Below are 72,089 nucleotides of genomic sequence, written 5' to 3' on the forward strand. Positions count from 1 at the left end.
ACCTTTGCAGTATGCAGAGCTTCCCCAGGTAGCACAGCTATTTTTATTAGCAATCTCCCCTCCTCCAGCTCTCTATACAGAGCCAAGTTTAGAGTCAGCAAAATTACTTGGAACCAGCACATTTTATCCCCAACAGCCCAACAATTAAACTGTATTACCATACATTAGGCTTTAAAGGGGTTCCTTTAGTGCAGAGTATAAAAGGCTGTAAGGAGAGACAGAGAGGCAAAGAAGACAAACATTTCATGTGTAACAGGTTAAAGTCCTCCTCTATGTCTGTCCATTGACTTCAGCTGGCCGGGGATGAATACAGACAATTCAATATTTAACAATCAGCAGCTTTGCTTAGTCGGCAAGAAAAGAAACAATTTAAGGTCCAGAGCCGTCCCCGTGCTTTTTCTGCCTTCCTGAATCTCCACTCAGTTGCAGTAGCTCTCTCCTAACAGAAATGACACTCCACAGGGTAGTCTCTTGGATATTTTCTGCTGTGGTGCAAGATTACTCCTCGTGGTTTTATGGGGCAGCAGTAGACTTTAATAGTCACCCGAGACAATTATTCAGATACTGTATTGTGCAATAAGATTGCTTTTGAACAGCTGCAGAAATACTTAGCAGAAACACACTCCCTAAAGGCCTGGGATGGGAAATAAAAACAAACAAGCCACAGGAGCAAGACAAAAGTCTGCCTCTTACTCCATCTTTTAGCTTGTAGAAAAAAGGAGTTGTGTAATTGGTTTAGAAGTTAATTGGGACAGGGACCATTTTTCATTTAGTGGTCCATATAATGCCCAGTAATAATAGGCTACAAATACATACACAGTCACTACTCAAACACAAATCCTCTTGGGCAGTGTTGTGACCCAGTGTACAGTTCTTTGCCAGGCAATTCTCATTAAAAAGATAAAAAGGTGATAAGATGTAATTATTCTCTCCAGTAGAGATGATCTGCTTTGGTGCAATCCTGTTTACAAAGAACATCACAAAATCATACATTCCTCTGGTAAATATGGGCAATTTTCTTTCTCAAAGATTCAGCCTTGCCATTCTGATGAATACCATGCCTTAACAAAAATACCATTTATATCTTTTTCCCCTCCAAGCCACTATAATCAGTCTTTCTCTGTTACGCTCTGCTGAAACTAATTTCCTTGCCATTGCAATTCTAACTAGTCCTGGTGAAAATCTTTTGGCTGATATAACATATTGTGGCTTAGCTTGATGATCTCAGTTGTTTTAAGTCTCAAAATACAAAGGGATTTTCAGCAGCACTGTCAATTTTGCTTGAATAAAGAGTGCTCATAAACACATAACATTTTATGGAATCTCTTAATAGGTATCTGGACATCAAATCCTGGCTCCAGCTCAGGACTTAAGAGGATCTGCCAGTACAGCAGGGGAAGAGAAGTACGCTTGCTTAGTTTCAACTCTCAGAGTCTCCCTGTTTCTTTTTAATTCAGCTGGGCAGTTGGTGGGGGCTCAATGGGCTCTGCTTACCCACTCCTCTGCTGTATCATAACTGCTTTTCTCTTAAGACACACTTTGAATATATCCTCACCATTTTGTCCCAGGATGGCCATGCAGGCAAAGTCAAGCTGGGACAATGTTTTGTACAAAATACAGTGCGTGATATGTTGGGAATTTAGCAGCTGAAAGACTGCTTGTTCACTTTTTACTCATGTGAGCTTCATTGAAGTTGCTCTTGATTTATAGCTGGATCAGCAGAATCAGAATCAGACCCTTGCTGCTCATTTCTGTGGGAGCAGGACTGGGCCTCATGTGCTCTTGTGCTCATTATATATCTCAGTACCGAGTCTCTCAGCTTTGATTCATAGAGTTGTCTCTAATTTGGTACATGCAGCCTTCCAGACTAGATCACATAGCAGCAGGATAACAATCCTCAGGAGAGCATTTCAGTTTGAGAAATTCATGAAGAGGGTGACTTTGCTGCTTACCTTCAATGACACTTGTGGAATAGGAAAGAGAAGAGTGAATGAAATGGAATTGCCAGCCTGTTTCAAAATGTATGCTCTATTATACAGCAGATGACAAATAGCGTCCTCAATAACATAATTCTGGGAGCTGTGCAAGTTTTTGTGGGGTTGTTGTTTTTTCTTCACTATAATCTGTCTTTTCACATTTAGGCCAGGTTTTTCTTACCTGTCTGCATGGCACACAGGAGCTCTGAAATACTTCCTTGTGCCCTTCTGCAGGGAAGGCATCCACAGGCCTTGCCTGGGGTGAAAGCAAGCAGGAGGAACAGAGCCTCTTTCTACCATGCAGAAGGGAAAGACCTTGAATTCACCTCTTTTCTATTCCCAGCACTATGACAAGGAGTGCTGAATTCAAGAGTGGGCGAGAAGTCATCGCAATGTGAGGTGTTACAGATCTGGGGCAGGTCACTTCCTCATGGAGCAAAACAATGCTTTTCTGAGCCGTGAAAAGTCATGTCTGTGCCTCCTTACGTGGGAGGGATGGCAAAGCAGTAACCTTGCCTTCTTCCAGAAGGAATGAGCCACTTTCCTACTGGAGAAGGCATTTTACTACATATTTGGGTGTACTGAAGCTGAGGGGAAAATGTGTCTTTGACAGTAGCTCTAGTGAATCATCAATATATACATATGTATAGAATGAGTGTAGGAGCTGTGCAGCAAGAGAGAATGAGAAAGGGTTCCTAAAAGAAAAGTGAGCATCTTCCCACTTTAAGAACAGCAGGATTTTTCTCCTTTTTGTGGAAGGTTGGCTTCCCACCCTGGCAGCTGCACCAAGACCATTTGGAACTGATCTCTTGATGCTTTTCACCCTATCCTAATTTCCACACAAGTGCCTATTTGCAAAAGGCAATGTTGGCCTCCAATGGTAGCATTAACTGTCTTTGTACAAGAAAAATTACTTCCTTGTGAAGCGGAGTAAAGGATTTTCATGGGATTACAGGTTGAAGCAAGTTGAAGAAATGTGCTTGACTGTACCCTAAGAAAAGATCAAAGCAAAGATCCCTGACATGCCACCTCCTCCCAGTCCATGTCATACTGCCCTGGCAAAACTCTCCCAGAGTATGCAGATTGTGATCTGGACTCCTACCTCAACAATGACCTGAATGATCTAGAAGAAGAGGTGAGAGAAGCCTTTTGAAGAGGAAACTTCAGATGGAGGATGGAAGTCAAGTTCTGTCTTTTCCTTGAGTGGAGCTGACTGCTCCTCCTGGGCAAGACTGCAGGATTTGCCCCTTAACTTCATAATGTACTTAGTTAACTTTTCACAGAGTTAAGTCATTAACCTTGGTTTGGACGTGTAGGATTTGTCCATCCTTTTATCATTTTTTTCCAGCTGTTAACATGGCACTGCGTGATACACTCAGACGCTTCATTGCCTTCCCAGTTCAGAGCAGCCAAAGCAAAGAGCTGCTCAGGAGCATAAGGAAACCTCTTTAGCTGCCCTGCATAACCTTCTAAGCCAAGGGCAAATTCTAGCCCACATTCTTAGATTTTATATATGTTCACCAATACATTTCATTCTCATTTTCTTTAAAACTTTCATGAAGTTGCTTCAGTCATTCAATTCTGAAATTTCAGGTGCACCATCTCATTTTTAGCCTCTGAAAAGCCTCTCTGAAATTATGCCCCCTCTACTTTTGAAACCACTCTTATCACTCATTCTTGTCACTCAGTATTCCCTCTACTCTTCCCTTGACAAGGCAGATAAATTGATATACAATGCTACATAAGGGAGGTCAAGGGCACATTAGAGTGGCCTGATTTGCCTGAATGCAGTCTTTCTGCTACTGGCCTTCCACAAAAGGTGCTGTTAAACTCTGTGGACATTCCATTAATTCCGTGAGGAGCAGTGCAAGTTTCCTTCCTTCACTAAATTTTATTCAATAAACAAGCCACCTACAAAGTTGCATCATCTTCTACAATATGTTCAGAAACACCTAAAGTATAGCTATTTCTTAATGAGCTATACTGACTTGAATTCAAGTTTTTTGACTACTCTTCTTGCAGAAATAAATGTAGTTGATTTGTTTCTTCCACTGCAATAGACCCAATCCAAGTCCTATCGAGACCAACAGATTTTTTTTCCTAATTTTTGGGATATGGCTTACACTCAGCTTAAGTGGCACACAAGGATTTCACTCATTTTCATGCTTCTGAAAAGTAACCCCAGTCACAAGTAGTGGCACCTCCTTTAAAGCTGAATTTTCCTGTTGATAAAGAAGATTCTGAGTGGATGTTTAATGAGTAGGGCCTATCTGCAGCTCACCTCTCACAAGTACAGAAAGCAACAGCAATGGCATCTATTTTCTGAGAACTTTACAACAACTGGAGATAACTTATCAGAATAAACACTGATGGGCCAAAGTTTCCACCTAGTTAGTCCATGCCAGCCAGTAAATTTGGCACCTCTGATAAAGCAGTGAACTTAATTTTTCACTTCTGTACTTTCATGCAACAGTTTTAATGAAGAATAGTGGGTGACTCCCTGTGCAAATTGCTTAGGGTATCAAAGTTCTTTGTGTAGCACTGGAAGAAAGGAAAATTGTATTGTATTGTATTGTGTTGTGTTGTATTGTAATGTCTTTCTACAGAATGAATGGTTAAACCAGAATTTCTACATTTCTTCAGAATGGGGGTTAAAATGTACTAGCCAGAGGTTTTCTTAATGTTTTGTCAGTTTGATTTACATATTGGGAATGTTGGAGGTTTAAGGCAGGTTGTAAACAATTTTAATTTCTCTACTTTTTTGGTGGTGTCAATGCTCTAAGTGTAGCATGCTTTATTAAAATTAGTATGAGTACTGTTGCTTGATGTTTTAACCGGAGCAATACAGGTTCCAGTTTAGCTACATGCTTCAAACGCATAAAATAAAAGTCAGACCTGTCACAACACCTAAAAATGGATATATATGCTTAACTGTGCAATTGCATTAATGTCAGTAATGTGTATATTGCACAAAAATTTAGACGTGACCGTAACTCACTGCAACGTTCAGGCTTATTGGAGCAGGAATCATTTTTAAATTTTATTTTTTCTACTTGTTTAACAAACAATAAGAGATGGTGACGGGAAGATTCAAAAGTTGTACCTCTGAGGCCTGATAATGTATTGCACATCCTAGTGATGATTCCTGTTACATTTCTGTGAATACTTAAAAGAAATTGTGGAGGGATTTGGATAGAAGGACTTGAGGTATTTATGGAAGCTCCCTGTGTTGGTCTTACGGGGCCTGAGCAAGGTGAACTTTTCCCACAGCGCTTAACTTCTTCCTTGTAACCTGCAGGTGTTGTCTTATGCAACTCAGCTTTGCTGATGCTTGTGATCATGTTGCAAGTTCTTTGATACTCGATGTTTTTCCTGAAATCCAAATCCTTCAGGCAGGCGAATCTCTGAGAATTTCTCTTGGTAATCCTTTGTGCTAGTAGGGGAGGAGGGAGTTAAAAAATGTGGCTGAGTATAGCCCTAAAGGTCAAACAACAACACACATAACACTGGGAAACATAACCCTCATTCAAAAAGGGAAAATCTATTATAAATATTTTCACTTACAGACTTTGCCTTTTCTAGACCTGATTTTTTTTTATGCATTTGTTTACTTCCTGAATCAGTTCCTTTGGTTTCAGCTTGGGTCAGAGGTTTGGCAACTGTTTCCCCATATTTTTATTTTAATTAGACTATCCCTGATTTTTATATTGTCTATTAAAACAGTATTAAAAACCTGCAAAGTCTGCAAGGCCTACTTTTCTGGTCAGTACAGAGTGCCCTCACATCACATTGCTCTTAATGGAAATTAATTGTATCATGCCTATAGACCTTGGAGCAGTTTTGCAGATATTAGATTCTTAGACATCTGTGGTGTTTTATTATTAATTAAAGAATGAGAGGAAATCTCATGGTTTAAGACCTTGTACTGGGATTTATGAATTACTCCTTTTCCTGTGTGACCCTTGGACGGTCATTGAATCTGTCTTTCAGTTTCCCATCCGTGAAGCAGGGAATAATGATGATTTTCTGCTGCTGCTCTTTGTCCATCATGCCTACTTAAGTAGTGCACTCTTTGGAACAGGACTTGCTGCTGGGCAGTGCAGAGAAATTTCATTCTGAGTTAGGATCTGCAGCTGTAATACAAATAATTAATATCAGCATTAAACAGTCAAAGGTATTACATCCAAGATGCATTTGGCCTGAGGCCCACATAGTTCTTAAAATGATGGATTTTTAATTGATTATTTGGAATGAGGCCTTTTCTCAGACTAGCTAAATCGCTTAAGACCCACGCACACCAGCTATATTTAGAGGCGAGGAGGTGGCAGAGTAATTCTTAAAGTGCTCTGTTTCTAATAACCCAGGTGAGTGACAGTCTGTGAGTGCTGCCTCTTTTAAAGCAAACATGACTCACAGCCCCCAGGCTGCAAGCATGTGCAGGTTAGAAATTGTATTGAACTGTCCACATTCAAGAAGCAAGGAAATACAGCCAAATTCATAAACATTTAATTTAATAATTTCAGGTTCGTACAACAGGGTAGTCACACTAATGGCTTAGCATCTCCAACAGCAAAATGCAAAAAGACTGCGTAAAATTGGGGCCAGGTTAAGGTGAGTCTGGAGTAAACAAGGCAATATCTTCATCCCACAGCACATGTTGATACTTTCAGAAAGTATTCTGCAGAAATTACATCGTTATAAGAATATCTCCAGAGTCCAAATCAAAGGCAAAATGGGAACGGCCTTCTTGATGCACTAATGTTTAATTCTTGTTGAAATGGACATATGCACACACAATTGGCTGCTTCCCGGGCGTTTCTTGCCCCAAGCAATTACCAGCACCCATGAATGGTCTCTCTGTCCCACGTGGTGAAATGAAACTCTGCCATTAGAAACTGCCAGGAGGGTGCACAGGAGGAGTGAGCACCACCCCATGCCTTCTCACATCTCTGACCAAAGCTAAAATAAGCAGCAAAACAGGGCAAAATTTGTTTCCCAGTGGGAGAAGAGTATTCTGGCTTCTTGAAAGATGCTTTATGTCCCTTGTGCTCCTGGGGACAATGGACCCAGTTGATTCTTATTTTGTGCCCTAAGCTTGTCACTTACCTTGGAACGCAGCCACTGTTCCTTTTTCTGTGAGATTACCCAAGACAAGCTCTTCTCTGGGAAGCTGAGTATTGCCAGGAACTCTCACTGATGCAACAACTTTCTTTCATCACAAGCTGCAAAATTAAAAGCACACTTTGGTTTTAAATGCAATAGCAACGCTCACCCAGGCTCTGGAATAGCTGCATCTTTGTTCCATTCTCATTAAAGAAGTTAATGGCTACATGAAAAATTAAGCTAGTTCTAACTACTTTTCTCCTAAAGGTAGTTTCACTAGAAATCAAACATGGTCCTTCTTCCCTCAACCATTGCCTCTTTTTTAACAGTTCCCATGTTCCATTCCCAAATATTTGCATCCGGTAAGCATGAAGACAGGTGGAATACACAATGCAGAGGTTTTGGTTCTGAGTTTCCACACGTCTTTGCTTCCTTTAGAGCAAACACAATATTGACTTTCTAGCTGCCTCCCAATTCTGTTTCTGGGCATTGAACCCAGTGACAGGTGAGAGCAAGGCACGATATCTGCTTAACAGCCAGTGCACATCCGGCTCTGCTATGGCTGAGGACAATTCCCATGTCAGAAAATCAGGTAATCATTACTCAGTGGTTTTGCACCAGACTAGGAATATCTGCATTTTACAACATCTCCTTCATGTGGACCTGAGGGATGCTGATAGGTCTGAAGAATGAAGACCCAGTACCATGTAGCAAGAATCTGGTAATGAAAGAAGTTCAGTGTCCTCCCACCTACCCACAAACACACCTTCAACTCTGACCCACTTTGCTGGGTGGTGTCTCATGTACTCCTTTGCCTTTTTAAGATTTGTTTGTGTAAACTTAATAATAACTTTCATCATTGTAAAGAGGCTGCCAAGTTCTGAAGCTACCAGGGTGTACTAGATATAAGGTTCATCTGGTTCCTGGGGGTGTTGTACAAGCTGAGATCAGCCTAATAAAAGTACGGGAAGACTGAGAAGCAGTAGCAACTGCAATGTGTAGTGCTTTGTGTAACATCTCTTAACTGGAAGTATTTCATGCAAGTTATTGCCAAAGATTCAGATTTTGTTCTACTTTCAGAAGTTCCTTTATTTCCACAACACTACAGTTAACTATTTAGTTGGGGGCAACCAAATTAACTACTCTTTGTCAGCTTAAGCTGCTCAGTTTAAAATAGTTGCCAAATATCTGAAGCATAAAATTTAATAGCTTTCCTAACATTTGTTCCTCAAAATTAATAATTCTATAGATAATTTTCATTGTCTGCATAAATATCCAGTCTCTTTTTGTACCTTGTCAAGTTCTTGGCTTCCAAGAGAAATTAATGTCAAAGTCCAATTATAAGCTGAGTAAAAAAGTATTGTTTTCTCAGGCTTGGACTTTATTCTTCCTAATGGCATTGAGCTGAATTTGTCTTCTGATTCTGTGTTATGAGACAGTGAGAAAATAAGCTCCCTATATCTTTGTTACTGATACACACTTTCAGGATTATCCGTTTTAGAAAGGACAGTCTTATTATCCTTATTTAACTAAGAGACAACAGTTTCAGGGATAGATGGAGTGATTAGCAGTTGAATCATAACTTATGTTTCAGGCTAATATTCTCAGTTCTTTCCTTCCTTAATATTTGCTTCTATCACAACCAACTTCCAAGAAAGGCTTTCCATCTGCTTCCTGTGCCCCCTCCCCCACTTTACCTTTTAGAGTTAACTCTTTCTCTTCCAAGCACACTGCTTCCAAAGTCCAGTGGAAACAGTGGAAGGTCCCTATTGATTGCAAAATGCCTGTAACCAGGTCATGGGGAAGCGATGTGTTAAAGGGGTAGTTTTCTTGATTTTCTTCTCTTCTGACTCAGCCTGGGAAGATTTGGCACCATTTCCAGACTGCTTCAGTCTCTCTGAGAGAGGATTAGGATTTAGTTTTATTGGTTTATGTAGAAAAATTATAATACATAAGCTGACCTTTCCTCCTAAACCCAGGATTCTTTCGGTGTGTGTTTATTCCCTTTAAGTTTCTACTTAATGGGTTGTTGCCCTGAGTTGTAGATTCTGTTTATTACACGATCTAACTTGTTTCATTTGTCTGCCTCCATGATACAGGACTTCAATGTTGAAATCATATCCCCTATAAACCATTAGTCTAATCAGTCCAGCTCTTGAGGAAGCTGATAAATCAACAGTAATCTGAAGGTCAGGTTCCCTTCAAGGACCCTGTGTCAAAGGGCTTTGGCGTTCATGTCGTTCTGTGTAATGAGCTCTGCCCTGGAAGGACAGAGAAAATACACCTTGATAGCTGATGAAGGTTTGAGATTCTTTCTCCTGAGCAGGATTATGATTTTCCTGCATTTCAGTAAAATACTTACAATGTAATTTAGTCAGTGTGTTGGTGGTGGTTAGATGTGGATGCTTGACCACTAAAAACTGAACTGGCAAGCTACATGCTCCTTTCTGCTTAAAGTCACTTAAGAGAAGAGGAAGTGATTATCTAGAGTGAGCTGTCAACCTTTATGCCAGCTTTCCTCCTGATATGATTTATAAAACAGCTAAGATAACCTCTGGGGGGGAGCTTTGCAATGGAAATAGCAAGTGATTTTTATTCTAATGAACATAACACTGTCACAAGTTTAAAGTTCAAATCTGAGGTACGAAGGTTTGGGGGAAAAAAAGAGCCCGTAAAATATGAATGTGACAGCATATGTGTTCCTTTCCTGCACAGTGTATGAAACATGAGAAATAGGCAAATTTTACTTTTCTAATGAGGTTTAAAATATTTTCCAGTCTTTATCAGGCAGAAGGTGCTCAATACCAGTTGTTTTTTGGTGGCTGGATTTTTTTTCCTTCACAAACTCCCCGATTAAGATGAGGCATTTTTCTCAAAGCAAGTTGTGCTGTGCCCTTTGGTTCTTCAGCACTACAAAATGTCCTGTCACAATTGGCACTCAGTAAATAACCCTTGGCCAACCGTGGCCAACAGGCAGAAAGCTGAATGCACTACAGGAATTTAAACTGCTGGAGGAGGCTTGTCCTGACCAGCATTTAAAAACACCAAATGACGATTTATTGCAGAACTTAATTTCTTCTTATTCTGTTAAAAGGAGAAAAATAATAATAATAAAAAAAAATAAAGCATAAATTTGACAGCTTTCACTGATATCTAGCTTACTTCAGAACTTCTTTAAAAATACAATCAAACTCTTTTCTAGTAACTGTTACATGCAAAACAAAACCAGCAATAACTAATTAGAAAGTTTATACATCAATGGCAGGTTAACCTGCCCCTGAACTTACCCAGCATATTTCTTATGATGAGAGCTGTATGAATGCAATTTAGGCAGTGAACCATAATGTCTGCAGGCTTGCTGAGGCTGATAGCTTTTCACCTTCTAGTCAGTACCTTTCTGTCTCAAGGCTAGAGTTGCACTACATCCTTGCTATCTGCTGAAGTAGAAAGAATCGGCTGAGTAAAAATGGAAAGTGAACTAAAACTTTAACAAAGCTCTAAAACCACTTAAATTCTGTTTATTAGCCTTACTTCCTGAAGACATATCTCACCTTGAAACCTTGTATTAGTAGGAAGCTCCCTTGTTGTACCAGTGGGGCACACTGGAAATGAGGTGGTGGTGCTCCATGGGATTCAAAACTTCCATGTTGGTCTTTTCCTCCGTGGCCCAGCCATCCCCAGCCAGGTGGGGAAGGGGACAGCAGGCACGTGGCAAACGCCTGCTGAGTGGAAATTTTCAGTGGGACATCAATGGAATGATTATGACCTGGAAGAAGCAATATTGAATGCATCAGTAATCAAAACAAATTCCTTCTGCTGATTTGGTAAAGCTGGTATGAGTTGTACAGGAATGTTGGCAGCCAGCAGGAATAGGTGCCACTGCCATGCACTTGCTTGCTCTGGAGTCCTGCCATGCTGAACTTCCATAACTAGCAGCAATGATCCCCTCATTTCTCTTTCTGAGTGCAAGCTGTGCACTAAAAAAGGTACTGAATAGCTTGAAGACACAAGGAGTTAAAAAAAGAGGAAGTATAGCTGTGCTTTCCAATGTGTCACATGATTTCAGCTCACTTTTCTGATGTGAAAAACAGAATATAGTCTAAACTGCTTTCAAAATAACGAAAACATGCTTGGGCAGTATTTTCTTAAGTTTTGTCTGTTTAAGTAACTAACTGGTGGGACAGATGGTAGATAAAAGAAAAATGAATCTCCAGGAAACCCCAAAATCCCCTTTGAATTTTTGAAAAAGAAGGAAAAAACAAGGAAAATTAAGAGATCTTTTCATACACCAGCTGTTCCCAAATGATAGACACTACCACACCATTGGGAAGTTTGTATTTACTTTGGGAACCTGACTGCATGAGGGACCTACCTGACACTCAGGGACAAGTACTCTGTCTCTCTGTGGCAAAAAAATGCACATTGGGTGGGGACAATGCAGCTCAATTTTTTTCCCCTCATTAATGTCTCCTGAGATACGGTCAGCACATATTTGGGCTAGGGAATACAAAAGCTCAGTATAACAGCTTGTTAAGAAAATCAGGAAATCACTGGGAGTTACTTCTTTCTTTTTCAGCAAATTTTGAATTTCCACAGGGGGAATAAAATCAGTAATTCCTGATACATCCAAAGCTTAGTATCACAAAAACTTTGAAGGTAATAAAAATAAGCAGCCTCTCTATTTTTCCATTAGCAGGTGTCTGAAGCTTTGCTGAGACTCCTACAGGCACAGAGAGATGCTAAACGCAGTGTTTTGCCACCGTCACAGGGTGATTTATCTATGGAGTATAATTTTTTATGCAGTTGTTATACCTCGAGTGGTAAATAAGGCTTTGTCTGTGCTCCAAAATTGTGCCACTTTAAATATACCGCTGTAATTAAAGTGCTACAACCCATTGGCTGTTGTTACAGCCCTGTAAAACACCATTCTGTCATGTACTTGTCCCTGTATAGCAAGGGGAGCAGGGTGATTTTGTACTGTAATGCACACTGAAGCTTTTTATTGATGTTACAGTTACATCTAAAAGAAAAAAAAAAGGCAACAAAAATGGTATGCTGGGAGAGGTCTTGAGTGTAGATAAAGCCTAAATCAGAAAGATTGTGGGCAGCTTCAGGTATAAACTACATTTTCCTGTGGCCGGGGATAATGGTAGCACATTATAGTCCGTGTTAAATATCATTAACAATGACAAGAGTGTGGCAAAAACATTTCACCAAGACAGGAAAAATACAAGGTTTGTGGCAGTAGCATCAGCAGCATTATCACTGAGCACAGAAGGATTTCTTAGCATCCAGCTATTGCAGAATTAAGACCATTTCGTTTTCTATCAGAAGTCACATTGTCACCATGAAGTCACTCCTGAGAACGGAAGTTTGGGCCATGGTTAAAAATTTCCAAATATCTTGCAGCACTTGGAGTATAGTATTTGTTTTCTGATTTCAAATAAGCAGTGAAAAACTGTTCTTGCAAAGGGTTTCCAATAAGGACTACAGCTGGGTAAATCTTATTTTAATGTCTGATTTCAAAAAATCAGATTCACTTAAGTTAATTGCCTCTTTGCAAGCCAGAGCAATTTAGAGAATATCTGCCTGGAAAATTTCTGTGGGTTCTGTGGGTTATTCTCCCAGCAAGACAAATATCAGCATAATGTTCAGTATCGTGACAGAAAGGCTTTACATGCTGTGCCCCACATGTAAAGCCCATGGTCTGATTGTCACACTGTTGAATATTTTGAAAAGGCTTCTTTTTTTTTCCTCTCATTACATTTATGTGTAAAATTCTGTAGTGGCTTTGATTCATCCTTATGTAAGTAGAGTCATTATTTAGGATCTTAGTTTTACCTCTGATCTTCTTTAGGATTCTTCATTTCTATATTTGGCCCCGCTATTAATTTGCAAGGGAGCCAGAGTTTCTCTGTGCCATAACTGACCCGTCTCTAGTGTGGCAAATAACATTCCTTGCCTATCTGACAGAAACGTGCCAGACTTAATTAGCAACAGACAATGTTTTCAGAAGTGACTGGTTAGAGACATCCTGTGAAAACTGACGCTCTTCAAGACTATCAGGTTGAGCCTCTGGATACACATTCACAGTGAAAATTCACAAATAACTTGAAAAACAGTTGGTGCACTGATAAGATGCATTTTAAACACATTACTGCATATCACAGCAAATATATTAATGGTTACTTTCATGCACATATTTTGAAACCTAATTCTTTCCCTTATTCAATGCCAAAGACTTGAAATTCTACCTACTCTGGTAGAATTTTTCCATTTTGCCTAGCAGAGAAAGGCAAACGCTGTCCATCCCACCTGCAAAATCCAGAGGTGAAACACTACGGACCACGAGTAAGAAAGAATTTTAAAACTTCAAATTCAAGCTTAGATCTACTCAGGATTTTAGAGCTCCATCAGGATTTTACAACTCCATGGAAGCGTGCTTGTGTGACTGCCAAAATCCTTCACTGTGAAAAATACCTATTGTGATTTCTTCACCAAACTGGAAGCAGCAGCCACTTGCACAGTACACACAGGTGCTATACAGCTGTTTCATGATGGATCTCTTGCTTGCTGACCTGATTTCCACTGGTGTTAACAGAGCACTGTAAACTTCTCTGGATGATTAGAAAACATTCCTCTGAAGTATGTGAACAAACATGAGCTACGAGCACTGTGCTGGAGATTATCTTATAAATGTGACATCTCTGCAGTGGGACGATATAACTCTGCTGTTTTTTTCTTCTGTCAGCTCCCTGGATTTTAACAGTTAGTTGCAATCATATTAAACATCTCCCTACCATTTTTTGTAGCAGGAAGCATGATTCTCTTCTCTTGGAAGGAGCCAGACCAATTTGTGTGCTCTATCATCCATAAGTAAATGTAAGAACTGATCTGAATGCAGTGTTTATTTTCAGGTAGTGTGCTGTGGTAATCTGAGAGACATAAACTCATTGCAACTCTTCCATGGAACGGGAACTTGAATTTATGAAAAGACACTGAAACCAAAGGTGTCTCCCTCATCCCTTGAAACACTTGCCAAACTTTTTTCTGTCACAGCTTGAGGTCTTCCCTCTGAAACTGATGCCCACTGTTACACGTGGAGAAAGGCAAACATTCTGGTGACATGGCTGTATCACTGTTAAACACTGCAGCCCGGGTGGTCTCCTTGCGCATCACTTGGCACATGGGCTTCTCCTTCACCATTCCAGCTCAGCCAGGGGAGCTGGGTGAGGAAATTAGGGTGTCCTTGTGTTTTTCTTTTCCTGTCAGATCCTAGTGTGATAGCCAAAACCTGGTTTGCATTCCTCCACCTTCATCTCATCTGCCACAAATATAATTACTCGATGTTCGTCTCACTAAGAGATCTCATACCTAAGATCTTCAAAACGTCTGTCAAGGAGAAAGCAATAGGGAGAAAGCTGAGAAACTCAGATGTGGGTTTAGGTCAATGTGCATTATGAATGTGACAGAACTACTGATGTACAAACACGTACGTATCTAACTGTAAAATGTGAGCACCTAATACCAAATTTATTTCACTATTATTCCCTTTCTGTCTTTCTTTTTGAGTTCAGGCTTTCTTCCTGCAACAGTATCAATTATTTTTCAATAGTGTCTTGCATCCCATTCTTTCTCATGTCTTTTTCAGTACCACCCTTTTCTCTGCTAAATCATCAAAGATATTTTTGTTCTTTTATTGTGGCAGAGTCTGTAAACGCGACCTTAGAAAGAGAATTTCTAAGTGCAAGCATTTGTGATGCATTTGCACTAAAAGCTTTGAATTGCTATCTTTGATAAAGCTATTTGGTCTGATTATATTGTTTTGGAATCGCACATTCAGGTGCACCTCTCTAAAAAAAATGAATTTTTCAAAATGTACTATATTGCATGTCTCAAAATGGAGGAGGATTATTTTTAAACTCAGAGTATTCCATGTAAGCAATTGTATTTCTATCCTGAAATTCACACACCAGCACTTAAACTGAAATTTAAAGTTCAGTGTTTAAAAAACAATAACTCCTAATCTTAAAGTTGTACCAAATATAAATAAAGTTAATAACAATTATTCTAGGGTTTTTTCTCTTAAATTGCTTCCATACTTTCAAAACTGCCTGGGCAGATGTTGCAGACATCTCTTGTATTGAGCATGACAAATATTCTATGTGAGCACTGAATAGCAGATGCAAGAGCCACTGATGGCTGAAGTGTGATTTTTAAGTGGAAATTGAAAACAGCATTTCCAAATACAAATTCAGATCTCACAGACCGCAATCTAAGTGGGAGTAACTGTACTTTGGAAAACTCAGGGATGTCTTTAAAGAGCCGTATGCAGTCAGGAAAAAGTGTATTCACATCATCAAATAGTTGAGGCCCAGAGGTACAGCCAGCTATAAAGTTACATGATGTGTTGTTATCAGCATTTGAGGCATGGGAAAACCTCCCCTGCCTTCATAAACCTCTGTGGCTGAAGACATCCCAGCACCCACCCATTTCAGCAGTAGAAAGAATTATGTGAGCCCTCTGTCATCTGTTTTGGTCAGAATCAGCCAGGTTTAACAGTAAATGGAGTTCAAAAAGTTAATCCAGTGTATTTCAGTTGAAGCTAATTTTGAAACAGTTCTACTGTACTTATCCCCAGATTAGGAGTGTAACTTCAGTTTCACTCATTTTAGGCAAATTGCTGACAATAGAGGACATTGTACCTGGTGCTCTGGATGTCTCCTCATCAGTGTTGAGTGGAAGGATCACCTCCCTTAACCTGCTGACCATGCTGACACCTTTCATGAAGACCAAAAACTCGACTAAAATCAGTTTTAGATAGGAAAATATCGGCCATTAGGAGAGAAGCATTTTAAATTCTGCCAGTTTCTCCCTCAAAAAAGCCACACAAGGCACTGTAGACAGGGTCTGTAGTGACTCACACAGTTCTCAGCTTGTGGACGTTCAAGTTTGCAGATGAATAAATAAAATTGTGTTACAATAAATAAAATTGTGTTACAAACTGTACCAGTTTACAAGGCAGAAATGTGTATGAGCAGATAAGAGCAATAAAAAATGTTTCAAGATGACTGCCTGAAACGTCCTGCCATCAACCTTTATGTGATCATCTGTGTATGAGAATTTTATATGGGCAGACAATCTGGGGTTCATATGACCATTGACACATCCCATGCAGATTTGTGAGACTCCAGATATTATTTTGTGGATGAAACCAGAAACTTTAAAGTAATACTTTTCCCTTTGGAAAAGGATGCTCTGCTGGCTCCAGCATGCAGCTCTCATTTTCTCCCACTCTTGGGCCAAAACTGTACTTTTCTCAGATTGAGCTTTCTCTCTCCTGTCTGGTGAAGACTATCTCTTTTGTAGACATAATTAACTATTCATTGACATGGAGCCTTGAATTTGACTCTTCCCAAATTCCATAGGGAGAGCAGCCCGAATCTCTAGGTTACAAAGTCAGCTCCCATGCAGCTCACAAAGCTTTACACACTGTAAAGCTCCAGCAGGAGAGATTAAAAGACTGTCTGGGCACACCAGTGCCTGGAAAGCTCTTCAGTGAGGTGGGAGATCTGCTGTCAATCCCCTGCTCTGACGAATATTTGCCTTTTCCTGGCTTCTCTGAAACCAGTTATGTTGGATCAGGGATGAATATAGAGCAGAAACTCTGCAACCACATAGTACTTATATATGTATTTTAGAATACTAACCATAGTCTATTAAATGGACTTGAATATAAATGAACTGTCACTATGGGAGAATAGTTGAAATCATCTTGGATGTACAGATAATATTGTCTCAACTGTGAACTCTGCTGTAGAATCTCATTTCAGCCTCTACCTAAAAATCTATATGTCAAAAGAAAATATCCTGGGTGCCATCTACAAACCATAACATGACACAAAAAAGCCATCTTTCTATATGATAGAGCTACTTCTAATTTTCCCATTAGACCAAACGACACCATAAAGAATATCTGCCAACAACATGATATAAAACCACACCATGCATCATGAAAAATAATTGCAATTCAATTACTCCTGAATTATAAAACTGTCAGCTAGGTGCAAAAAAGACAAAAGCCTTGGAACATATGATAAACTGCTTAGCATAGATAATTATATATGTTTGAACAAAATCCCCAAAATAAAACATGTGTGGTTTGAAGGAACAGGGTAATCATGCCAAAACAATTCTCATTTACAGTAAAGGTTTGAGGATCAGCAATTTTAAAACCATCTCCCTGGAAAAAAAATTATCAAAATAAATTAGCACTCATAGAGTGTAAAGTAAATTTCTCACTCAGAGAGGTCATGCCCAGCAACTGGGCAAGAAAAATTTTCTTCTATCATCTTCCTTAGAGTCTACTTTGCCAAAGTATTCAGTGTTGCTGCTCAGCATCACAGAATGGTTGAGGTTGGAAGGCACGTCTGGCAATTGTCTACCCCACCTGCTCAGGGCAGAGTCACCTGCAGCAGGTTGCTCAGCACTGCCTCCAGTCAGGCTTTTAATATCTTCGGGAATGAAGATTCCACTCCATCCTCTCTGGGCGACCTCTTTCAGCATTTGAAAACCCCACAAGTTTTTAATTATTCCTAAATTGTGTTCCCTTTTTTTCATTCTGTGCCCGTTGCCTCTTGCCCTGTCGCTGGGCACACTGAAGAGAGCCTGTCTCTGTCCTCTTTGAACCCTCCCTTCAAGTATTTTTATAGTCTAATAAGGGCCCCCTGAGCCTTCTCTTCTCCAGGCTGAACAGTGCCAGCTCTCTCAGACTCTGGTCGTACGAGGGATGCTTCAGTCCCCTCAGCATCTTCATGGCCCTTCACTGGACTCACTCCAGTATGTTCATGTCTTGTACATCCTTGTACTGCTTTAGGTACCATGGAAAAATCTATGGAATTCTTGCTTGGTGTCAGTTCTGTGCTTTTGCCACACTCCCTGCTTAAGTAAGAGAAAGGGAAAAAAACTACACCAGGGGAAAAGTAGGATTCAGGGAGAAGACAGGCTTTTGGAGGACAAGCTGAGAAAATAAAGCTTCTAACAGAGAGGTCCTACCTGCACTCTTCACCAGGACCTCTGGGGCATTCTTGAGAGAAGGATTTAATTCTCTTTCTTGGTATGCTGCATTTCAGCAGAATGAAGAAAATGGCTTTCCCACATTATTTTTGATTATTACTATATTAGGAAAAAACAAATATACTTCTTAAAATAACGCTTTTCCCTAAATTTAAAGTCTCACCTTGGTCTTGCACTTTCACACACAAAAGTGGCCATGGAACAAGACAGACATAGCATCCATTCTGCAGCAAGGCAGAACTGCGTAACGTTACCAGTTAACATCTGGCTAAAGTGTTGACACTTCTGCAAAAATACTTACTGAAGGGAAAATAAAATTATTCAAAGTTGATGTGGTACCGTGGTTCCAGAACTTCTCAGAGCATTTCTCATATAATCAGTAATTTTAAGAACTGGTTATTTCATAGATGCTATTTTTCAGCCTTCGAAGTGTCCTTTTAAAACATTTGAGAGATCTTTATAAAACATAATTTTATTTTAGTAGATTTGCTAACATAACAGATTTCATAAATTGGATTTCTCAAACTCATGATGACTACATTTCACTTTCTTAATCGACCTTTTACATGCTTCACAAAGCACTTGGGTTTTACATGTATTTATTCTTCTGGAGTTTCTCACAAGTATCAGATATGGGTTTGAAATGTTGGGAACTCCTAAAGAAGCCATATTCTGTCACAGTTCTGTTCAGGTCAGAGTACTCTGAGACTACAGTGACAGGCAGTGCAGAAATCACTAAAGTCGTTGTCTGAGGTAACATTTTAAACAGAATTTTCATTATTCACCTGTGAAATAGGATATAGGACATAGGAATTAACACATTGTCCAATGTGACACCTAAAGATGAAAAAAAAGGGAACAAAAAAAAAAGAGTAAGAAAGCTAATAGAAAAAGACAGAGTTCATCCTAGAAGCTAAATTTTTATTAAATTTTTTAGCTATTAAAATTTTGCTCTGCATTTCTTCTGCCTTTTAAATTCCAGTCCTCAAGTCAGTGATTGTTGTGCCAGGTTCTCAGCCCATACAGTTTAATGTGAATCCTAGTGCTGCCTAGAAAGAGTTGACCCACGTAATTTTTTATTTACAAGTGTCAAAATTCGTGTGTTGCACTGTCAGCCTTGTCCATGTCAATTATGTTTCCACCCCAGATATTTAGCAGGAACCACAGCCACTGCTATGATGAAGGGTAACACGTCTCACATGCTCTTTAAAAGACTAAGAGTAAAGCTGAATTAAATTTACTATAGCATTAGAGAGACTGACCTTTCTAGAGCACAAACTGAGTTCTAACACCACTACTACCCTTTAGCCAGAGGAAATGTTGTGCTGGACACTGAAGTTCTGCCTCTTCAGTTCCAATAAACTACCTCTACAATAAAAACACTGACAACTATCCCTTGTCAGAAAAAATTAGGAGAAAATTTCAGTTCCAACCTGTCCAGCTTAATTCACTTGCCTGATGCTCATGTATAGGTTCTAGTATGAGAAGAAGTAACCTTTAGCCTTGGGTGGTAGGGCACCAAATAGCAACTCTTTAACAGCCAGACCTCTAGTGGGCTGACACCATCATGTGAGAACAAGTATTTTTATGCACCAAGATCTGACTGCCACATTTTCAGATCTTTAAAGAGGATGTGTTTAAAAAACATTCAAAGTCCTTACTGGAAGGCCGAAGTACTGCCAGAAGGGCTGGATTTTGAAACAGCAGTTATTTTGTGTGTCCAGTTTCTAGGAGCTTCGGTATACATAGAGCTCTACATATGTTAATGCAAATAATAGAGGTTTTTATGGGCTTTATGCAGTTCTATTACCTTGTGTAAGAATAAGTAAGAATAAGCCAATTGAATGCCATGCAAGTCAACCAGAATTCACTAAAAACCATGTCAAGTAAATAGAATGACCACCTGTAATTGCTGCAGAAGTGATTAAGAAAGTAAATCAATATAGATCCTGTTGTCCTATGTAGCTTATTCTCTTAGCATTGAGCATGTTAACTCATGTACTGATTGATCTTTGACTGTCACCACCACACCCTTATTAATCACATGCAAAGGCAATTCAAAAGTAATTATGAAAATCACCCACCTCCTGCTTTCTACAGCATTTATAAGGCTCAGTCAATTATTCCTTTTTCCCAGCTTGTAACCCCAAATTTGGGTAAATGAAACCACAAGAGGACTAAGCCCTGCTCTCTGTGCTGGTTCCCATCATATAATTCACTGTGAGCTGCTAGCACCCATGAGAACAGGTAAACTTGGCACTCTAAAGGAAAACAGACTATTTTACATTCAAGTGTCTATTGGAGCAAGAGTTTATTTGTCCTTATGTTTTCTATCTGATGTTAAAAATTGGTTGCATTTGCTTAAAAAAGGAAAAAATTAAAAGAAAGGGGAAATCATTTTCTTTATGAACAGTTAGGTAAAAGTAGCTTTATGCAACAGAAGAGTTAAAATACTTTTCTCTGTCCTGTTTTGAGATTGGCTTTTTTAGGCTTTGATGAAGAAACTAAGCTGAGTTATACTCTTGATTTCTCTGGTTGGTTTGTCCAAAGGAGGATCATTTTGGCTATCATGGATTAGAAGACAGATACAGTTCTTGTCATGTTACCAATCACAGCTGTTTTCATCCCCATTAGAATGTCTCTGAAAACTGAGAGGTTTTTGCTGTCTGAGTTCTTGCTTTAGACCTCTAATAGGTTCAAAAATACATTTAATTTTAGGAAACAGCCTATTACTGCTTAGATTTAAGCTTCAGAGTTTCTAGGCTTTGTGTTTGAATCATGGTTGGTTTTGGGGTTTTTTTGGGTAATCTTGGAATCTTTATCCCTACTGGTTATATACTATTGTGCTTCTGCTTTGTGATGTAGTAGCCTTCATATTCTAAACAGATCTTAAGAGGCCAAATTTGAGTAGTTATAAGGACAGGTGGAAGCAAACAGCAGAACCTATGTCTCAAAAAATGCCATCAGAAACACTGAGAGCTCTGTTTAGAGAAGCTGACCTGGTTTTCCACTTCCTTGTAACATGTGTATGCATTTACACCTGCACGAGATAGATGTGGGATGCTTCCATTTGCAGGTGGAAGCATTTTGAACAGGTGTTAGTGATCTTAATGAGCTCCACAAAATGGAGAAACTGACCTGGGAAATCAGCAAATTCGCTGTGGATAAAGCAGCAGGAACATTATAAAGTGCTGTGAGTTTAGCTCTTCCTAATTCCCTTTCAAGGTTGTAATAGCTTTTGTTTGATCTGAGAGAGCACTGCCAGTGCCCCTGCCCCTTCTGATGCATTGTAGCTACAGGGCAGAATCTGCCTAGAGGAACAGTTGTGGGTTAGGCTGCTTCTAGATTGCTCTTTTTTTCTTTTGATAATAAATTCAACTTACTTTCTTTTAAAATTTGTTTTTCTAGCTTAAACCTAGTAGCATTACTTATTTTTATAATTACCTTTATCTGAATTTCAACCAGAAATAGAAAGAAATTTCACAATGATTGGATAATGTTAACCTTAAAAAAAAAATCCCTGTCTTTATCTACTTGCCGTTTTTCACTTGTTGTCTAATTAAAGTATTGGATTATTTTAACCAAATTATTTTCTCAATCTGTTATTTGAATTCTGCTGAAAATGCTAGCTTTCATCTGTGTTTAAACCTTTATCTTTAACATACAGATTGAGTTTAGCATACAGTATTGGATTCGCATAATTTAATAGGTAATATAATTCTGGGGAAAAATCTTGTTCACCCCCAAATGAACTAATTAAATAAACTACTTAACTTCCTAGTGTTGCTAAATTCAGAAGCTGAAACGTTCATATAGTTCTTTGATTTTTTTTTTTGTTTGGGTGTTTTGCTTTTTTTTAATACTCTTTGATCCTACATGTAATATCTCAAAAGTGACAGGTGCCCTAAGAAATTGTAGTAGCAAAGTGTGGAATTCAAAGCGAGAGTCTTACCAGTTTGCTGATGACAGTGCAGGAGCACAGAAGTATACCTGTAACTTAAGCTGATCTACTCAGTCATACTCCAAAAAAGAGACAAGCATGCCTGATGCAGACAGAAGAGATATGCAGGAGAAGGGATTTTTGAACCACATGGCTGACAAGGAGCAAGCACCCCTACCTGGGGGAAGCAGCCATGCTGGCAAACTGCCTCAACCTGAGAAGAAGCTCCAAGAGGCTGTCTGTGTGCTGCTGGTGGAGCTGTGCGAGCGATTCACGTTCTTCGGCATCGTGTGCAACATGATCCTCTTCTGCACTGTCAAGCTCGGCTATCGCAGCTACCAGGCAGCCATTGTCAATATGTGCTTTGTGGGCAGCTCCACGCTGACTCCAGTGCTGGTGGGCTGGCTCGCCGAATACCTTGTGGGGAGGATCAAGCTGGTGTGCATCTGCATGTTCCTACACTTCCTAGGTGGGTGACTCCCTGGTGGCTATGTCACGTTTTACTAATTCTCTTGCAGAAACGTGCTCTTGAGCATTGTGTTTGGCATCTGTTTTCCCCAACTTTCTCTAACACCTAATTACTTAGCTACTCCTCTGCAAAATGCACTGCAGTGTTTTCACCTTTGCAGTTTTCTGAGGCAGTGCTTTCAAGAAGATAAAGCAACATTTGTGTGGGCACCTTGTGGTGCTGGTGCACAAACTTGACTCTTCTGAAGTGGGTCAGCTATTGAGAGCATGGATGTTCAACTCTTAAAATTGGTCCCTTTAGCAAGTGTTTTGCACAAATGCAAGGCTTCAGTCAGAGAGAGAATTTAGGAACTGCTTCCCTGCTGCTAGAAGTAAGATTATATGTAAAGGTGCATGACTTTTGTGTTTGGACAAGAGGAAAAGCATTTAAGAACACACCAGTATAAACAAAGTTTGTCTTAAGTGTCCTAATACCTCCACTGAGGGCCTGCCTTCTGTTGGCACATTCTGAATCTTCCCTGGGTATTATTCTGAACACCTTTTACAAAAAAAACCACTGCTCAAACAAAATGCACCTGTTCTGTAGCATTTAGTGCATCTCCCATGCACTGGTGGTGCATCTGGTGGTTACTCTGTCAATTTACATACACCAAGTTGATAAAAATATTTCTTTCTTGAACTGGTTGTTGAGCAAGTCTGACTGCTACAATAGCTGGCCACGTTGTTATTTAGATACACAAGAAAGGAAGTGAAAAAAATCAGAGTCATTCCTGAAATGTTCTTGAGCTGATTGCAAAACCATTATTCAAGCAGTCTGGAAAAATGTTTGCTGCTGTGTTCCACTGTTTCTCCTCTGGTATTCTGGTTTAAATCTCTTTCTGCCACTTGTCCTTTCAGTGCGTTTCTGAAAGTAGAAGATTGGAGACACAAACACAATTTGATGCACTTGGGTATTGTTATAACTAGAACATTTCTTCCTTTGGAGATAAATCATTAAACACTCCAGATGTATTAAAATTTGATGCACAGTCATAGCATTGGCTGATGTTGGTGTTGTTGACACATCAATATATTTTAAGCTTAGTGTCCATTAAAACTTGAAAAATCAGTAGCGGATTAAATCTGTAAGACTTGCTTTGAAGACTAGAAGTGGCAAATGCAATTCATGGCAGTGCTTTGATAGTTAAATTTTCTGGAAATCATATTTTCTATGAAGCTGCTGCAGGAAAAAAGGAAATTGTCAACAAAAGTTTTGAGAATTTATTTCTTAATTATCATTCCTATTACAATTCTGGGGTTTTAGATGATGCAAAAAAAAAGCTGCACTCCACTGTGGGATGGTTTGTGGGGTTTTTTTTGATTAATTGGTGGTTCAATTGATGGAAGAACCTGAATCCTTACAAGCATTTCAGAGGAAATTTGGTTTCTTGGGGGTCCATAATGGTATTGCCTTAATTTTCATAGCAACATCCAAAAAGTTTCTGCCTCTCTACAGAATTATGCGTCTCCCTCTCTGCACTTTTCTGTTGTGCATCTTTGATTTTCCATCTGTCTTTTCAACATACCTGCTCTAAAAAATATACATCTTATTCATCTGATTCTAATTCCTTTCAAATGACAATTTTCTTTCCATTCCAGGCACAGCACTATTACCTGTGGTGTCATTCCCCTTTGAAGATGTTTACATCGACAGACGACATATTCTTCACACTCTACCCAAAAGGGAGGAGAAAATTGTGTTCTACTTTGCCCTTCTCACAGCCAGTCTGGGAATAGGAGGAATAAGAGCTATAGTGTGTCCACTAAGTGCGTACAGCCTCGAGGACTGTGGGCCAAAGGAACTGCTTTCATTTTTCAACTGGTTTGTAATTTAATGTTGGCTAAATATCTGTTGGGAATCATGGAGCATTGCCTTGAAATTCACTGCTGAAATTCACAGATCCTGTGGATGGTGGGGTTTGTGGTTTTGCTTTTAACGGCACAACTTTTAGATTTTGGAAGAGTTTCAAGAGGTTCAGTTAAAACTTTTCCTGACTTTTTCCTTTTGCTAGTAGATGATAATCTATTTTGGCCTCCTACAGAAGTATTCAGTCAGAGTATTCAAGATTAAACAACTTGCCCAAATACTCAAAAGACTTGCTGCCCTACTTGCTGTTGGAACAACATTTTCCATTTGGTTTCCTGCCTTTAACAAGGCTATGCCTTTAGGATACTTTGCTGTTGCTCCCTAACAGTGGCAAAATTCAATGATATTTTGGGATTTACATCAGGGTAAGTTTTTAGCAGTGACGGGAAGCAGTAGACTGCTGGTTTGCTGGAAGTCAGGATTGTGAGTAGTCTCAAACCAAGCTCAGTGGTAGGGATCTCCTGTATTGTTTCAGCTTTGTTCCTGGGAAGTTCTGGCATCTGATAAACCACTTAACATTTGTATTTTTCGTTGAATTTCTTTTTCCATTCTTTAGGAAAAGTTGCTCTTAAAATGCTTCTTAAAAATCAAGGTTTGGATTTTTTTTTTTCCTAAGAACTATTTCTTTCTCCATGCATCAGGGAGGTAATTTTTGATGATTTGTTTGCCCTTATTTGCCCTTTCTGTAGCCCTATACAGAGTGATATATTTTCTGGTTAAACTGTGTAGTGAGGAAATTGCAGTGGGAATCTCCATATTCCTGCTTCAAGGCAGGGTGAAAGAAAGCCCTAAACTGCCCCCTTTTCTCTCCTTTACATGCACAGTTATTAAAATAAAAACTGAGCACATTTGCATATTAACAATGCAATGCTGAAGAATCAGTGAAGATCTTGGTGAATCAGATCTCTCCTCCTTTGGGGATATCTTTCCTGGCTATTCTTTTTTCTTCCAATTATGTTAATATCAAAGAGTTTTGAATTAAATCCAAACTTCAGTGAATAAAGTAGCTTTACCAAAGGTGGATGAGATGTTTAGTTCCCTAGAGCAGATTCTGCCTCCTTGACCTGCCCATAGGAGAGAAGAGAAAAAAAATCCTTCTTTTTTACTCTATTCTGAGTTTTAATCCTTAATTAGCAACATCATTTTGATTAAATAAGACTCTGGGGAATTAAGACTGGAGAGCAATCAGTTGTTCTGAAAGATAGCTCTGGAGAGTTTATTGTACAGTGGTCTTAGCCATTCAGAATTGTGTTTAATCAAAGTGACATTTCTCAGTGTTGATTACAAAGGAGATATAATATGAATAAAAAGTTCCTTGGGGGAATCCAAATGGGTAAGTTTTTGGAACTTTGGAAATATCAAGAAAGGCACATGTCCAATGCCAAAAAATTTAATTTTTGCACTGGCACCCAAGGAGGACCTGTTGGAATGTAATCTCAAAATTTAGAAAAATGAGGGGTTCATTCTAAGCATTTTTAATCTCATTAAAGCCCTCAGAATATAATCACTTTTCCTCAGTAGCCTTGTCTCTCTTGGTGGGTGTTTGTTGTGGGATTGAATTTTAAAATGATATAAAATGAGATGGCATACTCTTGATGAGTTTGAGTCTGGTCTTGGCCAAGTTCTGTTTAAACAATCAGAATTACTGAATTAAAGATTGGCTTAAAAGTCCTGGTAATTACCTGTTTTCTAATTCAATCCTTCAAGAAGATTGCTTTCCACATCTTAGGGCTTGGTTCTAATGTGCAGTATGTACTATGGCTCTGACCTCATAAAAAAACAGAATATACCAATTCTAAGTGAAGAAGTAACTTGGATTCTGTTGGATTAAGTTTTTCCAAGGCCTTCTGCATTTCCAAGGTTAAGATTATGGACTGGTACTATTTTGCAGCAGGAGAAATACTTTCTGTTTGTTGGGGCAGGGAATGAGAGCTAAGGGTACAATCTAGATGAGGGGTGAGAGTTAGCAGAGCTGTATCTTGTCTTACAGACTTGCTGCAAAAAAAACCTGCTGAGAACATAGAACCAATGATGTTTTCCATCCTCACTCTCTTTTTTTGTTTCTGTGTATTGCAGATCAATTTCTGCCATTTTCCTCAAAACACTTTTCTTTGACTTTTTAAAGACTTTTTCTACTTCTTTGGGATTTTCTCCCCCACTTTGTTTTTGCAGAGACCTCCACAGTCATTCTGAAAAAACTGACCTCCTCCTACAAAGATGTATAAACATAAACAATGCTTTTCAATAAGAATCACCTGGATGTTACTACTTTAAAGTTTTCACAACAAATACATTTCTGTAAAATGATTTAAGGAAATCATTGGGTTTATGTAGGCTTGTCACAGTAGCTTTTAAGTTTATCTGGTCTGCATTCTTGAAATGAACCTCTCAAGTTGGTTTTTGGCTTTCATTGTGAAGAGATCTCAGAGTGCTGAAGCTTCAGGAAGGAGCTCTTCCCTGCAAAGCTGGACAGGATATTCAGTTTGATGTATCTAACTAAATCTGCTATGCCCTGATGTGAGCTCTGAGACTCTTTAGGTAATGAAGGCCCGAATACCTATCTGCTGCTGTCAGTATGATATGAGCACAGCCCATAATTCTCGTATGTGTGTTGAGGTTAGTTCATCTTTCGTGTTTTGGCCATAGGGATTGCTAAACACATTGGTTGGGGTTTTTTTCTTCTCATTTTTTACATTTTACTTTACATTTCAGTCTTAAAGTACATTGCTACTCAGCAGCGAAAAATGAAAGTGCTCTCCTGTACTCCAGGGTTTTCTTTGGATGCTCCTATTTCCAGTCAAACACTCATAGAGTCATGAAGAATGTCAGGACTTCAGGTAGCTCAGGCACACTTCTTTGGAAAGTTTGGAAAACAGCCACTGAAGCTTCTAACTTAAAAATTGTCACTTAAGAATTGATTGAAAACTTCTACACAAGTTCTAGTTAAATGAATCATGTAGTTATATTTTTTTAAAAGCCTTAGTTGAATGGGTCAATATTTTTATGCACAAAATCCCTCCAACTGTATCATCATCGAGTAACTTAATTCCAAATCTCTTGTCACTGTAGACAATTCTAGATTCATTAGCCCAAATACTCAAGTTGAAATAGCATGCATGAGGCAGAAGTTACACTAAACTAGAAAAGGAGCTTGGCTTCTTACAGTAGTATGTATTAAGCTGTACAATTATGTATCGATGTGTATTTCACCTTTAAATGAAAATGGCTTCAGCAAAGGCAAAGGATTCTCTTCTTGCAGTTGCTTTCAAACTGTAAACTTTGACACACTGGGGCAGTACTGCTCAATAATTGTGCTGTTTTCAGGGGTTCCAAACTGCAGCAGATCTATCACTAGTGGTATGCCATCTGCTTCCAAGTGTGTGGGATTTATCCTTTCAATATCTTCTGTGATTAGGAGGGGCTCAGGACTTGGGAAGCACCTCTACTACCAATTACAGTCTAAGAGAAAACTGGGTTGGGGAACCTCCTTACCAAGATATTCCAGAAGCCAACAAAAATTCAAATTGAGCCTTGCAACTAGTAACTGATAAATCAAATTTTAATATTTCTTACATTTTTTAACATTTAATGTTTCTGAACGAAGGGGTGGTGGCATTAAGACATTTCTCTCTTAAACTTGAAACATATGATTTGATGATATTTCATACACAAAGCTTGTTGCCAGATATTAAATGTGTAAATGGTAAATGTTGATGTATTTAATTAATGTCACCCACTAGAATATTTCCAGTACTACACTGACAATTTGTTCAGCTCTACTGCCTTAGTACACTTACTTTAATCATATACCTCTTGGAGCTGAGACATTTGAGTGAAAATCTGTTTTAATTGCTGTGTTAATGTGTGCATGGTACTGATGCTGTCCATGATTACTATACTTAACCATGCCTTTAATTGGATGTTTTAATCTTCTGTACAGGCTTTTATATTATTCAGCCTCTCAGCTTTTCTCTCTCTTGTCTCTGTGTACCAGGTTTCACTGGCTGGTTAACTTGAACTCAGCAGTTGTCTTTGTCAGCATTTCTTACATCCAGCAGTCTGTGGCCAGGAACCTTGGCTTTCTCATCCCATTTGTGTCTGGGCTTATGGGTATGATCACAGTTCACATGGTTCGGGGTGAAATGATTTACAAACCCAAAACAGGTAAGAGGCAACTCTGTCTTAGGAAATATCTTTAGAGATTACTTTCACAGAAGAAATCAACTTGCATATCTAAACTATTTCTTTCATAACTCTGCCCTGTTTGGTTGGAGATCCTTGGGTTTTCACCCTCCAAAATCTGCATGTGAGAAATTATATCCTCTGCAAAGACAAACCTGGAGATTCTGGGTAGGCTGTAAAAGTGGGAAGCAGTGTCTGGGAAACTCGTGTATGTTTTCTGTCACGCCAGGGCATGTGTCACAGCCTTTGCCTATGCAGGAAGAGGTGTGCTATGCCTGCTGCTGGTGGAATTGATTTTGTCACATTTGGTTCAACCTTTTGTCTGCCCAACCCCTTACATTCCAGAGGAAAGGAGATGGCCATGACCATCTTTGAGACCAGGTCAGATGAGCCAGGGCACAGCCATGCTGCTGCTTTGTTGAGCTCTCTGCTGGGCTTGTCATGGGGCACTCCATCTTCTAATTTCAAGCCTGACTGGGTTCAAACCCTTGCAGAGCAGTAACTCCACATTACTGCTTCTTATTCCCTTTCTGTGAATGTCCAATCTCTAGTGTAGGGCAAAGCAAATTAACATTTCTCTAGCTTAAAACATTTCATTACAAGCTCTGCCAATGAATTGAGCTGATATCAAATGTTCTGTTACCTTGTATTTACTTCTGAAACTAGCTCTGCTTTGAGAAGAGCCCCAAGTCCTACTTGTTTTCTGGTTAGCTTCTTTGTCAAGTCACTCTGGAATTCTGCACTTTTTTGTCTTTTAGTCTTCAGAGTTGATCTTAAAATTTTCTAGGTCTGAAACTTAAACATCACTTACAGTGAGTGGTGAGAATAGTTGCCTAGTACAGTCCTAGAGAACAATAAAAACTCTACCAGCTCTGTGTTTTCAGGTTTTGATATGCTATCTCAGATTTTATTCCATAGTGGCAACAGTCTGCAGGTTAATACTACACAGCCAGGGAGTTTGAAATATTAGTTTACCTAATAAAATGCCTTCACTTAGTACTTTAAAGCAAGTGTTTCCAGTAGGTGTCAATGGATATTTCTAGAAAACAATTTCCACATCAGAGATAGTAGGGAGATATTTTCATTCTGCAATCTTAGTTCGCCTTGGCTTTTGGGAAGTATTTATTTATAGATACCCAACTTAGTGTAGTGCTTCAGCACTCAGAAAAGCAGAGAAGTGCCATAACCCCTATTTGCATGGATGGTAATTTGCCAAAGGTAAATGAACCTGCGTTCCCAAGCCTGATGCTAACAGTTTGGTGCTCATTCTACTTCTATTTCTTACCAAGTTAGCAATTCCTGAACCTAGTGAACAAGTTCTAAAATGCCAAGTAGTAGAGTGGAAACTCCTCTTCTGTCCTGCATACTACTTGGAACACCTGAGATGATAATTCTGGCTTTGAAATTCATCCACAAAAATTCTCTTAATTCATCAACTTCCTTTTCCTTCTCACTTTGCTGCTGCCCTTCCCTTGCCACTGGACTTCAACATACATTCAATAAATTGAAAGACAAAACAAAGGAAATTAATACTTTACCTGCTCAACCAGAGAAACACATTGTGCTGTGTTAAATAATTGGTAATAAAAGGCACTCTTCTCTAGTGGCTGTTGGACAGGATTGCTTTTGTAACAATTAGGTTGTGAACCAATTGGGTTAAAAAAATGTTTTTAAATAAATCCAGACTGTTATTACCTTTCCCCTCCCTAAAAACACAGAAAGGCGAGTATACCAGCTTATATTTTCCCTCCCAAAGTGTTTTGTCTGGTCTTGTTTATTTTGGCAGCAGGCAAAAACATACCAATGTCTAATTTCTCTGATTGTTTGCAGACAGTTCCCTGCTGACAACTTTTGGGGTCATTTGTAGTGCCCTGAAAGCGTGCTGTGTGCGGTATCGCTACTTTAGCACAGGCGTGACCAACTGGCTGGACCATGCCAAGGAAAACCACGGTGGTCAGTACAGTGAGACTCAGGTGGAAGGCACAAAGTCACTTGCCAGACTCTTCCCATTGTTTACTTTCCAGATTCTGTACAGAACATGCATTATGCAGGTGGGTACACAGCTTTTAAACAAAGACCTCACAACAGACCGTGACGCGTTGTTTAATACCGTGTCTCTAGGTGTGCTTTTTTCTAACTGTGGCTTTGCCAGCTGAGCAACCTTGCAGAGTAGTTTTAATTGCCTAAGAATATACCTTGCTATACCCTCTGGTCTCCTCAAATAATGAAAATTGACTTGGTCAAGACTCATTGACTTGGTCAAGACTCATTAAGAAGCTTGTGTGAGTGCTTGTTACTCCTTTCTTGGAACCTTTTTACTGGCTGAAGCATCTTGTGTGAGAGTCCTGTGCTCCTCATACTACTGTGCCAGTTATCAACACTGAGCCTTAGGCTTAGCATTCCTGAAAAATGTAATTTCCCAACTTCCTAAGTGTTCAATCACTTTTGGGGAGAGGTAGAAAATCTTTATTTGCTGTTTTGATTGCATGTTTCTCCTACTGTTTTGACAGGATTGTGTGGCTGTTGTACCTACAGTGGAAGTGGGTGGGTTTCCATTTGGGGAAAGCAGCAGTCCTTTCACAGCCCCTCTGTCAGGCTGTGTGGTTTTTTTCACTTGTGTGTGTGTGTGATATAAATGTAAATGTGTCAAGAAGCTCCTTAAGCTGACATGATTCCTTCAGATTCCTTTCTGCCTGGATGATCCTGGCTAAGCAGGAGTTGGAGGTAGCTTACCCTTTGGCAACTGGAATAACAAGTTTATGAGCTGGCTCGGAAATGCATTTTTAGTCATTGGTGTTAAAATGCTGCTTAAGGATATTCTTACAAATACGTGGCATATACTGCTTCATTGACACTTCCTGTTGCCATCATTCTATGTTCCCATCCATCTGCCTCGTTCTTTCTCCTCTTCCCTCCCTGGTTCCTCCCCTCCCCTCAAAAGCACAAAAAAATCCCAAGCAAACAAACAAACAAAAACCCATTCCAAACCAACAAACACACATGCATGACCAAGGTTGTGCATTAGTGACCAGATGAAAATTAAACAGTTATTATCATTTATCAAGTTTATTATGAAGTATTTATCTAGAAAATATAGATGTCTTTCCACTGCTGAAAGAAATTAATCCTTTGGCAGAATTTCCAATAAGTTTGAGGCCCTTTTTCAAACTAAGAGATAGATCAGTATCTCTTTTGTAAAGATTAATAGTATTTTCTTCACATTAAATTTAAAGCTTTCAGTGCCTGTGATTCATGTTGATGATACTTTAATTCCTATTAAGAAGTCAATTCTTATTTGCTATAGGCATTGGAAAAAAGGAATCAACCAAATTTGACTCTGTTTTAACATACATAGCTTGGTTGCTATTTATTCTCCCTTTTACAATTTATATTTCCTTTTGGAGGTGGAATGTAGGTGAAAAATATTTTTGTTAAGAGCTAGCATTTGAATAGTTCTTGAGCACTGAACAGACTCATGGTGGGTAGGGCCGACTATAACATTGGTGAGTAACCCTACATGAGCTCAGTTAATAACGATACATTAATTTCAGACAGCTATAAAGCAGCAATATCCTGCCTGAGGTTGAAATTACTGGTCATAGCGAAGAGTGTGCAGGATGCTGCAGGAATCCAGAACTCAGTAAAAACAGAGTAAAGAATCCAGTTCTACATTGAGTTCTGTCATGACTGTGCTCTGTGAATTGCTTGAGCTGGAGTTTCCCAGCCTGTAAAAGAGTGGATTATGGTTCCCTGCTGCACATGAAATTAGTTAATCAACCTTTCTCAAAACCCAGAAAAACAAACAAAAAAAACCCACTGAAAAATCTGTAAATCTGTTGGTAGAAGCCACCAGGATTTTGATTTTACACTTTTTAATAAACTCAACAGCTCTTCTGGGTAGCCTCACACAAGCAGGAGGAATTGTTTGCTTTTGTAGTGAGAGAGTCTTATAAATCTACTTAATTGTGTACCCTGTTGACTGCCATAGGGATGTTCCTCATCTGCTTCTTTTTGTCTTTGGTTTTCCATTCCCCCAAGTAAAAGGAAGTCCTCTATAGGTGCTCTGGCTGTGAGTTGCATGAAGCTGGTTCTAAGGCTATACCCAAATCTTCCTTCCCTGTAGCTTGGAAAGTGCTCTTAAGAATGAGTCCTACCTTGAGCACACAATCATAAGTCCAAAATCACTCTGTGCCTTGTAATTCTGAAATAAAATCACTCTGCATTTTGCTATTTTAAGATTCTCTTCTGTTAAACACTGGGTGAAGTGACTGAAGTATGGGGTGGAACTTTGGCTGATGGCTCTAATCAGAGGTGATCAAATAAACTTATAGACTGTTGCTTAATCTGTAAAATATAGGAGAAAATGTTATAAAAGGGAAATGTTATGTTCTGGCAGAGAACAATATTGTCACTCTCTGAAAGGCTTTATTCATGAATGATCATTCCTTTTTTGCCAGCAGGTATTTGGTTTAATGTGACTCCTTCAGAAGGAAAAACTTGGAGAGATTTCCAAATATAGTGAAAATCTTATCCATGGATTGTGGTTTTGTCCTTCAATACAGATTCCTTCAGGATATTATCTCCAAACCATGAATTCCAACTTGCACTTCAGTGGATTTGTCTTGCCAGTTGCAGCAATGAATGTGATAAGCATCGTGCCACTACTGATTCTTGTTCCTATTTTGGAATGCATTAACTCATGGCTCTTTAGCTCCAAGGACAATGGACATTCTCCAACAATTTACATTGGTATGTATAAAATACATGTGTTTATACAGTTTTAATATGTCTTCTGTTTTTGAAAGAAATTTCAGTGTAATGGATGATCCTAGACAATTATATCTGACTATAAATGTTAAGATGGACTTGTTTTGGGATGATGCTCAGAAGTAAATATGTATCAAAGGAATTATTGGAAAAAAACAGTCCTGAAAACACTTACTAGATAGTAAGGAAAAATGTAAAGGTTTTGTGTAGGACAGATTCCTCTGACCAATAAAAATTTTGAGGCACTAGGGATCATCCAAAGGAATTGGTATTGGGGAGAAGCAGTTTTAACTGTTTATGCCTGAGAATTATTTTGACTTGGTTATCTTCAATATATTTCTTTATCCATCGCCTTTTGGAAAGTTAATTTACAATCAAAGACTTTTTTAGAAAGTAAAAATTCCTTCAGTTAGTTGCTCTCTGATACTGGAGAAATGTGTTGCTCAAAATGAGGAGTCTGGATTCAGATAACTCAGTTATGAATAGAGGCTTTGTTTTGCTGTGATTTTTATGCTGTAAGTGTGTTGTTGTTAGCACTGCAGCTCATAAGAGGGAAACGGTATTACCATTAGTACAGTTTCTTCCAGGCTCTGAAGTTGTGTCATAAATGAAATAAAAGTATCTAGGCTAATTCTCTATGTGCAATAGGAGTTTTTAGAATGGAAGAGCAAAAGAAAACATGCAGAAAACTGTGCAAAACAAATGGGTGTGTATCACTGGCTGCTGTTTACATTGAACAGGCTGAATATTTCACAGGTGGAAGGTTACTTGGAGAGGTTACAGCCTTCCTCCCCAGCACTAGAGTTTTCATTAGAATATCTAACATGAGATAATTGCTCAAGTGATTAGTATTCTCATTATTAAAATCCTCATTGTACATTCAGTCACGGCAAAAAGGGACCTCCAAAGGTGAAGTTGTTACCTCTTTCTCACAGGAGTGGTAAAAGGAAGTCTTCCCTGTTGTAGACTGACACTTGTTTCAGAGAAATTCATAGCCTAGAAGCAATGATAACTTTAATAAGAGTTGGGCTGCCTTCTCCTGACACTGATGTGGTTTCTTTTATTTATTTGTTTTTTCATTACCCCCAAACCTCTTGTGTTCTAGGATCTGGAGGGATCCTCTGCAACATTCTTCAGACATCAGCTACATGTAGTACCAGCAGAAAAGCATCTTCCATTCCATATTCACTTAAAACTATTCCCTTTCATAGATACTCTCATTAAACTTCCTACATTTTTTATCTTCCAGTCTGCATTGCAAACCTCGGATGAAAATATTTATAAACCGCTATTTTCTCAGTGTGCTGCTATTAATTCAGTGCCCCATGGCAGGCAGCACAGTGAGTACTGACACACACAGAGGTATTAATCTGACTAAATTAGCCTAATTAAGAGTGTTATTAAGTTTTATACAAACCAGAAGCATATAACACAGCAGGTTGCAATTAGCCTAGTTTTTAAAATAACATCTCCATTAAAACACAAAAAGCACATTCAGATAATCATTTTCCTTTAAACCATGGAAATTTCAAGTTAGTATTAATGTTCTATCCTGTTATGTTGAACAGCAGTAGAATATATGCAGTGGTTTATTCTTAATAGGTTCATTTATCAAAATAGCCTCCTGTTAGGGGTGATAAACTACCTGAGGCATAAAAATATCTGCAAGTACAGGCAATGGCTTTAGATATCCAAGTATATGACTGCACCTGCAAGTATGGTAGACCTCTAAGTGCCAATATTTTTGCCAACAGTTAATTAGGTTCTCAATTATTTTCAGCAACAAAATTGGAAGTATAAATAGGCAGTTGGTGTTAAGCCAGCCTATAACTATATTTTAATTCAACTCTTGTAAGAAGAAGAAATTTTAAATAGTTTTCTGGAAATTTTCAGTATGTTAAGAGTAACAGTTTTCAAGGATGAACCACGTAGACAATATTGAACTGAGATACCTGATTGCTCTGTATTAAGTGTCTACATAAAAACTGTAATCTGTTACTCTCTATAGCTGTTGGTTTATTCATAAATTAGATATGACCTAAAAAACATTAAAATCTTAACGTGAATTTAGATTGTGTCCCAAATACGGTGAGTATCTGGAGTTATTTATGAAAAATGTGAGTATTTGATAGACTTAAAGCTTCTCCAGTTTTCCAGTTGTATATTTGTGGGGTTTTTGTTTGTTGAGGGTTTAGTTTGGAGTTTTTTTAATGTGTTCTTTTGCTGTGTGATTTGGTCAGTAATGTAGAAGATTCAGTAGAGAACTGAAATCGTGTGTCTGCTGAATAGTTGTCCATCAGCTACAGGAAAGAGGCTCTAGATGAAACACCTAAGGCATAGAAGTTCTTTCTGTAATATTCTTCATGCCTGATTATACTGGGATGTTGTCTTGGTCTTGGATTTACTCCATCCATGATTGATATGGAGAACAGCTCTCAGTACAGCACACAAAAGCAAGCCCTCAGTCTGATTTGAGGTGATTCGGAGGCTGATTGCCATTTCTCCCTGAGCACATTCTACTTTGAACAGGAAAGCTTTTGACTTCCATTACTCAGGATGCGAGATCAGGACTTAGGTCCAATACAACCTTAGTCTCTAGATAACACAAACAACCCTGTTGCACAATCACCCCTAAATGTTAACAAAACAGCCTGTTGTCCTATAAAACCAAAGCCTCAGACAGTTGTTCCGACACACTTGTTTTAAAGAGGACTGAAGGGAGAAGAGTAAAGGCAAAAACCAAAGCTCCAAGGGTCTTGGTTTCTTCCTCTGCCACATAAAATCTTGGGGGGAAAAAAGGAAAAAAAAATTAGAAATTTTTGGGCACTCATAGGTTACTTTTTCTGAAATGTCTTGGCTTTTAGTAAGGCAAATGCTTCAAGTATAGCACTGCTAGGAATACTGAACTGCTGGAGGTTCCTTTAGTACCAACATAATTTTTCACTAGGAGACCTCTTGCTTTGGATGACTACAAGAAGCTCCTTGAGGGCTTTATACCTGGTTTTGATAAGGTGCATTGGCTAGAAAAAGCTGTTGAATTCCCTCCTGTCATCAATTTTCAAGCAATAATTCATCAATATTCTCATTAAGCACTAGAGGAGCCTAAACAGCTTCCAAGGTTCAGGTTAGGCAGTGGGGATAGGATATTTAAAGCTGTGAACACGGAGGAAAACTGAGCTAGAGGAAGGGTGTGAGAACTTGGTGCCGAGAGAAGAAACACAGAGGCTGCAAAAACATAACAAGGCTAAGGCCACTTAGCTACGTGAGGTTTTACATCTCTTCTGTCCTGACAGTAAAAAAGACTAAGTGTGTATATGTTATAAATACGAAACAAAAGCTCTTGACTGTTGATGTTTAATCTAGTAAGTGCAACAATTACCGTGAAGGCTTTGTGAGAAAAACATAGTCCAAGCATTTGAGCCAACACTGTCGAAGGCAACCAAATTCTCCTCACATTATGGCTTAGAAATGCTGACAAATAAGAAATTTAGTCATAATTAATGGGAGCTCAAACTGTGAGAAATATAGATAATTCATGTTCAGAGACTTACTTGGAAGCATTTCTTGCTTTGTTTTTCTTTTTTGAGAGGATACAACCATTTCATACTGTCAACACCAAAAAATATAAAATAATATATTTTAATAGTACCCTCTGTGTGATGGGTGAAGTGTGGGGTAGTTTTAATACATCTGAATTTTGGAAGAATTCCCTGCTGCCTGATAGTGTTGTTCCTACCCATTCTCTTGTAGTATCTGGAAGGATGTTTGCCTTTTCTTTCTTTTCTCCTTCCTTTTCTCCCTCAATCTTCAAGAATAGAAGTAAAAGGTTCTTCTTTTTGATTTCAGTCTTCAGAAAACTTCTTCCTCTCTTTTATTCTGCACTCTAAAATTGTCTCTGTGCTGAGCTGGTGTCCTTTTGCCATATATATATATGGCAAGCACTCTATCCATGTTTAGATGTTCAGAAAAAATGATTTGGGATGGGGCTAGGAAGCTTCTTTTGCATTTCTTAGGACTTTTCTTTACTCTAAACACATGATGGTACTGTAACCACAGCCTTGGTGAATGCTCTCTGTGCTATTTACCCAGTCGTAGGTCACTTATCTGCTGCACTTTCCGTGATGGTTGCTGGCTTCTCTGAAATGCACCGAAAGCGCTTCCCTCAGGTGGAGCAGACGCGCTCTGAGGAGGTTCTCCTGGTCTCCTCCATGCCTTGCTTCCACTTAGCTCCTCAGTACATCCTGCTTGGAGTGGCTGAAGCCTTGGTAACTCCCTCCTGTAAGTAAAATCAAATTGGCTAAAGCAAGAGTGTCCTGATTCTCAGAGAACTATATCAGTTTCCTAAAAATAATTACCGGCATCTGATATTTTATCCCTGGCTCTTTTCCACGGGCTTAATGAGCAGATCTGTGCTTTACCTGTTTCAGAGAAGCATGATTTGTCTCGCTGGCTGTAGCTCAGGATGAGCAGTGATGTTCCAGATTAACTGGAAGGCAGCACGGTCCAGTCAGGCCCCTGCGGGGCACAACCCCCCGTTTGGTCTTGGAGCTGAACCTGCTGCAGGCAGGGGCTGGACTGGATGAGCTCCTGAGGTCCCTTCTGACCTGAGCTCCCCTGTGATGATTTTGAGATGGAACAAAAACATGAGAGCTGAGCTGGGGTTATGCTCTGTGACCACTGTAAAGGCCACAGTCAGAGCAAGGTGAAGCAATTTAACACCTTTCATTTGTGGGCCCAGCTAATAGAATTGTTACGTGTTTTCCACTGGCACAGAGCATATGTGGGCAGGTAACAGTGACAGGTTAACCTAGAGAATGGTGTAGGCAGCTGCCAGATTTTTGTTACTGCTCCAATCAGGAGTCATGAGAACATGCCTCCACAGATCATCATGTCCTAGCTTGTGACATGGAGCCAGAGACAAACACCCCTGTTTTTCAGAGCACAGGCAGAGCTCAGCTTGTGCCTGCCATCCATGCACTATGTATATCCACATATACTCTTGATTGTGAGTGTGAACATTTTCTGCTTTCCATAATTTACTTTTCTGTGTCTACACTGACATTTTTGAGGCTTATTTTCTTCTGAGGAGTATGCAGAGTGCTTACCAGTGTTTTTACCTTGCAGAGCTTTAAAAAAAAGTTAGTATTATAAAAATAATCTAAGCAACATTCACTTAGAGACACAGGTAAAGTACTTGATGGGCTGATCTCTGCAGGCATTTAATTCTATGGGTTGAGTCTCTTGTTCTAGTACAACCCCAGAAATGTTCAGGTTTTTATTTAAGAGTAGGAAATAACTTCAGTATCTCAGCTTCATTCTTATACTCAGACTACTAAGAGCTGTAGGTCACAGTCTGTCACTAAAAAGGTAATTTTCCCTAGTTTTAAATACTTAGCACTTTCATAATGCCTCTTCATCTGATAGCTCTCAAGTACTTAACTGAGACAGGTTTCTAGGCAGGTAATTTGGTTTCTAGGTTACAGGCTAAGTGTAACTGAAAACTGTGACCTTCTCTGTTTAGCTTAACAAAAAAGAGGTTAGGAGGTGACTTGCTTACAGTCTTCTCATGCAAAAGCATGAGAAGAATATTGCTGGTAGAATAAGGCTTTTTAATCTAGCACACTGGGACACAACTGGAGTCCAATGACTGGAAGATTACATTAGCCTTTAGAAAAGAGATAAAACTCCATCTTGGCGGTTTTTGTCCCTTTTTTTTTTTTTTTTTAAGATCTTTTTAAAGGATTGTGGTTAGAATTTCTTAGGAAGAAAAGCTGTCCTTCCCCATTTAAGTAGAGATTAAGCATCGTGCTTAGAGCTGCAGTGAGAGGTGTGACTTAAAGCCCCAGCTAAATGGGACTAAGTCTGAACGTGAGACTTGCATGTAAAAAGCTGAAGGGAGGTGCCTGAAATAGCATATTGCTTAGCTGATGGGGAAGAAGGCTTCTGTTCCCTTGCCCACAAATTGTTGTCTGGCCCTGTTTGTCATGGAGTGTCTCAGCTGGGCAGGCAGGGCAAGCACGCTCTCTACCTTCTGTGACCTCCAGCTGCTGCTGGACAAAGAGCCTGGTTTTCCCCCAGGTCTTGCACTGTATCAGGCAGCCCGGTGCAGGTGGCTGAGGTCCACTGAATCATCTCCAGCAGTACCAAGCCTCTGCATTCAGGCTGCTGATCTGAGCTCTAGCTTTCTACGTCAATTTGAACGGAATTGCTGTTCAGGAGCTGTTCAGTGGATCTCCGTGGATGTTAATGACAGCCTAGATACTTACAGAGCTGTTTCACCTTTCCTGATGCTTTACTGCCTTTCTTATGCAGAAGGTCAAATTCAATTATCATAATAATTTACTGGACCTGAAAGTACATGATCCAAGCTGAACAGGGAAATGCTCACTCTTAAGCAGAGGGAAGAAAGAAGATTCCTCATTTCTGAAGAGCTTGGTTAGAGAAGTTAGATTTGGCACATTGAACTCTCTGTCTTCATTAAGACCTCTTATTGGGATTGTTCAGCCTGGAAAAGACAAGGCTTCAAGGTGACCTAATTGTGTCATTTCAGTGCTTGACAAGAGCCTACAAGAAACACGGAGAGAGATTATTTACAAGGGCATGTAGTGACAGGACAAAGGGGAATGGCTTCAAACTGAGAGTAGGTTTAGATCAGTTATCAGGAGGAAAATTCTTTACTGTGAGTGGTGAGGCACCGGCACAGGTTACCCAGAGAAGCTGTGACTCTCCCATCCCTGGCAGTGTTCAAGGCCAGGTTGGGCTCTGAGTAACCTTGTTTTGCGGGAGGTGTCCTTGCCCACAGCAGTGGGATTGGAACTGGGTGATCTTTAAAGTCCCTTCCAACCCAAGCTATTCTATTATTTGCTCCCTGGTACTTAGAACTGTGTTTATATAATATGTTTCATTATCTTATTGATGGGTGATTTGAACAATCACCTGCTTCAAGTGGCGTGAGCATCTCTTAGAAGTATATCTGCCTTCAATATTCCTCTACCACTAAGGAAGTCTTAAAAATAAAATAAAACAATTGTATTGCTCTCCTCCACAGTGCTACAAAGTTCTCACGAGCCTTTGACAGGCTGAATTTGTAGCCCTAGCTTGGTTTAAACCAGGAAACTACAGCTCTGTTAGTTAGAGGATATATTGGGGATGGCTTCAGCCACCGATGAAATGCAGTAGCTTCCAGGGGGAAATGCAGCAGCTGTTTAATAGTTCCCAGCAGCACCGTGGGGAAAGGGAGGATTGGAGTAGGCTATTGAAACAGCAGGGGCAATTTAGGTAAGTAGGATGCAATTACCCAGGCTGAATTTGACCAAGATGCATGTTTTGCACCCCTGCTTTTAGAAAGGAGGAACAACCAGAAACTTTAAAGTCTGTTAATGGTTCAGATTAGCTGTGCAATGCTTCAGACTGTTGCTACAGATGGTGTCCCAGGCTCACCTGCTTTCTCTTGACCTCAGGGTTCTGGTTCCTGTTGTGAATGAGGAAGAAAACACTGTCTGTGGTATTTTTTCTTTCATGTGTTTTCAAAGCTCTCATTTGGACATCCGAATTAAAAATGGTGAAAGGTGGTGATTGCAAAGTTTCATTTGTATTCAGAGGTGCTTCAGGCAACTCAGTGTCCAAATAGGATCCTCTGCTGGCAAGTTTTTCAAGCTGGAGGGCATTCTAATTCAACTAATAAAGCAGGTGGGGAGACTCTGGTTTTGGGAGAAAAAGTGTGGATGAGAACTCAAGGAGTGAAATTAGGAAACAAAAGTTTTTGATGATCAGTGAAAATTGCACAAAAAGAACAGCTACCATAAAGTCTTGCTGTTACAGCCAAATTACAGCTGGTGGGATAATTTATAGTCATCCATGCTACAACAGCATGCTACAGCTTCCCCTCACTACCAAAGCTGTTGCTGCTTCTGGTTTAGGCTTCTGGCAAGAAAGTGAAGAATGATGTCTTAAAAATGAGCCAGTGAGCCTGGGGGTTGCACTCTGGGGACGAGAAGCATTGTCCAGCCTTAAGGTAAAGCAAGCTAACTGTCCAAATTAAGGCAGAGCTCTAGATTTTAGAGGTATTTGCTTCCAAACAATGGCTGTGCTGCACTGGCTCTGGGATAGAAGGTCCTGCTGCTCTGCAGTTAAATATCACATCCACTGTCTTCGTGCTTACTGACCATGGTGGTGTTTCTCTGCTCTTGCTTATGCCTGAGGCTTTAAAAGGTGCAAGCAACTGTCTGGGGGAAAGAGCTTGGTGTACTTGTGGAATGTGGATAGTTGGATGGGGGTGGTTTATTACAGATATTCATTTAAGCAGGTTATAGGGTGCATACTAACACATCTGATTGCTCTTCTGCAGCAAGTACATTCTCTGTATAAAATATGGAAATTCACTAATAGAGATGCTTTGATGATTTTTTTTGTTTGTTTGTTTTTTGTTATCGATGTTCTACCAACACTTAGCTTCTTTTTTTTTCCCTTTTTTAACTTGTAACTGTATCTGCTTCCTTTCTAAGGTTCCTTACTTTCATTCTGGCTTGTGCCTGAAAGAATGAGAGGGATTTCCATGCATTTTTTAGCTCTCTTTAATGGAGCTGGCTGCTTTATGGGAGCTTTCTTTGTTCAGACAGCCCACACAGGCACTCAAGGTAAGAGCATGCTCATGACGGGTGTTCCTGAGCAGTTTTCTAATATTATTGATTTGGAGAATCAGGCAGCAGAATTAAAAGGGATGCCAAAGTTTTATTGATTTGCTCTCACAATTAAGATGGAATTAAGATAGGAAATAGCCTTCCAGCTGTATTCATCCAGTTTTAATGAGTCATCTTAGTTTTGATAGTCGGAGTAATTAGAGGATGGCATCTTGCAGGAAGTCCTCCTGTCCAATCTCTCTACTTCCGTTCTGGAAGACTGAAAATAAATTGGCTAGGAAGCACCTTTTTATGTTCATGAAGAAGTACATTCATGATATTCACACTTACATGGAAGCCTCTGGCCTCCAGAGCAAGATTGGTGCTTTAAAGAATGGAGAATATTCCCTTCTGTCTGTCCCACTGGGCTGTAGGGAAAATGAGGTTGGGTTGAGGGTTTCAAACTTGTCTGGGGAGCTCATTTTCCTGGATCAGTTCTCTCTTGCCTTCTTTACACCTCTGCCTTTGCCCAGCTGTTGGAAGATCCAGATTCTGTGACAATACAGTCCCACTGAGGGCTTGCCCTTTTGCAGATGCATGCTGCAGTTCCCGGAAAACTTCCTGTTTCCAAAGGAGTTTGTTCAGATTCACTTCAGCCTTCTGTTGAGGTGTATTTAGTGTAAGCCCTGAACTGGAGTTTTTCCTGGGTTATTGACTTTCAAGAAAAGCCAGGAATTTCTTAAAGTCATTTTTCCTTTGCTGATGAATCTTTGTTCAATACAGAACAGACTCGTTTCACAAGTAAATTTAACAAGTAAAGCACTTGAGCTCTTGAACTGAGGGACAAGAGTCTCCCTTTGTTCATAAATTTGAAATAGTCCCACGTGCTGAAGGAATATTTCTTAATGTGCTATCAATAAGCTCTGGTGGAACTGTTACAGAGAACTGTTCTTTAAAGACCACAACTGCTGGCCCTAATGCATGACACCATTGCAATTGCCACGGCTGCAGGATTTTGTGACTGTTTAGGGTTAAGTTTTGGGTCCTTTTCTTTCCTGTGTAAAGAATCATGTAATTTAAAAACAAGCGAAAGTGGGTGTTTTGAAAGTGTGACAAGAAATTTTTATTCCTACTTGCAAGATCTGAACAAACAAATGATGCTTTGACATGCAGTACTGTTTTTCAGTTAAAAATTCAATTAAAATTTTATCACGAGGTACAAAAACATCACCTGGAGATGGGTAAAAAACAGGAATGTTTACACAAATGAATCGGGCAAAGAACTATTAAGCACCAAGGCATTCAGTGTGGAGAAGTGATCTCCTCAAATATCCCCCAGTGGAAAAGGCTGTTTTTCATTACTGTGAGTTCAGTGCAATATGGGTTCAATGAAACAAACAGTTTAAGGCAGACTGTGTTGCTGCCTTTTTTTCTTTCCTCCCAAAATATGAAAACTATTAATTTATATGAGATTGCAATGTTTAGTAAAACTGACATATTTTACTGCAATTTGACTTTTGAAATAATTAAATTATAAAATAATTAATTATAAAATAATTAAGCATAATGTCAGCACCAAAATATTTTGTCTATGTTGTGTCACTATTATGTAATTAATTTCTTTACAGAGTATTTCTATACAAAGTGATAGAGGAAACCAGTTTTTGCATTTGGTTTGCAATTCAGTAGATTTTTGTCTGGTTTTCTATCAAGGTGATTAATTATTTTTCTGTGAGTCTGTATGAAATCATTTAATTGATTCAAAAAAGGAAACGTTCTTTTCTTGCCAGAAATACTGTTTTAACAGAGATTACAAATTCTTCTCCTGGCTGAGACCAAGAAGGCTGAACTCTCTAAATTCTCCACAGGCTGCAGTTGTAACATTCTAACCCCTTTTGCTCAAGATTTTTGAGCAAACTGAAAAATTTCCTGGCTAAAACATTCTTCACTCTTAGAAAGTTGGGTGGCAAACTTCTTAACTTAGCTTTTTTTTTTTTTCTCCCCCAAAGCTATAACTTGTCTTTGTTTAATGTTGTCAGACCTGCTGTTCCTGTAGGTGGAATTAACTGCACCATTATCCTGAGCAAAAGTCACTGTGAAATTTCCAAGGGAATCAGTGAAAGTCTGTATTCAGATTCAGGTGCTGTAACGGGAATGACTACTGCTAAGGAGGAAAAGTCCTCTGCAAAACTTGAAAAGCTTCAGGGAGAGTAAAGTGAAAAATGCTCAGTGATTGCTCTGTTGCTCTAGTTAGAAGAGTGTTAGAGATTACTTGCCCTGTTAATATGTAAACAACATATTACTGGGCTCTCACTTTTTATTTTTAAAAATAATTGGGATCTCGCTGGATGTCTCTTTCCCAGTGTTCCTTGCTTGAATAAGATTAATTATTCCAAGTTACCACAATTCATTCAATTCACAGCTTGCAAATGATGGTGATATTCCTGTAAGTTCACTTGTGTTATAACACTCCTCTGCTCGTGCCAGGCTCTTGTCCTGCTGACTCCTAAATCAAAGTAGATTTGGGATCAGACTTTTGTAGGTGGGCATAGACTATAGCAAAACGAAAAGCTCATTTTAGGCTCAGTTTTGGTTTTCTCCTAGTTCGGTAAGAAACATTATACACGCTAATTTTTTGTTCCATCTGTATTTTTCCAATTGTGCTTCTTACAGTGGACTTTGGTGCTCATGGCAATCAACAAAATAATATTTTTTTTTCATTTATTAACCCCTAGTGGTTGCCTAATGATCCCTCTAGAGATGACACTGCTGTAGGGAACGAATTTGTGACCTCTCTTAGGTCAAATTACAGTCCAATGACACAAATTAAGATTTATTATTGGTCACATTTGGTATTTTTTTCAGATCTGTTTAAAGAGCTTGTAAGTATTTGGTATCTGGACAATTTATGGAGCCGGAAGTAAAGCAAACCAGCCAGAACCCTTTTTTGTTTTACTTCCTAAAAATAAGCTCAGCTAATTTGCTGATTTATTTATATTGGAAGAGCAAGTTCTTTCTCTTTAGCTGAAAGAGAGGATAGTGTTCACGAAATGGTTCTGTAAGCTTTAACAAGGCTTGGTAAGTGACTCTTAACACAAGCTATGAATGCTTTTGTCTTGTCCCATGGTTCCTGTATCACTAAAACCTGAGCCAAGACTATTTCTGGTTCTCCCATCTCTAAGCAATTGAGACCATGTTTTCTATGTTCCTGCAGCAAAGTAGATCCTCCAGTGTGTATTTTGAAGTGTTGGAGCACAGAGGGTGTTGACAAAATTTAAACATTTTTATATCCTATTTTATGTCACTAGTTTAGAATTTTATTTGGGTTTTTATTGGCAAAGTTGATCAGATATCAGTCACAGTCAAAGCTGCATTAATCATTTTTAACGCATCTATGGAGGATGGTGTGAATATGATAAAATAAGACTTTTTTTAAAAATCTGACGAGTGCAAACAGATGATGGGTGACAGTGATATTTTCAGTACAAGCTGGGAAACTGCTTTCTTTTGGATCTCTTACCTCTCCTAACATTTTAATGGAAGAAGATGCAAGACAAAACCTGTCCTCCTATGCCAATCATTTCAGAATATATTTCTCTAAAAATATTAATATAAATATGTAAGAAAGAAATAAAAATTAAAAAAGGTCAGAGGAAGGAAACTGCCCCAGACACAGATTTCCTGCTTGCAGTTAGAGGATCGTTGGTGGTTTTTTTGTGGTTTGGGTTTGTTGGGCTTTTTGGGTTGGGTTTTGTTGGGGGTTTTTTTGTTGTTTTTTTCATTTTAGTCTTGTGTGATTCTAAATACCAAAGATGATAAAGCTAAAGGATATTTCTTGCAGTCCAGATGGTGGTGTCCACTGGTGCCTACTTAGCTAATAGGGATTAGAGGCAGAGTGAGACTTTAATTTGGATATGATTAAACACTAAATATATGCCCACTAAGTTGATGAAATGAAGGAAGGCAATACAAGCCTTTTCTAAAACATGAATTAAATGTTTTCTATAGTCATAGCATGGGTTTCAGGATAGCTGCAAAAATACAGGAATGGCACAGGGTAAAGTAACTTCTGTCATATGACTGACTTGTTTTTTCTTCAAGGTTTTCCTCATAATAAAATAGGATAGAGTTATTCAGCGAAAAATCCTGGATGCCTCCCTGTGCAACTTTCCCTTGAGCTCTCTGAGGGTGCCACCACAGTAGCAGATATCTTGTGTGCACTAGTATTTGTCAAAGACTGGCTTACAGCCCTTTTCAGGTTTTCTTTGATGGCTGCTGCTGTCAGCAGCTCCTTGCTGTCAGTCATCCACCAGAAACAGCCCAGGAAAGTTTTTGTCCATGTCCTAATCTCTGCTTCACCACCACCTCCGTCTGTTTTAGTAGGATCAGTTGTTTCCTCTTGGTATTGTATAATATTCATTCTTCTTGAACTAACGGAGTGATTTTGATGCAAAATTGATAGGACTCCAAAACGTCAGTGAAATTTTACCAGGAGCTTTATTTCCATGATTGTAGAGCAGACTTGAGGAACTGATTCTGCCTAGACTTCATTTTCCAACTTGTTCTAAATTTGCCGTAAAATACATAACCAATTCACCTCTAACCAGTAGAAAAAGTCTGTTTAAAATAATACACCTAAAGGAAATTTCTGTTTCTTTGTGGTGATTCATGCTATGAAGTATTTCTATTGTTGGTATAAAAATGGAAATCAGGAGCTCGTTGTGGAAAGTTAATTCCCAGTGAGCAATTATCTGTGTGACAAACCAACCTTGTAATTGCCACTTCTGTTGGCAATCTCCATAGAAAAGTAAAGGATGCACAGAGCCCAAAGGCAGTCTCTTTTGGGGGAAAGTGAATTGTTGCATATTGCATGCTGAGTCGAGGATGGGAAGGTGCTGGACTCTTCAAACATAGCGGTGCCCAGGGTTGGAAACTCCGGCAAAACCAAACAGACTGGCCCAGGGGGTCCCTGATGTTCATGGCTGAGAGTAAGATCCTCTAAGTATGAACCCCAAAGGCAGTCAGTGGAGGGTGCTGGAGTCTGCAGACAGCTTGTGGGAGGTGTTAGTAGGGTCGGGGTGAAAGCATCTGAAGGGAGTTTTGGTGCCTGAAACACGTGGGTGATGTTTTAGCACAGATGACTCTTCTCTCAAGGCTTCCTGCAAGCAGAGGAGAGGATTCTCTGTGAAGTGAGTATAAGTAGAAGTAAATGTAGTCCAGGTTTATCCCCTCTTTCATGGGAAAAAAAAAATAAAAAGGAAAATTAATGAAAGAAAAAAGAGTGAGAAGTAATTTTTTTTTGGCTGAAAGTAGGAAATGGTTATATTAATTTTTGCTGCATCCATTGATATATTAGAATGTGTATTGGAAGGATTATAGTCTGGATAGCCTTAGGGCTGCTGCCATCCTTGTTCCTCTGTAGAGGAAGGCCTACCCCTAACAAACCCTGCTGTCCCTCTCTGAAAGGAAAAGGAAGCCTTGATCTTACCTCTTGGTTTGGACAGAGCAGGAAACTAGAGGGAAAAGTGTGCTCTATGGCAGCTGGAGCCTTGCCATATCCTATCTGATTTTGTCCCTGCCTTGCTGTTGTTCATCTAGATTTACCAGAGGCTCTCTGGCATTGTCCTGGCCTCCCTGTTTAAACAATGGCAATTCCTGAAAGAAGCAGGGAGGAGGCAGAGCAAGGATCGTTGACCCAGGCTGTGGAGGAGACCCATGGTGTAGCGGGAGTAGAATCCAGATCTCCTGCTTGCTGGGCTGCCCTCCTACCCTCATAGAACCAACAAGCCCAGTTCCAGTGCTTTTATCTGGTGCCTTTATCAGTGATAAGACAGAGGATGGTGCAAATGGACCTTTGAAGCTCAGAAGCAGCAAAATGGTTTTTATTAATTTTTTTAAGTATATGTTTTCTGTTCAGGTTCCACTGTTGATGCCATTCCATTAGGAAGCTCCTGCTGCTCCTGTAGTTAGCCCAGCCAAGGTGAATAACCCAGCAGACAATGTGAGCTCTGCTTTGGCAAGCTGCAGTGCAGACCCCCGTGCATGTTTTCTTTCATCACATCCACATGCTCTCTCTCTGCCTTCTGTTGGGCCCTGGGGGATGCAAAATGAAAAACTACTTGATTGTGAATTATGACAGTAAAAGTTTATAAGCTACTAAAATGAAGTTACAGCACCTAGGAGCTCAGTCACTTACAGTGTAAGATGATAGATTTTTAAAACTGGCTCTGAGATAACACTACAAAAGGAAGGGAGCAGGCAGAGGTGTGGTGGTTCTTCTCTGTGACAAGCACAAAGGTAACAGGGCATGGAGACAACTGTGGAGGAGTTTGGGAAAACTGCTGCACTGACAGCAGTCGTTCTCTGTTAATCCCAGGAGAGCTAAAGGCAACAGCTCTGAAAAGAAATGTGTTTACAACTCTGAAATGTGGAGGGAAGAGTAAAATGTAAATACGTGAATGTGTGTTTGGCAGAGTGTAATCTTTTGGTGTCTCTTCTGTGCTGTGGAACTGCTCTTTGTCTCTAATCAGAAAAATATTAATAATCTGAGGATAGCATTCAGTGGGTAAAAGTGGCATTAGTGGCCAAAAGATCTGTTAAGACCATCAGGTTTTTACAATACTGCTGGGGTAAGAAGGCTGGTTTTCCTTCTTCCCCCATCCAAGGGGTGAATAGCGACACTAGATGGGCAGGATTTGACACCAGACTTTGATGCAGCAGAGAAAGGTGACTTTGGGCACATTGATGCTGGTGTAGTTCAGATCCAGAGGTGTGCTTTTAATCTAAATATCTTGATAATCTCCAATTTACATCACAGAATGATCTTGGAGCATGAAAACAACTGAATTCCTTTTAGATGGAACTAAGCAAAAAAAAAAAGCTCATGTCTAATATGTTCCAGCTGTTAGTGGGAACTGCTCTGATGTGAACCCTCCTGAGCTGTGGAGAGTGTGGTCATCACATTCTCTGCACCAGCTGTTTCACACCCTGCGTTTGTTCATTAATTGCTAATGAAAACAGTCTATCTGCCTTCTTCAAAGGCAATAAATATCCTGTATTCCCAATCATGTAAACAGCCATTACAGCACTGTATAGGTCTCTGATATTCTGTAACTTCAGTTTCTACTGTAACTTTTTTTTTCACCTCGGTTTGATGGTTTTGCTGTAGTTGATTATGGCACTTCAGGTACTGATTGTCTTCAATTGCAGACTGACGGGGCTGGCTTTGTTTTTAACCATTTTGATTTCTATAGTTATTTGCCACCTGAGCTTGTTTGCAGACTGGTTCCAGTGAGCAACACTGAAACCATTACAGCACAAACTGGAGTGCACGGGAATAGACAGGCAGGGAAGCTTCTCAATGTGCATATAGGTGGTACTGTCCTCTGCTGAATGGAGTGCCCAAATGTCCCAGACACTATTGCCAAAACCCCTGGTTGAAAAAGCTCTGATTTGTGTAAATAAACACTGAATGAAGGAAAAGGACACCTTACAGACTCATGGCTAAAGGCAGCTATAAAGAAAGGTAAAGTAAATTGTCAGGTAGTATCTTGGTAATGGAGTGAGTGTTTTTAATGTTTTGAGTTTTAATTTTTTTTCTTAGTTTTTATTAAGAAGAGACTATTGAAAGAATGAGAGATACAAGTAAGGATTTCTACAGACCACCTTAATTCTAGCCCTTCCTAAAATGTTCACAGTTGACTTTCATTTAGCTGTGTTCACAAAACAATACAGACAGAAAATGGTCCAGTCATTACAGCAGTAGCTGTGCAGGATTAGGTTTTCCAGTACACTTCAGATTTATTAGGGAAGTTCTTTAGTTTCTTTAGATCTCTACTGCCTGTCTGCAAAGCAAGAGCAAAAGTACATGGGGCTCAAAAATCCCCAATGGATGCTGTGAGAATGAAATCTGTACCAATAGCTATGGGAGGGTCAGAGCACCTGGGGGGATTGTGTCTCACAATAAGTTATCTTCGTATCTTCCATGTGAGCCACATCTCATGCTGCAAGGCAAACTAATTCTGCTTCAAATATCTGCTTTACCAGGCAACTGGTTTCCACACTTGCTGCATGAAGGTAAATTGGAGAGATTCTTCTTCTTCTTGGCTTCCTTAATGATGGTGAACACCCTGGGGTTCTGGACCATTGCACACAGGTACGTGTGAGAAAATGGAAGCTTGGTGTTTTGTCTGTAGGTGCAGGAAGAAGTTCTTGTAAATTCTGTGAACTAGTGTGTAATAAAGAGTTGGTAGTGATAGATCATATGTGGAGAGAGGTTTCACAGGAAAAATGTGGAGAGGTTTTAAAAAAAAAAAAAAGACTGATGTAATTAGCCTTAAATATTTAAGGAGTCTCATTATTATAAAAAGCCTCAAAGAAAGGAGAGCATCATATTCTTTACAGAAGGGTGTGAATATGTTGGCACAGAGTTTCGAGGGGAGCCTAAAGCTATACTGGCCATGGAACTGAGCTCCACTGCCCTTGGTTTTCTACCAATTTGTAGAAAGCACTGCTGTCTCTCAATGAGCTCACATCCTGAGTGTAGGATAGCAGGCAGAGGGGTGGTGAGAAAGCAGCACATCGCTGCAGGTTAATGCTGCATGCAGCAGTTTCAACACAACAACCCCCAGATATCTTCTGACACTGGGCATGGGATGGAAGCAACTTCCAGCCAGAGACAACAGGATTTCTCAGCCCTCTCACAGGAAGCAGCTTTATGCCACCTATAGAGCCTAGGTTTAATCCCTGTGTATTGCCTTCGAAATGCAAGGAACTCACAACTCCGGAGCATTTAATCCCCCTTAACTTTCTATTGTCAGCGTTAAAGTAACCCTTCAAGGCAAGAAGAGGGAGGGAAAGCAGCCTGTGCCACCACCGGTGGGAGGGGTCACGTGCAAGTGGCTCTTAGGCTTTGGGAGGCAGTTCTATGTGAATCCTTCAGGAACCTTGATGAAGCAAGGATATGATGATGAGAGCAATAGAAAACTTCCAAGGCCAGTGCACTTCTGGAACTCTTGACAAAAATATTGCTTTTTCTACTGCTCAGAGCACCAGCTTTGCAGTACCAAAGTTTACCGTAGCATCTTGTGGATTATTCCAATGTGATTTCCTTAATTTAAATGTGGGCTGGGTCACAACTAAAAAACGTTTAAGCAACTAAAACATTTCTCCTGCATGTACTTTGTATTCTCCTTATGAAATGGGATTTTATTCTTCTGTAAATTGAAATTTTCATTTGTGACATTTACTGCTGAAAACGAAAAGGTTTTGGTTGTCAAAAAATTAACATAAAATTGGTTTAAACTGAAAAAAAAATTTCCACCACATCTTAACATGTTTTTATGAGGAAATATGTTGACCTCCAATCTTCCTAAAAATAGAAAAACAAACGTTTTAAAAAATTTATTTCAAATCAACATTTCTCTTCAGAATCTCATGGTACCTCATTTTTCAATAAGATAACCAAAACATAAAAGAAATATGGTTTTTGAAGTCAAACGTAATTGTTTCATTTTTTGGTGAATAAAAACCCACAGGGGAGAAAAAAGTGAGGACTATTGAGATAAACACTGATTTAGACATGGGGGGGGGGGGGGGGGGAATAATATTTTAAAACTCTGAATTAGGAAAGATACACTAAAATTTCTCGGGGGGGGGAAAGCATGTTCATTATTAATTTTTTTTAAAAAGACACAGAACAGGTATTGATAACATCTGCACCCACTTCGGTACTTCTCATCATGAAGTTCTGAAAGGCTCTAGGAAAATGCATGTCATTGTCCTATTTTTTGGCTGCCTTGAAGTCCAGGATTCGGAAGGCACTGTGACTTACAAAGTATTGTCTAATAAACAATGGGTGAAGCTAAAACCTTAAAGGGTGATTATTTTGTTATTTTCCTTCTGTATCATCTCCCCCAGATACAACAATCTGCATCAGGATTGCACCAATGAATTCAGAGGATGTCTTCCTGGAGAAAAACTTTTGAAGTATGAAAAAGCCATCAAGCATTATAATGCTGTCCTGAAAAGTTCTCCCATTCTGTCTCCTATGGAGAAAACCTGATAAAATGTCACCCTTGTTTGACTAAATTTTGATTGTGTTATCCACCAGCTCTCTAATGATGAATTACCCAGCGTACTTAAGTGGAACTATGTCCTGGTATTTATGAATTATCTGATGAATAATAATGTTATTATAAGTTAACAAAATAGCATTCTTCACAGGGTTTGGCCTCAAAGGAGGCTGCACTGTCATAATTCACATCAAGGCCAATGAGACCTCACTGCCTGTCATGGCTGATGGAGAGAGGCTTTTAATCTTTATATGGAAACAGGCATGCACATATATTTGTACTTAGGAATGGTTAAAAATTAATAAATGTGCAGGTATGTTTAGCAAATGTCTTTGTGACAGTATCATTTACAAATAATTTTGGAATCTGCTGTTGGCTGGTTGATATTTGCAATGGTGGGAGTCTTGTGTGCTGTTCTGGGCTCTTGCTGATCTACTCCCCAGCCTTTAGCAAGGTGCTCCTTTAAGTTTCCCTGTCAGTGGAATGGACGCAGGCATATCAACCTTCTTTGCAAATTGCTTTGAGATCTACCAAAAATACCCTAGAAACAAGATACCAGTCATCAGTCCATAAAGTGTGTCTTGAAATGCTGGATGCTGAGGCATCCAGTCTTATCGGGCAGCAACACTGGGATTTGCCATTCCTAAAGGATGATAAAAAGAAAATTGCTAGTAGGAGAACAGGAGACTGGAATATATTAATATCAAAATTACTAATTGCAGCCCGGTTAAAAGGGGGTGAAGGGAATTAGGAAAAGAAGATTGGGAAAGGGTAGATGCATCTGGAGATGGGGGGAAAAAATTATTGGTAAAATGCATTCCAGTTTAAAGATCCACACAGTGTTAAACACTCCCAAAATTGGCTGATTTTGTTATTGTGGGAGATAATAATCTAACACTTAACATGTCTTTTAAAAGTCATATTACTAAAAAGAGTGATGATGGAAGTGGGGTCTTTTTTGTGATAAGGAAACATATCAAACCCAGAAAAACTAAAGGAGCACTTTGATATCAAGATGTTCCTAACAGAAAGGGCAGCTAAGTCAGAATGCTTGCTAGGTATGAGGAATGCTCTACCACAGGGGAAGTTACATTAAAAGGATATAATGTACTGAAGGGACACAATTTGTGAGCTGAAACTGTAAAAGAGCTGGTAAAGGAAATCTCTTCTGCACCATTAACCACGCTTAACGCTGTAACTTTAGGCTGGGCATTGTGGGAGTGGGAGAAAAATGTAGTGAATACACCCCTTCCCAGCAAGGGACAGACTTGTTTTCCCAAGGTGGCTCCACAAGCTGGGCTGGAACTGGGGCTGTGAGAGGAGAGAAAGCAAAAGGCTGAAGGGTCTATTCTCTGAGGGCACTGGAAAGTGCAAGACAGGCTAATTTCTACATATTTGAGTAAATTTATCCATGACACCTGAGAGTTATTTGCTTGTAAGGTATTATTTTCTAAATCATATTTGTACTGCAATAGACCCAGGTTTAAGCCATGAAAAATACTAGTTTCTTTCCTGAGAAATTCTTGAATACTTGACCTTTGTCCTTGCACAGAAAAGCTACAAAAACGCTGGCTGGAGTCTGCTGACAGGAGGGATGTGATTGCTCTCAATGCATTTGAGAGTTATACACAAAGGAGAAAAACTGTGTAATAAAGGTGCAAAAATTAAAATTTGGGCCAGTGAAAAGGATTGGGCTGGAGATGCTTTTAACAACTACTGATAAATATTTATTTTTTTAAACTGCAAAAGTAGCAGTGGTTTGGAACCATTTACATCAAGAACAGGAGAACAAGAAACTCTGTTTTAAGGTAAAATGTTTCCTCTGCTGCATTCTCAGGCTGAAAGGCTTCAACCTTCCCGAGACCAGTTTGTTTCTTTTTTTTTTTTTTCTCCTCAGAAACTGAAGCATGAGAATAGATGACAGCTGATAACAGAATGCAGCCATTTGAGTTGAATTGTCTGATGAAGATAATTCTGCAAGAAAAAGAGGATTAGTTAACTCCCTGGATAGGACTTGCCTGGCATGCACTCATGCAAGAAAGGCTTTCAGCAATGAAGGAAGCAGTTGGGCAGCCTGCATAAACAGGTACTCTGGAAGACAGTGAGTTAGAATGGGCTTTGGGATGAAGAGTTGACTACTGAAGGCTCGATGCCTTCTTCACACAGACTGGAGAAAAGCTTTTTCTATCAGATTTAATAAAGAGTTTGGCCTTTTAGATGGATGGCAGAAGAAAAGGGAGCACTGGTTGCTGAATTTTGGCTTAGCTCAGTTGGTGGAGCAGAGGAATCTACATGCAAAAATCTGTCAATCAATCTCACTGTTATGACAGAGCAATTTCGCACTTAAAACCAACAGACAGGGATTTTTCTTGAACTGAAGCATCTAGGACTCCAGTCAAAGCTGATGGAATCCTTTGTACACACAGGGCATTGCCTAAATTATATAAATCTTGTGCCAGCACACAGTGAAATCAGCATAAAGAACTCTAAAGGTTCGGCCTTGACTTTGAAGGAAGCTGCCCTTCACTTCTGAAAAGTTTAGAGACTTTTAACATTAAAAAAACCATTAAAGGACAGAAAAAATAAGGATGTGTGTGCATACAAAGTGATGCAATAAACAGCTGGAAAACGTTAGGAGAGCCTTCTTTTGTTCAGCCTTTTGTTGATATTGTGGCAGTTTTCATGGGAGATAACAAAGCACTCAGATCTGATCGCTTGTGTTTGAGGTCACCTGTTGCCATTCTGCATTGCTCTGCACAAAGTAAATTCAGAATATGCATGCTTTAATCCTCACCATAAAGGTTTATAGTTCTGAAACGTATTGTGGAAGAAGTTGCCTCCTAGAGGAGATTAGGAGTGACCAGAAACATTCCACTTCAGTTTTCTGTTTGATTACTGCCTAAATTTTCTAACTGTTCTCCCAACACAGAGTGGAATTAGTATAAAGAAGTCTAGATTCAGACTTGACTTTGGAAGAAGTTGCTTTTGGGCAGTTCTGGTTATAACTGAATAGGTGCTGTGCTCATCAGAGGTCATTACTAGCTTTGAATAACCAGATGTACTGCTGATTACTGCTGGTACATTTTGGGGGTGTCTTTTTAGTGGTTAAATGCATGTTTTATACTGTAATCACGTACACACATTAAAAAAAAAAAAAATGCAAGTTCTGTCCCAGACAGTTCATAGACCACCTCAGTTATGCCTAAATGCATGGGACACCATTTTGTGTGCGGGGGGGGGGGGGGGCTGAAGAAAACTCGATGGAAAGGATTAAGATCTCCATCTGTTAAGTTTGCACTGATGATAAAACACATGCTCCCAGTTGGAACAAGATGCATTAAAAGAGCAATTTCACTTCTACTGCCTAGCAACAATGTCATTGAGCACCTGCAATAGTTTAAACATTAAGCATAATTGGCTTTGCTTGACATAAATCTGTAGTTTTGTAAATAAGAGCAGTTGAGTTTCTATGTAATACCAATTAGCTATAAGGAATGCTTTGTTTGCTGAAGCCTGCAGCTTTGTGGAGGAAAGAGGGAGTTGTTAAGGCTCAGCAGTGGTAGTCAGAAGGTAGAACCCAGATTAGACATTACAGAGGCTTTGAGTGTCCTTGTGCAAGTTACTTAATTTGTTTGAATCAGATTCCCTAGGAATGTATGAAAGAAAGAATTACATTCTTTTTTTTTTTTTTTTTTTTTTTTGTGAAGAACTCTGAGAATGTCTGATCAAAGTACCTTGGGGGTAATTTTACTGCACTAAACTGAGCTGTCTTGTTCTGTGCTGGATTTCTTTTCCCTTCTTTTAGTTGAAGTTACTATCGCATCTTGAAAGTTCTTGAAAATTTTCTAGAACCATTTGTTTCTGCCAGTGATGGAGGAAAGAGGTGCATGATCCACTAGACATGAAAATCAGTCTTGTTCAGGTCCTGTGGGAACTCTGAGTGGAAAGGGGAGGTAGGAGAATTCCTTCCTTGTGGCATTTTAGAGTAGAAGTACAGAGCAGAACTAAAGCTTTTAACTTAAGCTTGGTGTCTGTTTGCTATAACATGTATTAGATTTGCCTCGGCAAGGGCAAATGCAGCTACCTTCCAGAGGATGTTTTGAAAGTCTGCTTTTTTTTCATCTGAAAAGGAAATTCACAAGTTTCCTCGTGATTTCTCTGTTCTGAACAGAATAAAAACTGCCTTTTCCTTTCTACCTTCCCGGTCTCTAGAAAGTCTCACCACAGAAGTCACATTCTGGTGGTGTAGTACTTTAGATTATTCTAGTTTCAATCTCTGTCTATAACTTTAAATACAGATTTCCTTGAATCACAGAAGGTTGACATCTGAACCTTATGAAGTCTCCTTGTGTGGGTGCTGACTCTTAAAGTTAATGTGTTCTAATAGTAGTAATAAGAGCAAAAGAAACAGCTCTGACAGGGATTTTTGCGTGTTTTGGAGATATTTGCTCTCTACAGAGTGCTGGATGTTGCACCCTAAGACTAGCAAGTTATATTTTGTTGGGAGATACACACTCTCAGAAATAAAATTAGCAGGAAGTTTTTTTAACATACTGTATGACCAGCATCTTTTCCTACTTTGATTTTGTTTGTTTTGTTTTGAGGCTGAATTCTGTTGTTTGTTCTCCCCAGCTTAAATAAAGGAACCGGAGTATGTGCATCTACAGTTGACTGGGGAGTAGTCCAGCACCTTTCCAAACACCACAATTTTTTGTAGAGCCGAAATATTCTCATTCCTTTCTAACTCACGCCTGAGAAAATGCTCAAGTCTAGAAAATACTGCAGATATTGGCTTTACATTTTTGAGGGTTAGGCTTCTTTCCTGTTAAGATGGGAAACTCCTGTTCAAGTGGTTGCACTGTCACGTCTGGAGGAGCTTAGCTTTGAACAGAGGTTTTGAAACTGAATCTTGAATACCCAGCAGTGTGTGCTGACCAGTTGGAGTTGAATGCAGGTTATACATATTTTCTGGATTCTCCTTTCATTATTTAAATATATATATTCTTTTCCCTTTTGGATCAGAAGACATGTTTTGAAAGCTGAAACACTTAACAAACAATCCAAAAAACCCAATCACCGAGAAGGAGTCAGCAGGGACATCAACAAACCTTAAAGCAGTTGATGTTTGTCCTACCTGCTTTGTAGCCTGGTAAAAAGCATCTTTTGAAACCAGATCCTGAATGGTTTTATTGTCATGCCGTGTGAACTTCAGAAGCAAGATTGCCATGAGAGTGGGGGTAGTAGTCAGAGTAGCACTTAATAAAAAGGCACAGTGAGTTACCTCAGTTTCATTTATTGCACGGTCAATGACTGTGATATGAAGATACTGCCTGTTTAGCTGGCAGGATGGAGCAACCTTTGATAACAAGCAAAATCATAAATTCAAAGCTAATGTTGAAGAGTAAACCGAAGGTTACAAGAGGATGCTGCTTGAAAGTGAACCCAGCATTACAAGCAATTCTGAATTTCTTCATCTTGGTTCATAGAGTTTTGTTGTTGTCTTGAAATTGTTCCCTTTTAAAGTGTTCAGGAGAAAAACCTGAGAGATTTCAGTATCATGCTGACAGATGATAACCCCCTCAACAAGCTTTGTCACTGGTTATAAGGAGCTGTCATTTAGTGGAAACGTTCATTAAACTTAAGCTGTTTGTAAACTAAACTTTAAAGGTGAGAATATTGTGTAACACCTTAACAGCAGAAATATTATGCAGCCTTACATGTTCTGTAAAAAAGAACTAGGGAATGCCTGTAACTTTAAGGAAGAAACTTCATTGCAAAGATACAAATAGAGAAATTGTGCAGGTCTTGAAAAAAAAAGCAAACTGTATGAAGAGGGGAGGGAGGTGATTATTAGCCATTTGAAAATGGTGTTACTTTATTCCTTAAAGCTTTTGATTGCTGCTCCTTCGGATAGGAAATTCATGTTTATGAGAACACGTGAGAGTGGAGGGAGTTCTTGTCTGTTAGACTGCACAGGTGTTAAAAAGACTAAACACAGTGGCAGTAAGGGCACACCTAAAGTATATATATTGTACTTAAAAATTTAAATTAAAAAAAAAAAGAAGACCAGAAAAGGGTGCTTTTGTAGTTCTGGCTTAAGTAGTGGAAAGGTATAACTTAGTAAATCCAGTGCTGCTTCTCCTGTCAGTTCCAATGTGAATTACCAGTCAGCTGCTTCTTGCCTTTGCAAAGTTTGTTCATCTGATTAATGCCTGAAATGGACTATTCTCTACTCGGTTATTTAAATCAACAGCCTCTGTTTTAGCAAGGGTTAACTAAAGCAAGGTGATTGGGGTTTGTGCTTTTCCCCCAGTTAGCATTTTCAAGCTCTCTTCCTATGTACCCGGTGATTGTTACTCCTACTTTTCAGCATTCTTTACTAAATGGCATTTTCACTTTCTTCAAGCCTTTTCAAGACGCAGTGAGTTCCAAACAATCACTTGCACAGATGTTCATAAGTGTTTTGGGGTGGGTTTGTTTGTTTGTTTGCTTTTCAGGGGGGGTTGCTGCGGGTTTTTTTAGATACTTGTGCAGTTCTGACACAGGCTCAGGCATGTAGATCCTTCAGAAATGCTCAGAGAGAGCGGCCCAATTTAAATTATCTATTGAATGCTGAAACACAAATTGCACATGAAATCCCCAAGCTTCAAGGGTCTCTGGCAGGTCACATCCTACCAGTCAGTCAAACATTTAGTCAGTGCTACCCCCATGCACCTATGAAACTGAGGCTGTTTGACACCTCTGAGAATATTTCTCATGTTAGATCTGTTGTAAATGAGCACATGGTCCAGAATAATTAATGGTAACACTTCAGTCCTTTTTTGACAGAGTTGTGTTTCTCGTGCAGTTTGTGCTGGTCTGTCTATTTAGCTGCAATCAGCCATGCCTGAAAGACAGGAAAGAACAAGACGGACAAGTGTGTCAGTGAGTGAACCTCTTTTCTGTAATTAGAAATGCACAGGGAATAAATTATTCTCTAATTCAAGCTGTCCAGCTCACACTAATAATGACAACTCAAGAAGCAATCTGTTTATAAAAATCAAAACCAAATTTGTGAGACTCCTTAGTGCAAGACAGGATTTACTATGTAGTCTTGTTCTGATTTATCAGGGCTCTAGGAAGGCAGTGTGAGTGTTTGGGGCTGGACTACACAGCCCTTTCAGACACAAATTTTATATCACTGATGACTAGCTAAAACATTAATCAGAGAACAATGTAGCAACTCTGGACCAAATTTTTCCCTGCTAAGTTAATGACTGATAAGGGAAAAATGCCACAGAATAAAGGTATGAATAAACTTGGCCAAAGTCTTGTCTTTATTTTTCTTCTGTGGACACCTTTTAACACTTCTCCATTTAATTGGCATTGGCTTGCATGGGCAAAACCTTTCCTGTGGAGGCACTGGAAAGGACCATTAGCAGTGCATCAATAATCTCTGTTTTCCTCACATAAGAGTAATTAAACTCTTCCTTCTCTGGGCTGTAGGGCCAAGAGACTGGATGGAATCTTGAACTTTTCTGTCCAAAATATTTGGCTCAAAGGATTTTGACTGTTTCTTGAAATTATTTTTGCTACTATTTTCTCTTAAATTTACAAGTTAGCCATAATTAAGGCCTATGTAATTGTAGCACCTGATTAAGATGCAAAAAGCTGAGCACTGAAGAGTTCAGAGCCCTCTTACGTGACTTCAGCTTGGAGTCAAGTGGAGAGGTAATGTTTTGAGAGTGAAGGAGGTGCCAGAGAACCAGCTTTCCAACAGTGAGTCTGAAAATGAGAGTGCACAGTTTCCCTTTCACACCTGGGAAAGTAATCAGGTCTCAGGATTAGATATGTTACTTATCCTCTCTGAGAGCCAAAAGCTATAAAGAAACTACTCAGAATTTGAGCAGCTGTCATAAAGAATCCCTGACATTTTTAAGCAATCTCAGATCTTTGGATGAAGAGCCATGATAGTAACTCTACTTTTTGGAAGGCTGAGATGTACACAATGATTTCTGTCTGTCAGACAACATGCTGCAAAAGAGAGTGGTGACTACCAGAAGTCAGCCTAACAGGTAAAAATATTTTTTTTTATTATTGTGAAATCTCAGCAAATCTCTTTACCCATTTTATTCTTCATAAAAATGTCTGTATTGTGGTCAGCCACTGATCTGAAAGTACAGATGAGATCAAGGGGAGGGAACAAAAGTTATCTGGGTTTTCTGGCACATTTGTGCATATGCATCACTTCAAAACAAGCAGAACAAGCTTGAAGACTCACTGTCCAGCAAGTCAGAGTGCCTAATTAATTTAATTCCAAACCATGAAATTCTCAAATTAGTTTATTATTCAAATATATTCATGTACTTCCCTCCCCCAGGGCTCTCCCCCTAAAAAACCCCTTCCTTTTCAGTGCAGCTCTGTTTTGTGAACATCTGAAATCTGAACAAAAGAGTATCCACAGTGTGTCAGACCAGTCATCCTTTTTACACAGAGAGTGAGGGGGGAAAAAATAAAGGACAAAACACAAAAGCCTTCTGAGGAAACCCTTCCAGGAAGCCAAGCTGAAGGAGATACCTTTACTTCTGTGTTTCTGCTTGTCCTGATAGCCTCTGTAACTAATCAGAATACAAACAATAGCTGAACATAACGCTAATTGCCAGTTTGGCATGATCTAGTTTAATGTGCAATTCAGGTACTTGTTCTCAGTTTACATCTGTTTTTAGTATCTTTCTGCTAGTGCTTTTGCTCTTGGGGTTTTCATGCCTTTCATTTTAAAGTCCAAGGTGAAACCAGCTGTGGGCCAGACACTCACTGATCAGGTTTCTACAAGTAGTAGGAAGGGGATTTCGGATGGAGGAGAGAGAATGAACTTGCACATCACCTTCACAGTGCTCACTCTTCAAATATTATTTTGTCTGAGTCTCCGCTGCCCTTCCCTTGGCTTTGTAGTTCAACATCTAACATCAGGGAGCTGTGCTAATGAAAGGAGCTGGGGACAGATCTGGTGCTTTTTGCAGTGTAACCTCTCATTTCAAGAGTGAATTAAGTCATAAGTTATCAGAGCTTGAGCTTTCTAAGTCCACAAAATAGACACGTGGCTGATTTGAAGTTAGCTTTCGAATCCGTTTGTAGGAAATTCCTTCTTTTAAAAATAGGATGGGATCTTTCCTTTTTATCATAGCGAGCAAGGCACTTGGGTCTTCTTTGATGGAAGAATTAGGTCTAGCTTTTTGTCACATGGGAAAATAAATAAAAATGAGTTGATGCTTACACCTTGGCTTCTATTCCTTCACATGAACTTAAGCCTCTTGTGACCTGACCTCAAAAGAAGGATGTGTACAAGTAGTCTTCTTAGTGTATTTGGGGGTTTGTTTTTGTTTTCCTTTGCCTTCCCCAGCTTTCATCCACCAGTGCCCTCAAAGCTTTGATATGAGGAGAACCCCAGGGTGTTACAGATGTTCTCCTTGTTTTTTCAGCTCTTTTGGCTGCTTTTGACAGGCAGCTCTCGGTGGCCTTGTGCTGGCATCCCTGCTCCTGCTCACCTTTCCTCTCACCTGTTATGGCACAAGGCTCTTTTTTTGTCTGCCCCATGGCACGCAGTGCTCTAATCCAGGCTTCTTTCACATCTCCTCAGAAGTAATTCTGCTTTCCTGGCTCCCTCTGAGGATCTGTCACCCAGCCTCACTCGGTGTTGCATTATTAACCATCAAGTAGACACTAAGTGAACCTGGTGGAAACTGTATTCCAAGAGTGTGTGCGTGTGACCTGCTGTTCCCCTGGTCTCTGCTCTGCTCCCACGTGTGCATCTGTGTGCAGTGGGAATTCGATTGCTGTAGGAATCGTCGGTGCCCGTGTCCTTGCACACTCACTGCTCTTTGTCAGGTCCCTCGGGTTTGGAACTGCCAGGGAATTGGTGTCTGCGCTGCATTCCAGGAACAGTGGGGACATCCAGTGGTCACATGGGTTATAATTAATTACTCCCGATCCCGTCAGGGAGATCAGATTTCCAAGCTTTCTTGTTTTCTCAGCGTTTGACTTGTTTTTCATCATAGCTCATTATGCTGTAAAGTGTCTGACAGAAGGTTGGGATGACTTGTTTTCTCTCGTCTTTTTCTTCCCCCTATGTGATGTTGCCTCATATCTATCAGCAGCAGAAATCAGGAAGTTGAGTCTCTCGCAGACAAATATCTGGGGATATCTTTTAATTGCTTTTCAAATTGAGGATTTGGAAGAAAGAGTAAAGAAAATATAGCTATTGTTTTGAATGCATAACACTGGAATAACTGGTAAATAAATGTTATTGCTAGTGGTGACAGGGATTTTTTTTTTTTTTAAAGTGATGACAAATAATCACAACTTAAACTTTTTATACAACTTTTTTCAAATTACCTCATGCATAATGCATGTGCACCTTGGTTCATCTGGTGTCTGTAATGAGGCTGAGAGGAGCTGTCTCCTTCCCTTTTCTGAGCTTGGCAGTGATCAGATTCAGTCCCTGCTCATTGCGGAAGCAGAGCCTCCCATTTTCCCCACTGAGTGGTTTTTTTCTGGAATGATTCTGAACAAGATAGATTTTAAAATACACAAATAAAAATAGACCTGTTCTGTGGTTGTCACAATATAGCATAACTGTGAATTCCAGACCCTTCCATCAGAGGATGGAAGATGTTTCTTATCCTGTCCTGCTAAATTTGTACTGCATGTGTATATATCTATATTTAATTTGTTAAATTGAGTTTAATCAATTTAAATTAATTGAATATATATATTTAATTTGTTTTATAGTCATGCAGAGGATCCAACTGTCCTTTTCTTTCTTGGTGACTCCAAAAATGGCACAAGCTGATCTTAGCATCAGGATAGCAAAATGTCTTTCTGCTGTGCATCACTGTGGTCAAATCTATTCCCTCATTTTTTTCAGAAATGTTAAAAAAAAAAAGAGTATGAACCCTCCAGGGATTGAGAGAGCACATAAATATCTTAACTTATTTTAAAATTAATTTATTGTAATCCTGTATAAAACTACATTTCTTTTAGTCTATCTGAAAGTGGAAACACTGCCTTTATTTTGTTGTCAAATTACAAATTAATTTAAACAACACAATTGTTCCTCTGCTGTTTACTGTTCCCACGTTGAGACAAAATTTGTGGAGGCCATGGGAGAAATTCCAGCAAAGGTCACTGGCCTAATCATAAAATGTCTTTAAAAGTTTTATGATCTTTTAATGGAGTGCAGTATGATATTTCCTCCTGGAAAAGATCTAGCTCTGGAACAAAGCCTTCCAAAGGAACACTGCAACTTTGGTACAGCAATTCTTTTCCCCAGGTTTGCATGGTGGCAGTGACCAGCCAAAATGCTTGAATCATTTGTAAAAAATATGATGCACAAATAGAGCAAGAAAGAAGTCATGGATTTTAAATTTTACCTTGGTGGAAGAGTATGGTAATTTCAACAAGGCAAACTCATATAAAGGAAAAATAATTATCTAATATGCATTTGTCTTTAAGCAAATTTTATTGAATTACCTCTACTTTATTTGTGAAATAATTGCTTTTTCCAGTGTACCAGGATGGTTAAATTTCAACAAATCCTTAATTTTTCCTGGGTGATGGAGATGGTGGGAATACCAGACTGGAAATCTGTGGTGCTCTCTCACTTTCTCTGCTGGTATTTCCCCACGCAAAATCATCTTCAACCCCTGCTTCAAAAGTGTGGATGAACATCATAAGCTAAACAATGGGTGTGACCGAATTTATGTCAGAAGTGAGCAGTTACAAAGCCTAATTTTTAAAAACAACTTTGTCTATAGGCCAAAGCCGTGTGCTTTTTACTGTCTGGTGGAAATCTTTCGAATGTTGAATTGTTCCTACCGATACCGACTTTTGAAAGAAATACATTTCAAAGGTCTGAATAAACGCTATGTGCATGGCCTTTCCATGTTGCAGTGGAGACTGTTATTATTTCCTCAAAATAAAGTGGAATTCTGGACATTTGGGGGGGTTGTCAGGAAAGCTCTGGGCTGTCCATCCTGTGCAGCGGGCCATTAATCAGCTGAGGAGCAGGGCCTGGGCAGCAGCTCACCTGTGTCCTCCTCCGCTTCCTTCTGGAGGGAGCTGCTGCTCCTGCCTGGTGCCTCCCAAGAGCCATCAGTAATGTGCATTTGAAGTTCTGCCAAGGGGAAGCGTAGCAGGGTTTGACAGTAGCAGCGGATGTCGTGAGGATTGGGGGAGGGTTTTTGTTTGTTTTTTTTGTTTCTCGAGATGAGCCTTTCCGTTTGCGCTTGAAGTTTTGCTTGATTAATGTATTCATTAAAGAGGAGTGATGGTAATGATTAAACAAAAACATCTTTAAAATGCAGAGTTCATTTCAACCCATTTGGTTTTGTTGCACACAAATTGGATTGGCATTGCATCCTGCACAGCAGGTACTCCACTTGAAATCAAAGACAGATGCTTTTATAGGATTAGAAAGGATATCTTGAGGGGTGGAGGAAGAGATTGAGGTTGGGGGGCTTCTGTTGCTTTTTCTTATACTTTTTAGTAACAGTGAGAAATGAATAATGATAATACTGCTGTTTTGTCTGCCTTGAGTACTAATAATATTGTTTGCTTACAATTAAAAGGAAATAAAAGCTTCGTTGTAACTTGAATTCTGAACAAATCAAGGATACTTAATTGAGATTCTTTCCCTCATAAATAACTAATGGCACCTGAGTCTGTTTGAATTTTAATGCTAAATATCTCTGAATGAAAATATTTGACTGCTGAGTCATGTCAGGCTGCCACTTTTTTATTTTTTTAACTATCTGGCTGACTGTTATGTCTTTTAAGAGCTTCACAAATTACTTAAGCACAGTCTTTGCCCAAATGGAGGCCTGATGAGGGAGCTGCAGCTTGCAGAGGATTGCATTGGTTAAAATAAATGGAATTGAGGCATGTCTTTTGAAAGAGAGATCTCAAAGATTGAGTTCAACTGCTGAAGGTACTGATCTTCCTCAAATTCACCGCAGCCAGTTGACTGCTGCAACAAGAGGGGAAGGTCTAGGATCATTTCCATGGCTCTGGCAGGACCTTCCAGTCAAAATGCCCATTTGGGCTGCCCTTTAGGAGGTGTGATCTCCAGCAGTCACCAGCACCCCGTGAAAGTCGAGCTCTGGTGAAATATCACCTGGAACACCCAGATCCCATTTGCCACCCCTCTGTAAGCCAGCATTCCCCACAAAACATTTTCAGATTTCTTGGTGTTAAAAATGATCATATCCTCATGCAGGCTTTGGGGCTCCTGACTTGGAATACCTTCCTTGCAATCTGCTGTGCTTAATCATCCGGCATTTCCACACACTGTAGCCTGGCTGGAGCTTGCACTGTTTACTGTTTACCACATTCCATCCACACTTACAGCTTCACAAAATATTTCTAATTTAGTCTCTTTTTAAATACATAATTCCAGGAGCTTCTCCTCTCTCTTGACACTGCAAAGCATCAAAAACCTTGGACTTTCCCAATGGAACCGTAAAATACTTTTTTTTTTTTAATAGTGTATTAGTTAACATTTAGCCTCACCTGTACAAAAGAGAGTTGAAGGGAGGAGCAGCTTGCTGGGAATAGTCACCTTTTTTTAGTGTCACTGTTACTTTCCTGAGTGTGTCCAAAGATTCAGATCACGTGCAGGGTTGGCTTCTCTGTGTTGTTCAAATACCACAGATGGAGAATCTCTAACCTCAGGAACTTGTCGGTACCTTAGGAAACAATAAAACCAGAATTCTGAGAAACAAGAGGGAAACCTCACGTATCCCAACCAATTGAAATTTTTCTCCAGCTAATGCCATTTGATAACATCACTCTATGTGGTTTGAGTTTTCCCTCAGCTGCTGGTGAATCCTGCCTGTTCTAGATCCTGAGAATCATGACTGCACTGGGCCCTTGTTTAGGGTTTAATACCTGGTTTCATTCTGCTGCCTGGCTTGACTTAGTCATTTATGAGCATCTGGGTGTGCCTGAAGGTTGGACTTGATGGCCTAAGGTGTCTTTTCCAACCTATCTGTATGATCTATGGAGATTTTCAACCATATAAAGTCCTAACATTGCTATAAGGTTCTGTTTACTATTGCTGTTGGGTTTGGGTTTTATACAATTCCTACATTTTACCTGTAATGTATATGGTTTACAGAAGACAGGAACTAACCTTAGATTATTATGATCAAACCAAAGTCAGGTCTGGCATTTTGTCTTTGATGATTTTACTGCAGCAGCAAAATCCTGAAGTTTCGGAATCAAATTATAATTATTGCCCCCAACTCTTACCTGACTTTGCTTTCAAAACTAATCTCTACCGCAGATTTGATCTTGTATTTTTCTCTTCAGGTTTGCCTAGCACTAAGTTTATCTGTGCTCCTTATGAACTCCTAGCTTGGTAGAGTCAATTCTTGATGGGGGTTGGTTTGATTTTCAGAATAAAGGATCTTAACCTATACAGTTCACATAGGCTAGACCGAGGGAATAAATCAATAAATCAATAGGGAAGTGGAGATAGCCTTGCCATCTTCTATTGCATATTTGTGGTCCTGCTTGAGAAACAAACTTTGCCATTTAAGTACATGCAAAGAAATAATTACTTCTTTTGCAGTAACTCCCTCGTTCCAATCTTAAATCAACCTACAGAATCTAGAGGAAGATGTTTTAAAAATGACTAGACACCTGGAAAGCAAAAATATAGGTCATGATTCATAGAGGTGCTTTTTCTAATTCCAATAGTTTTGCACAAGAGTAACTTTGCTTTTTTTGTGCCTCCAGTATTGGTGTATAACCTCTTTAATTGGCTGAGATTTTAAAGAACACTCTAATGAATGTTTGCTTCCCATTGAACTTTTGAGAGAGAGATTTGTGATGCATTCTCTTAAAATCATGAACAGAAAAGCAGTTTGCTTACTCAAAAACAGTATCCCATTGAAGAAAGATGTGGTGTTTATCATTCAGCAATCAACTTAATTGCCTTCCATTATGAAATTGGCTTGGGTTTTTGGGTTTCCGCCATAACAGTTTTTAATAGCACAAATGAATTTTTCATAGAATGAGAATGAAAAACACTTCCAAAATGCTGAATTCAAAGATACATTTTTCCACTGTGCATTCTTCCATGTTCCTGCTGGAAATCATCAAGTCATATGCTGTTATTGCTTGTCAGAAGACCCATCCAGATGGGAAGTCCTTCTATTTTATGTTAGCAGAGGCTGTAGGAAGCCAGAAATAGGGAAGTGGAGACAGTCTTGCCATCTTCCAAAAATGAATACAAGAGGAATGTAATCAACCTCCCAGGAGAACTTGAGAAGTTTTACTGCTTCCTGACTTCAGTAGGAGCTCAGTTCTATCTGTAGAGTCATTCTACTGTGAGCCCTGATCCACTTTTTAATGCTTATTTTCTCCATTGCAGGAGGAGTATCCAACAGGTCAGGCAGCTCCTCTCATCTTGGAAATGATGGCCACACCAGATCCACAACTGAGAAAACTCGGGAATTAAATGCACAACACCCTGCAGGTGTGGGTGGTTGTACGGATGCAGATCAACAGGGACACTTGGGCAGTTACTTTCTCAAAAATTCTTCTCTCCTTTTCCCATGTTTTTTCTGTTTTCCTCTGCTTGAGAAACTTGTGGTTCCTCTAACATTGGCCTGAGCCCTTATTAACTACAAAAGTTACATCTTAGGGGGCAGCAGAAGTGACAGAAGCAGTACTGGGTCTTTCCTGGAGGCTCTGCTTAGCCAGGTGACGTCACTAAGTATCTGTAAAAAAAAACCCAAGACCAATAAAACCTTTACTTTTATGAAGATGGAGCACTTTTTGAAGACAAGAATGTGTAGCTCTTTCAGTATGTCTCATATGAGAGCTGTAGGGTCCCTTTCCTATTGGTACAAACAAAAATCTGCTGCTGCTATAAAAGGTTTTCCACACTAGAAGAAGATCTACATTCGTTTATGCTGATTTAAGTGTGACCAGTTGATGCTTGATTGTATCAGAGCTATTTAATTTTAAAAAATAATTGAAATAACCCCTCAGCTTTCTGTGCTGCAAATCAAATTTTGGCTAGCTGTTGTATTTTGCTGCAGGATCTGGTTTTCATAAACAGCATTTCAATGCATATTTCATTATTCTTTTCTGCCTTTCTTGACTCCTAAGGTCTGAATATTAACATATCAGTAGAGTTAATTTTTAGAGCAATTCAGGACACTTTCTAAAAAGAAACATTCTGAGGATGATGTAGGATTAAAAAAAAAACAACACAGCTTTTCAGTGCTGCTTCTGCTTTGTGAGCATTGAATTCCTGGTTGGATTTGTTGATTGGATTGGGTTTTTTAACTAGTATTTTTTATGCAATTTTTTTTAATACCACTGATCTTCATGGCTGTTATTGTAAGATTATTGCAGAGGCATTTAAAAACCATTTCTAAATAAGATTTTAATTTCCTCATCTCTCTCATGTAAACCGCAGTGATGAAAGCAAACGTTGCTATTGAATTCCATGTTCTTTCTTTCAGAAGAAGAGAAAAAAATTGAAAGCTTTACTGGGACAACATTTTAAGGAGTTTTGCTGGATATTCTTTTCAGGAAGACGGAAGTTGTCACAAGAAAGAGGAAAATAGATGGACATTTCAGAATTTGTGTTTGTCTAAATTTCTCTAAAAATTAATTCTGAAACTGAAGTACTTTAGGAATCTTATAATCTAGGAAAATCAGACTGGTATCCAACACACATTAGTGTGTTGACTTCTTCCAGTGGTAGCTGCTGTGTGTGCTTGTTGCTGTCAGGAGATCATGTGGATGCATTGTCTGATAATAGCTGTATTTTTTACTTACCTGTCAGATTTGAAAGGCTGAATTGATGGTGTGTGTGGTTTAAACAGGATGGATGTGGATGTGTACAGTACGTGTCTGTCAAGGCAAGTTGGAAATGTATGAGTTAACTGTATATTGTTTTGTAGTAGGGTAAATTTTTAATCACGTTGCATGTATACTTTTGTTGGTGAAGGAAGTAATTGATATTTGGGACACAGAGGGATATAAATATTTTATTCAGTCTCCTAAAAATAAAAGGAGTCATGTGGGTTTCTTTCATGATCTTATATGTTTATAAGGTTTAAGATGAAGGAATTTATTCATGAATGTTGAGATGCAAAAATACCACCAGCAACAACAGCTGCCTAAATCAGTGGAGACAGTAGTGACTTACACAGTTTTGTTTTATATCTGCTTTGACTTTTGAGGGCAGGGAGCTTGTAAACACTCACCTCTGAAAACAACTAAAAGTCTCTGTAGGTGGTGACACACCTCCTTTCCCTTCATTTACTAAATCCCATCACCAGTTCCTGCATTCCCATCCCTCTTTGGCACTGACAATGTGGTACAGAGTTACTGATATGAGCTGCAAGAAAAGTCTGGATTTTTTGGAAGGAACTTATTTTCTGAGGCACTAATTGGTCTTTTCCTGACAGAGCAAAAGTGGCTCAAACCAACTGCATCGTACATGGTGTTCTTTTCTCTAAAACTGCATCCACTGGGGCTTTTCTTAGGCTGAGAAACCTTGTTATGCTGAAATGGTGAGTGGAGCTTCAGGACACTGATGTGACAATAGCATTATGTACTTAGTGTTGGCTGTAGGGGGTTTGTTAAGGCTCTGTATTCCGGTATTCAAAGACAAGAAGACATCAAAGTGACAGTGTTTTACTTAGTCACAGAGATGAGAGGGATGTGCCAGGTTAGATGCAAGAGGTGAGCATTAGTGACACTGCTGGCCATTGCCTGGACAGGGTGCTTTGTACCCACCATCAGGCTCTGACTGAGGAAAAATGTGATTAAAGCAAGTGTAGCGAAAAACCCCACTTTGCCATGTTTCCCTCTTTATTAAAAAATCAGCTATTAATAATCCCCATAACAATAATCTCTGCATCTACAAATACAGTGGGACAAGCCCCAGTCTGAGCTGGAGAGGAAAGGTGGGATGTGTGCAGGTGTGCTGGAGAGATGTTAGCATCCTACTGAATGCTGTTAGCAGGGGCTTGTCAGCCCTGTCCTCTGAACTCAAACCCTGCGTGGTTAAACAGACAATAAATCAAGAATTGTTCTGAAAACCTCACCAAAAGCAAGCCTAATAGAGCCTCTAAATCTGATCAGCACATTGCATTGATCTCATTCCTGTTTATCCAACTTTGATAAGGCTGTAATCAGTCCCTCATGAAAATATTGGGCTTAAAATCTGTGGTTTAGCATCAGGAGTTTGGTATTGTGGTTGTTTGGGGTTTTTTCCCCCCTCTCTTTGCTGCTTGCTGCCGTTTGAGCACAGCACGTTGTTTGCCAGTGAAAATATAGATTGGGTGATCTGTCTCTTTTAGACCATCCAGTGATGAAATTTCTACTGTACTACTTTATTGTGACATTACCTGACTAGATAAAGCCATTTTCTGTCTGAGGAGGGAAAGAAGCTGGCAGTGTCTACATAAATCGTGTTACTCATTTCATGCTGAGACAGGGGTTCCCAAAGGGAGATCCTCTGGGACACGTCCCTTCTCAACAGAAAAACAAACAGAGGCACAGCCTGTTTGTGAGGAATGGAACTGATCAGTTTTATAATGTTGCTGTTATTACAATAAACAGCTATTGCAGTTTAGTTTAACAGCTATCCCAACAGCTATTAAAAAGTAAAGCACATACGAAAGAAATACAGCCTCCTCCTGCTCCCTGCTTTCCCCAAAGCACTTGGCGTCACCCTTGGACTCCAATTGCAGGGGAATGCCTGCATATCTTAAAATAATGTAATGTAGGTTTGTTCATGCCAAAATTGCTGCTATGTCTGGCCCATTTGAATACCATTGTCCAATATTAGAGTGAGGCAGCTCTCAGATCCGTTTGTGAAAGCACCAGATTTTTAATAGCTCCTTATTTTGTGAGCTGCTCGCCCCTAGATCCTAATGTGCTTCATAAAAATAAGGCAAAATTCTCATCCTTGTTTTGCAGACCGAGGACTGTGGTCTTTAGAGATAGATAACTGAATAGGAGAGCTGGACTGGATTTCTGGCAAAAGCCATTTTTTGTCAGGAAACATTGATTCATTAAAGCTCTTTTGCAGAAGCATATGCTTTGATGAAACTCCTGGCATGAAGTTTTCCTGACGCATGGGACGGAATTTAAAGGCAGACTTTCTGTGCTGGCAGAAAAGTGAACACGGACTTTCCTCCACGGCTGTGAAGGGCCCTGGGTCACTCAGCTGGGCTGTCCAGAGTGTCTGTGTCCTCCACAGCAATGTAGGGGTATCCAGGGATGCCTTTTGCTGTCCTCTCCAGGTGCTGAGACCTCTCAGTATGGCAGAGAATGGTGAAAGGGCTGATTTTCCAGAGCCTGCTTTGAAAGACCTGGGGTCTGTCCCTCCCTGCAGGCTGTCCAAGCCAGGCTTTGTGTTCTTGCAAGGCATATACCAGGAATATCTCTGGGGTCAAATGCAAAGCAGTACAAAAGAGTGCAAAGTTGTACAGACTGAGGAGTTAGAACTCTGAGGAGTTTTTTATTTGTCAGAGAAAACACTTTGTTCTCTCCTACTGGTAGTTACTGGGAAGAAACTCCTGACAGCATCCTGGAAATCAGTAGCTCTGGCTATGCGTGGCATTTCTGGTGAGGCTGTGTGGACACACTTTCTGCTGTTCTGAGCCTCTAGAAGGAAGCTCTTACTCTTCTGGTGGAGTCCTTGATCTGCGATGAACAGCCACAACTCTGACAATAATAATCTGCACTTCTTTAGTTACTGACTGCTACACAACTCAAAATTCCCTTTCAGAGCCTGCACGAAACAACCTGATGTGCCTGAGCAGTGGGTAGGATAGTCAGTGTTCTTCCAGCTGGGGGAACTGGAGATCTGACAGACTCGGTGATGTGCCCAGTGTCACACGGGAGGGAGGGAGGGCTGATCTGCACCTGAGACCGAGAACAGAAGTGTCGGCTCCTTCAGCATGCAGA

The 72,089-nt window shown here is 39.5% G+C and overlaps 1 protein-coding gene and 1 long non-coding RNA gene across 2 annotated transcripts; one reads left to right on the top strand and one right to left on the bottom strand.

The window, feature by feature from the left end:
• Window positions 1–2,053: 2,053 nt before the first annotated feature.
• On the bottom strand, window positions 2,054–22,358 carry LOC116443403. Its single transcript, XR_004239864.1, has 5 exons — window positions 22,274–22,358; window positions 10,631–10,845; window positions 10,367–10,513; window positions 7,083–7,198; window positions 2,054–6,109 (listed from the first exon to the last, which is right to left on the bottom strand). It is a non-coding gene; the product is annotated as an uncharacterized LOC116443403 (long non-coding RNA).
• On the top strand, window positions 21,785–52,436 carry SLC15A5 (solute carrier family 15 member 5). The gene is made up of 9 exons (XM_032107573.1): window positions 21,785–22,564; window positions 24,202–24,424; window positions 28,464–28,633; window positions 30,482–30,702; window positions 33,214–33,400; window positions 37,508–37,696; window positions 41,923–42,054; window positions 50,083–50,191; window positions 51,955–52,436. The coding sequence occupies exons 1-9, from the start codon at window positions 22,195–22,197 to the stop codon at window positions 52,097–52,099; spliced, it is 1,746 nt and encodes a 581-aa protein (XP_031963464.1). The 5' UTR covers window positions 21,785–22,194; the 3' UTR covers window positions 52,100–52,436.
• Window positions 52,437–72,089: the final 19,653 nt, after the last annotated feature.

Source organism: Corvus moneduloides, chromosome 4 (genome assembly GCF_009650955.1).
Source record: "Corvus moneduloides isolate bCorMon1 chromosome 4, bCorMon1.pri, whole genome shotgun sequence".
NCBI lineage: Eukaryota > Metazoa > Chordata > Aves > Passeriformes > Corvidae > Corvus > Corvus moneduloides.

What these genes read in the sequence shown, in the direction of transcription:
- SLC15A5 (XM_032107573.1), top strand. Translation starts at nt 22,195, where the DNA reads ATGCCTGATGCAGACAGAAGAGATATGCAGGAGAAGGGATTTTTGAAC. An exon ending in AGCCTTGGTAACTCCCTCCT is followed by an intron (nt 37,697 to 41,922) that starts GTAAGTAAAATC and finishes TTCCTTTCTAAG; the next exon opens with GTTCCTTACTTTCATTCTGG. An exon ending in TTCTGGACCATTGCACACAG is followed by an intron (nt 50,192 to 51,954) that starts GTACGTGTGAGA and finishes CATCTCCCCCAG; the next exon opens with ATACAACAATCTGCATCAGG.